Raw genomic sequence first — 63,474 nt, 5'->3', positions numbered from 1 at the left:
GGAGCGCAGGGACTAGTTCGCAGAGAAATAGAGATAGGATCTTGCCCGACTTTTTAAGACACACGGCCCTAATAGATGCGTGGAGGAGTCTACACCCAGATGCGCGGGAATATACACATTTCTCCCATGTTCATCAGTCATGGTCGCGTATTGATTACTTGCTAGTTAATGACGCATTATCGCGACGATTACGTGAAGCGGCGATTGAAGATCTAGTTATTTCGGACCATGCCCCGGTTACCATTACCTTGGCCGACACAGTAGCTAGAGGAACGGATTTTATCTGGAGGTTTCCCGCCTTTCTGGCAAAGGATGAGGGCTTTATACAGAAGCTTAAGGGGTGGTGGATGGAATTTGATGGGGATAATGTATCGCATCGTTCGGAACCGTCATTGTATTGGCGTACAGCCAAAGTGGTAATAAGGGGGAAAGTTATGCAATTTATGTCTAATCTTAAACGCAAAACGACCGAAGGATACAAGGCAGCGAGCGACAGATTACAGTGTGCATACACAGCATTTCTACACTCTCCATCACCGCCATTGGGGGAGAAATGGAGGGAAGCCAAGCGACAGTTTGATCAGTGGTTAGACAAAAGAGAGACTATTTACCGGTCCCAATTTGATGCCGATCTAATGCGTTTCGGCAATAAAGCGGGCAAATTATTAGCGCGATTAGCGAAGGGGAGGTATGCACCATCACACATTTCAACACTTAATGAATCTAATGGAACTTCTACCTCAGACCCAAAAAAAATCAACACCATATTAAGTAAATACTACCAAGCCCTTTACTCAGAAACACCCATAGATCTCCAAAAAGGGAGGGAATTTTTGGAGAAGGTGAAGCTGCCAGGGCTCACTCAGGAGCAGAACGGTCACTTGAGCGCAGAGATTACATTAGAGGAAGTTCGGAGCGCCATTAAGACCTTATCTAACGGAAAGGCCCCGGGTCCGGATGGATTCACAGGAGAGTTTTTTAAATCTCTGAGAGAAGAAATCAGCCCTACCTTGGTGGCATACTATAATATTTTACTAAGGACGGGTGCTTTACCAGCAGAGGCCAAAGTAGCGCATATAAAGGTGTTACCCAAGAAGGGGAAGAATCCTCTTGACCCGGGGTCGTACCGTCCCATTTCACTGATAGACCAAGATCAGAAATTGCTCACAAAAATTTTGGCCAATCGGCTGGCTATGTATCTACCCACACTGGTGGGAAAATCCCAAGTAGGATTTGTAAAGGGCAGGGCAGCAGTGACGAATCTACGCAAAGTGTTGACGGTGCTAGAAACAGTCAGGCACGATCCCCAGCCAGGTACCCGGCCGGCACTATTAGCGTTAGACGCAGAGAAAGCCTTTGATAACATACAATTAGAATGGCTGGGGATGGTGCTGGACAAAATGAACGTTCAGGGAGACTTCCGGGTCTTCCTGAAGGGTGTCTACAATAACCCGCAGGCACGTGTCCATCAGATCCCTTCCAATTGCATAAAGGAACACGACAGGGTTGTCCCCTGTCGCCCCTGTTATTCAATCTCGCATTGGAACCTATGGCTAGATTTCTGGAGGAATCGGATATGTTCAGAGGCATTCAAGTAGGGTCTCGGGCAGTGAAGTTAGCCCTGTTCGCTGATGACGTTATACTTTTTATGTCAAATCCTCAAGAGCATTTAAGGACGGTTTTTCAATTTTTGCAGGAATTTGGGCAATGCTCGGGATATAAAGTCAACCTAGCTAAAAGCGAACTGCTGGAGTTGGGCAGGCCATTGCCTAAGACCTTTTGGCAATCCTTGGGGTGTGGGATATCCCCGGTTGAACATTGCATTACTTATCTGGGTATCAGAATAGGGAGGGTGCCGGACACCCTGTATGGCCTAAATTATCCCCCGTTAATTAAAAAAATACAAGCGGAACTCACTAGATGGGGCCAATTGCCGTTGTCCCTCCTGGGAAGGTGCCACCTGATTAAGATGGTTAGCTTCCCCAGATTGCTATACCCCTTTCAAACAATCCCTCTCTTATTGAAGCATGTGGATGTCTCTAAACTGACGGCCTCATTCACTAAATTTATATGGGCAGGAAAAAGGCCTCGCATCGCACTTACCAAGCTCATGATGGGCAAACAAGAAGGGGGTGTGAACTTTCCGAATGTCAGGGGTTATAACGTGGCCTGTCTTTTTCGTCATGTAGTAGATTGGCTTCACGAAACGAGCAATTATTCCAACTTAGATCTGGAGGGGGAGTATGCCTCACCCTGGAACCTGAAAGCTTTGTTACATTGTAGAATCGCTTCTCTTCCGTGCCGTCTCAAAACCTCCATTGTATTGAGAGATACAGTCCTAGCTTGGAAAGTGGTACGTAAGCAGTTTGGGTTACCTCACCTGGTATAGAAATATATGCCGTTGAGCGGACACCCAGAATTTTTACCGGGAGTAGGCAAGGGGGACGGATTTGCCTCATGGGGGAGGGTAGGCATTGACAACGCAGGGGATCTTATGCACATAGAGGAAAGGAGGTGGTTAACTGGGGAGGAAATCACCACTAAACTCAGACCCATAGAAGGTAGGGTCAATTTTTTACAAATACTTCAGGTACGAGCATTTTGCACCTCCAGGCTCAGGGATTTGAGTAAGGAAGCTACCTCGCACACTCTAGATGAGGTCATAGGTCCAACAACTGGGCGGGCGACCATTTCAGGGTTGTATAGAGCACTGAGAGATGGTTTTGTTCGTCCGCAATCAAGGGTTAGTTTCAAAATCTGGGAACGGTGGACCCAAGATCCAGGTATAGGAGAGATCATACTGGGGGGTTGGGAGACGGTACGGAAGAGTGTTATAAATGAGAGCTGGAGGGAAACCTATTTTAAGTTGATGCATTCAGCTATATATGGCTTTAATATTTTGCCTTCACAATCCTTCCCTGACCGCATTACATGTTGCCCCAAATGCAATACACCTCTGACGAATTTATGGCATGGAGTGTGGGGGTGCGTACATACGAAACGATTTTGGGGGATGGTACAAAAATATATTGAGGATAATTGGAAAGCGAACCTCCCAATGACGCCTCAAGCACTACTATTCCATCAGGCGCGGCCGCCGGAGGAAGAGGGTGCTCGAGGAGTGAGACCACCTCCAGCGCTGGTGCACACGATTTTACTGGTAGCCTTGAGATGCCTGCTGAGTAAATGGCTGGAAGCAGACACGCCGGGGTTAGAACTGATTGTGTCACGGCTGAAACAGTTATTAGTTCTTGAGAGGGTGGAGGTGGAAAGGCGGAAGGAAACGGGAACCAAGAAGCTATTTGATAAGTGGCAAATATTCATAGAATCGCAATGTACAGCAGCCGAAATAGCGGAAATTGTTAAGCCTTTCCAGCACACAAAGTGGTACTGCACACAGCTCTTGGCAGGCACTTTAGGGGGGTTGCAACTTTGAACTAGTTGGGGGATAAATGATAAGTAGATACTCATTGATGATCTAAGTCGTGTCGGGGTTGGGGGAAGTCATGTTTTCGGTCCATATGAAGATCGACACTTATGCCATGTTTATATGTTTATATGTTATGTTATGTTGAATTTAATTCAAAGTTAATTCAATGACAGTTGAGTGCTGCGCACTCCTGATGTAACTTTTGCGTGAAATGTTTGTAAGAAAATGTGAAAACTGACAATAAAAAGGATATTTAAAAAAAAAAAAGAAACTCATTAGCATAAAGCTAAAATAGGTCATAACTCCGTCAAAAATGATTGTTTTTCTAAGTAAAAACCATTGCTGTAATCTACATTACAGCGTCGATCACATCATGTACAAGATAGGCCACTTATAATGTGGTGACAGAGCCTCTTTAAGTTGTGACTCTAAGATTTTGATCCTAGTAAGAAGAGAGTCCAAAGTTTTATTCCGCTCTTTTTTTGCTCTAGATACTGCCTGAATAAATAAACCTCTGACATAAGCTTTATAAGCACACCAAAGGACCTTAGTAGAAGAAACCGTGTCAGTATTAATCTTAAAAAATTCTGTCAGGGAATTTCCTATAGAGGCCTGAAAGGAGATTTTAAAAGGAGTTAAGTCTCCAGGCAGAGCCCTGGGTACCGTTAAATTTCTCAGAAAGCATTAGATCAATTGGAGCATTATCCGACCAAGTCAAAAGCCCAATATTAGTTGATTGGACATTTAACAAAACTGTTCTATCTACCAGGAACAAATCAATTCTGGAATACATTTTATATGGGGAGTATTAAAACGTATAATCTCTCTCTGAAGCATGTTGGTACCTCCAAACATCATGAAGACCCTCCTCAGAGATGAAAGCCTGTAAATCTTGTATCAATCTACGGGAACATACAGAACGGTCCAATACAGAGTTGCAGACGACATTAACCCCTTCAGGACCCAAGCCTGTTTTGGCCTTCAGGACACAGCAAATTTTTTCAAATCTGACATGTGTTAATTTATGTGGTAATAACTTCGGAATGCTTTTACCAATCCAAGCGATTCTGAGACTGTTTTCTCGAGACATGTTCTACTTTATATTAGTGAAAAAATTTGGTCGATAAACTTGGTATTTATTTCTGAAAAACACCAAAATTTAGAGAAAATTAGCATTTTTCTAAATTTAAACGTATCTGCTTGTAAAACAGATAGTAATACCACACAAAATAGTTACTAATTAACATTTTCCATAAGTCTACTTTATGTTTACATCATTTTTTGAACGTACTTTTATTTTTCTAGGACGTTACAAGACTTAGAACTTTAGCAGCAATTTCTCATATTTTAAAGAAAATTTCAAAAGGCCATTTTTTCAGGGACCAGTTCAGTTCTGAAGTGGCTTTGAGGGCCTTATATATTAGAAAATCTCCATAAATCACCCCATTTTGAAAACTGCACCCCTCAAGGTATTCGAATCAGCATTCACAAAGTGTTTTAACCCTTTAGGCGTTTCACAGGAAATAAAGCAAAGTAGAGGTGAAATTTACACATTTTATTTTTATTGCCAAAATTCATTTCTAATACATTTTTTTTTGTAACACAGAAGGTTTTACCAGAAAAAAGCAACTTGATATTTTATTGCCCAGATTCTGCAGTTTTTAGAAATATCCCATATGTGGTCCTAGTGCGCTAATGGACTGAAACACCGGCCTCAGAAGCAAAGAAGCACCTAGTGGATTTTGGGCCTCCTATTTTATAGAATATATTTTAGGGACTTTGTCAGGTTTGAAGAGGTCTTGTGGTGCCAAAACAGTGGAAACACCCCAAAAGTGGCCCTATTTTGGAAACTACACCTCTCAAGGAATTTATCTAAGGGTATAGCTAGCACTTTGACCGCACAGGTTTTTCGCTAAATATATTGGAATTAGTCTGTAAAAATGAAAATCTACTTTTTTTCTGAAAAAAACATAGAAATTTGTAATATTTACAAGGAATAACTAAGAAAATGCACCCCAACATTTGTAAAGCAATGTCTCCCTATTACGGCAATACCCCACATGTGGTAATAAACTGCTGATTAGACCCACAGCAGGCCTCAGAAGGGAAGGAGCGCCATTTGGATTTTGGAGCACAGATTTTGCTTGAATGGTTTTCGGCGCCATGTCGCATTTGCAACGCCCTGGAAGGACCAAAACAGTGGAAACCCCCAAAAGTGACCCCATTTTGGAAACACACCTCAAGGAATTTTTCTAGGGGTCTAGTTAGCATTTAGACCCCACAGGTTTTTTTGCAGAATTTATTAGAATTAGAAAATGAATATCACAATTTTTTCCACTAAAATGTGGAATATTCTCATTTTCACAAGGGATAAAGGATTAAAAAAACAACCAATTTTTGTAAAGCAATTATTCCCAGGTACGGAAATACCCCACATGTGGTTATACATTTTTTCATTAGAAATGAATTAACCCTTTCAGGACTGATCCATTTTTTGCTTTCTTATTTTCGTTTTTCACTCTCCGCCTTCCAAGAGCCATAACTTTTTACTTTTTACGTCAGTAGAGTGTTGTGAGGGCTTATTTCTTGCGGGAGGAGTTGTAGTTTCTATTGACACCATTTAAAGTACCATAAAAGGTACTGGGAAAGTGAAAAATAATTATTTGCGGGCTGAAATTGGAAAAAAATCTGATTCCATTTTTTGGGGGTTTCGTTTTTACAGCTTTCACCGTGCGGTAAAAACGAAAACTTCACTTTATTCTGAGGCTCAATACAATTACGGTGATACCAAATTTATATAATTTTTTATATTATACTACTTTTACAAAGCAAAATCTAATTGTTAAAATAAAAATTGTTGGGGGGCGTGGCTTGGCAGCCGATGGAGATGGCAGCATAATCACTGAGCTCCGGCACATAGCGACGAATAAGCGACATACAGCCCTAAACTTTTCCATCATCGGGTCGAAACACCTAACCCACTTACCTTACACCATGGTGAGGGGAAAAAAATAGTTGAAGGCGACGGGAGTCAGCCTGGAATCCTATTTTGAACGGGATCGCAGCAGAGATGGCGGAGAGGCGCGTTCCGAACCCCGCTCACATGGGACTAGAGAGGAATCTGTGGAGAACCCGCCGGAACCAGATGCGGCACAGATATATTCTGAAACCGATGCCTCATGTAGTTCTCGTGCAAAGAGTCCCCAGAACGCACCAACGGGACGTAGTGAAAAGGCGCGAATCAGAGATGAGGAGACCAAGATGGCGGAATCCTCCCCAGACCGCATGAGAACATCGCCGAGATCTCCCTCTGGCAGTCCTACCACCCAGACCTTGCGGGGGATAGAAGCCGCTGATACAAGGGTGAGTGAGGTTCATCCCTCAGACCAAACGCCTGACTTGCATAACGAGGGCACTGACTTGTTTGATACTGTACACACCTCTGACTCCTCTGCATCAGCTCATACACTAAAAGAAATGCTTCTTATTCTCAGAAACTCCATACACTCAGGCTTTACTCAGCTATTACTACCGCTGCAGACCTCAGTTCGTGATCTGGAAGATCGGGTACAACATATTGAGACAAAGATGGGGGATTATGCCTCTTCACATAACCGCATCATTGACGCACATAATGCGTTGGCTGATGATTTTGAGGAACTCAAAGCGAAAATGGCCGATATTGAAGACAGATCCCGTCGCAACAATGTGAAATTTAGGGGGATCCCTGAGTCTATTACGCAAGGGGACTTATCACAATATCTCAAAGATCTTATCAAGTCCCTCATTCCATCATGTACTTCCACTTATTTAACTATCGACAGAGCCCATAGGCTCCCTAAGCCAAAACACCTAGCAGAGAATATCCCGAGAGATGTTATTGCTAGACTCCACTTCTTTCACATCAAGGAACAACTGATGGAGGGGGCACGTCGATGCAAAGTGTTACCAGACCCGTTCCGCACTGTGAAATTATTTACCGACCTCTCAGCAGTTACACTAAGGCAGCGCAGACTGCTTACTCCGATAACGCTGGCGTTGAGGAATGCGAAGATACAATACAGATGGGGCTTCCCGGTAAAAATCCTTATCAATAGAGAAGGCACCACTCATGTTATAAAGTCAGTGGAGGAAGGGAAGCAATTGCTGAGTCAATGGAGTGTACGAGTGGATATACAACCCCAAGATGACACACCGCCCCAACATTTACAGAAGGAATGGATGATGGCACCCTCCAGGAAAAAACGAAGACCCTGAAGACTATGCGTTTCGATGTGCTCCATCGGACACGTTCAGATTTAAGTCGGCTTCAGACCGGACTTTCACCCCACTGGTAAACCAACACAATGGTGTTGGATACTTCACACATGTGCATTTTCTTTACTGAAACTGCTTGTCTACTGTTTGATATGTTTTTGTTCTTTTGTTCCTTATTTTCCTGTTTGCTCCCAGGTTATATGCTCACACATTGTGTAATTGGTGTATTGCTTTCATATATAACAGAGTCATTATGGTATTACACTTTACCTCACTAAATGTAAAAGGACTGAATTGTCCGCAAAAACGCGATTTCCTTTGGAAAGAAGCGCTGGCCCTGCACTCTGATGTGCTTTGCGCCCAGGAAAGCATATTATTGGGAAGGACGCCCATAGATTAAAACACCGCCTATTTCCCAATATCTACCAAGCCCACGACACCCGTAAGAGAAGGGGGGTGATGATTGCTATTCGTAACTCCATAGCGTTCCAAAGGATCTCCGAAACGGTTGACACCAATGGTAGGTTTCTGATCCTAGTCTGCTCTCTGAATAATGTTAAGTACACAATAGTAAATCTATATGCCCCGAATTCGGGATCAGGGAGATTCCTCCATAAAATTTCTAGGATCTTAGCCAAGGTGAAACAGGGGAAACTATTACTCAGCGGGGATTTTAATAATATTGTAGATGACCAATTAGATACCACTAACGTGAACAGGTCACGTTCTGCTACCCTCTCCGCTTTCATTCATAAGGAGGAGTGGTATGACGTCTGGAGAGCCCAACATGGGTCAGAGAGAGACTACACTTTATTTTCTAATGTTCACCGCTCGTATTCCCGCATTGACATATTTCTGTTAGACAGACACCTTCTATTTCAAGCTAAAACGTCCACAATTGAACTTATTAAATGGTCGGATCATGGGGCTATTACTCTCACTATTGAAGAACAATTCAATGGAGACACTAATAGGCTTTGGAGAAATAACACCTACATCTTGGGGCACTCCACTTATAAGAAAGAGATCGAGAGGGAATTGAACGAATACTTCCATTTCAATGCTTCCTCAGTAGAGGATCCATATATCATGTGGAATGCACATAAGGCAGTTCTGAGGGGTATTCTGATTAGAATAAGTCACATAGATAGAAAACAGAGGGAGAAAAAAATATCTGAGACACTTGCAGAGATTCAAACTCTAGAAACTCTAAATAAAACTAAACCCACCCAAACCCAGTCCTTAGCTCTAACGACCTTGAGGAACCGCTTGAAAGGCCTTTTGATACTGGACTACGAGAAAGCATTAAAGAAAACCAAAGCCACATTTTATTCCCAAAATAACAAAGCGGGTAAGCTCTTAGCTCATAGGCTTAAAGTGCAACATAGCAAAGCTAGAATCCCCTATCTGAAAGATCCCTCCTCGTCCGCAAAAATTTTAGATCCTCGAGCGATAGCAAATAAATGTAAAGATTATTACGCAGGCCTATACAATCTAGAAGACAACTCCTCCCAGACCCAAAATTTTCCGACTCTTTTTAACGCATTCATGGAACACATCTCTTTACCTTCTCTTACATCTGAGCAATTAACGGCTCTTAACAAGCCCATCTCCGCTCAAGAGATAGCTGATATTATCACCTCCCTACCAAATGGGAAAGCGCCTGGGCCAGATGGCCTTTCAAATGACTACTTTAAACTTTATAACACAATTTTGCTTCCCCATCTAACCAGAATTTTCCAAAGAGCTATGCAAGGTATTCCCTTTCCACCAGAAATGCTCTCAGCACTAGTCATCACCATTCCAAAACCAGACAAATCCCCTGATACCCCCCAAAATTTTAGACCTATCTCCCTACTGAATTCGGATCTAAAAATATATGCGAAACTCAGCGAATAGACTAGCACCTATTCTCCCAACTCTAATTCATCCTGACCAGGTGGGATTTGTGAGACAAAGACAGGCATCTGACAATACTAGAAAGGTACTAAATCTAGTGGATTATGCTGACAAGAAAATGATACCGTCCGTATTGGTCACACTAGACGCTGAAAAGGCGTTTGACCGCATAAATTGGAGATTTGTGTTTGAAGTGTTGGAAAGGATGGGCTTTGCAGGAAACATTCTTACAGCAATTCTCAATCTATACACAACCCCATCCGCCAGAGTATCTACCAATGGAGTTATATCAGACAGTTTCTCCATTAAAAATGATACCAGACAAGGCTGCCCCCTGTCACCCCTGTCTCCTCGTTAAAGAGAATAAAAGGCTGCGATATTTCAATTTATTCAGGTGACTCCTTGAACCTCTTTGATAAGTACATAAATACTTCTATCACAACTGTATCTGCATCCTCAGGATGGAGATACAGTTGAACCCAATTTTGAAGCAGGTAACCATCAGCTCCCTGATTCAGAGTTAGTTCAGAGCGGAGGAGCAGAGGGAGCTCCTCCGCTCACCTAGGACTCCCCAGTCACATGCTCGGGGAAGCCCTTGACGTTACTGTCCATATATGGTCAGTGACGTTCGTGGCTACTGATTGAGTAGAATCCCTGTTGCCGCCTCTGGCCGAGGATTCCGCTCCTAGAGGAAAACCCTGAGGTCACTATCCATATATGGACATTGACGTCAGGGGCTCCTCCTGGAGCGGAATCACCGGCCAGAGGCGGCGATGGGGATTCCGCTCAATCAGTAGGCACTGACATCACTGTCCATATATGGACAGTGACATCAGGGCTTTCCTCTAGGAGCGGAATGCCTGGCCTATGCTCTGGCTGGAGATTCCGCTCATAGAGAGAGTCCATATGGTGTTATATATGGGGGGGGTAGCGTATCAACTTGAACACTGGGGCACTATATAGGGGCACTATCTACATGGGCACTATCTACATAGGCACTATGGCACTATCTACAAGGGCATTCACACTTTATAAGTGGGCACTGGCACTAGGGGCAGCTTTGGGGGCATTATACTGTATAAGGGTAGCTAGGGGGAATTATACTGTATGGGGGCCGCTCCGGGGGCATTATTCTGTATGGAGGAAGCTATGGGGCATTATACTGTATAGGGCATTATACTGCATGGAGCAGCTATGGGGGCCATTATGCTGAATGGGGGCCATTATGCTGAATGGGGGCAGCTATGAGGCATTATGCTGTATGGGGGAATTTGTTTGGGCATTATACTGCATGGGGGCATCTGTGTGGGGATTCTACTGTATGGTGGCATCTGTGTGGGCATTATACAGCATGGGAGAATCTGCGTGGGGACATCTATGGGGGCATTATACTGTGTGGGAGGCACTATGGGAGCATGAAACTGTGTGGGCTGACCTGGGTGTGTATGAGTGGGGATTGGGTGGGATTAGAAGCGTGGCTTAAAAGGAAAAAAAACAACAATTTGACACGGCACACTACGCACCGCGCATTGGTTGTCCCTCTTTGTGATACCTAAAAGTTGGGAGGTATGTCTACAGGGTGCTGTGTGTAGCATTATCTACATGGGGCGGTGTGTGAGTTCAAATTTGGAATTCAGCCGTTTGGGAAAGCTGGGAGCAACCTCTGCAGAAATGCAATGGAGGCCACACTTGACACATATATTCTGTACATACTATATACATACATAAATCATCAGGACAACATTGAGAGTGTAGGGAGGTGAACCGTACCACCATTATCAATTTTACTGTGTACGTGTGTTAATTGCTGTCTCTCTTGTAATTGCTGTCTATATGTATTTCTATCATGGGAGTTAATTCTGTAATGAAAACTGTTGTCACTAGATGTCGCTGTTTTACAGAAACTAGGGAGTTCATATAAAGAGCTGTGACCAGGGAGCGAGGGAAATGGTAGAGAAAAGTGCCATGTCTGATGCAGAGGAAGCCTACAGAAAGTGGATCAGCAAATAAGGAGCGGCCATTACTGAAGAGAGGTCCAGCTGCCTCCCAAAATTGTTCAAAGTCCCTGAAGAGAAGTGCTAGGGTGTGGCCCGTGGAGGCAGTGGTAGCGCTAGTATTATTTTGGGCCTCATGCTGCAAAGGACTGAGAATAGCTTTCCCCTGCAGAGCTGGCCCTGTTAACCCTTCGTACCAGGTAAAGTGAGTGTCAAGCACATCCATTCCTGCGTGGTCCTTGTCCCGAGCCTCAGGTTAGACCATTCTGAAGTTGGAGACCGTTACCCTGTATTTACAGGTTTTGTACTCAGTCAGTAAAGAGTTACTTCTACAAGAATTCCTGGATGCCACTTACAAGTTAACTATATACCCAGTTTGGTCTCAAGCATACCTTATTAATAATTACCCAGCTTTCTAAAGCTCCTGAAAGGCAAGTCTGTCCAATTATGTTGCAATATAGGATATGGGGGGGGGGGGGTTTATTACAGCATAATATAGGCAGCTTTACCCTTTCAGGAACTTTGGAAATCTGGGTGACTCCTCTTATAGAACTATAATGGAGAGAGAGAGAGAGAGAGTGTGTGTGTGTGTGTGTGTGTGTGTGTGTGTGTGTGTGTGTGTGTGTGTGTGTGTGTGTGTGTCCGTCCGTGTGTGCGCGCGCGCAAAATACGCTTTCTCTGCCTCCCATTGATGTCAATGGGAGGTCAGAGGCGTAAACGCCCGAAGATAGGGCATGTGCCTTCTTTTTACCGCGAGCTGGTTTTTCCGCTTGCGGGAAAAAAAGCCTCCGCCTCCCATTGAAATCGATGGGAGGCATTTTCGCCCGTTTTTTGGCGCATTCTCCGACGCGGTTTCCGCATCAAAAAATGTGTAAAAAAAATCAGTGTGAACTGGCCCTAATAGTACATCCTGGGAATAACCGCCATTCCGCCCTCCCTCCTGTCACATCTATGAGTTGTAACAACTGCTGTTACGTACAGCAGTTGTTGCAGTTCCTTCCCCAGGGACCGATCACAGTCAATTAACCCCTTATAAGCCACTTTCAATAGCGATCACAATTTCTATGGAGTTAGGACACCATCGACGGCTGCGACGTGATCGCGGGTTGCTAATGGTTGCTACATCAACCGGAGGCCTAACAATGGCCTCCGGGTCTGCCATCTACGGAAGCCTAGTAGGTCCTGCCAAAGTCAGGACCCAGTGGCGTAACTACCGCTGTGGCGGCTGCTATGGGGCCTGTGCCGCCCGCTGAAGTGGGCACCCCCTCATGCCCGGTTGGCGCTTCTAGCAGCTGCTAAGGCTGCTGCAGCGGTAATGATGCAACATTCAATAGTATCTGTGTCCTTAAGACACAGATACTATTGAACACTATGCATACCTCCCAATCGTCCGGGGGGCCGGGGGTATGTCCTGCTGTCAACTGTATCTGTGTCTCCAGGACGCAGATACAGTTGAACCCAATTCTGAAGCAGGGAACCATAAGCTTGCTGCTTCAGAATCAGTTCAGAGCGGAGGAGCAGAAGGAGCTCCTCCGCTCTCCAAGGTCGCCATGGGCACAGCGCTAGTTTAAGCTCTGTGCTCGGGGGAAGCCCTTGACGTCACTGTCCAAATATGGACAGTAACGTCAGTGGCTACTCCTTAAGCGGAATCACGTTGCTGACGATCTGGCTGGGGATTCCGCTCCTAGAAGAGACCCCTGAAGTCACTGTCCATATATGAACATTGACGTCAGAGGCTCCTCCTGGAGCGGAATCCCCGTCCAGAGTTGGCAACGGGGATTACTCTCAAGGATTAGCCAGATGACATCACTGGCGATATACGGACAGTGACATCAGGGCTTTCCTCTAGGAGCGGAATCCCCGGCCTATGCTCTGGCTGGGGATTCCACTTCTATAGGGAGTCCCTGGTGCTATCTACATGGGCACTATGTCACTATCTACTGGCACTAGGGGCATCTAAGTGGGCATTATACTGTATAAGGGCAGCTAGGGAGGCATTATATTGTATGGGGGCAGCTTTATGGGCATCTGTGTGGGCATTATATTGTATGGGGGCATCTGTGTTGGGAATTATACTGAATGGGGGGCATTATACTGTATTGGGCAGCTATGAGGGCATTATGCTGCATGGGGCAGCTATGGGGCAATATGCTGTATGGGGGAATTTGGGCATTACACTGCATGGGGAAATCTGTATGGGCATTGTATTGCATGGGAGAATCTGTGTGGGTTTTATACTGTACCCCATACAGTATAAAACCCACACAGATTCTCCCATGCAATACAATGCCCATACAGATTTCCCCATGCAGTGTAATGCCCAAATTCCCCCATACAGCATATTGCCCCATAGCTGCCCCATGCAGCATAATGCCCTCATAGCTGCCCAATACAGTATAATACATCTGTGTGGGCATTATACTGTATGGGTGAATACATGGGGCAGTACACTGTACGGTGGCAGCTATGGGAGCATTATACTGTATGGTGGCAGCTATGGGGGCATTATAGTGTATGGTGGCAGATAGAGGACATTATACTGTGTAGGGGCAGCTATTTGGTATTATACTGTGTCGGAGGCACTATGGGAGACTGATACTGTGTGGGCTGAACTGGGTGGGATTAGAGGTGGGGCTTAAAATTAAAAAAAAATCCTCTTTGTGATAGTTGATAATTGGGTAGTATGCATTATGATATAGAGATATCTCCCTGCTCTGCCATTTACAAGGCTACAACCTACAGGCCATGTTCGGCATTCAACTTATCAGGCACAGGGACTGGATCACTGTGCAGGCCGGCGTGATGACGTTATTGAATCATGGCGGCCTACGCAAGGACCCCGTCGGCGTTGAGGATACTTTGGAGAAGCTCCGTCTCCGTTCGTCACAGGTGAATATCATTTTTTTTTGTTTTATTTGTTTGGAGGGCCCTATCTTTAAGGGGGAGGTGGGGGTGTATTCTACAGGGGGGCTGTATGGCACAATCTGCAGGGGAGATGTATTATTTATTATTTTTATTTTATTGACTTTTTATTGAATTTTATTTTAGCGCTAAGGTGACCAAAAAACAATGATTCGGGTGTGTTCATTTTTATTTTTTTTACGCCGTTCACAGTTCGAGTTAAATAATGGTATATTGTAATAGTTCAGACTGTTACAGACGCGGCAAAACCAATTAATTTATTTTTTTACTTTGTGCTTGAGGAAAAATGGGAAAAGTTTTTTTTTTTAACTTTTAATATTTTTTTTACACTTTTTAATGATGTATTTAACTTTTTTTTACACATTTTATTACTCCCCCTAGGGGACTTGAACCAGCGATTGTTAGATCGCTGGTACAATACACTGCAATACAAGTGTATTGCAGTATATTGTAATTTTTACAGGCTTCTGCTAAGCCATGCCAGAGGCAGACAGAAGGCAGACCTGTGGCCTTTATTAGGCCCTCGGGCAGCCATAGACACCCCTCCGATTGCGCTGCGGGGGCGGGGCGTTGGGCTGTCGGAAGGGGGCCGTGCCCCTCCTAACTGTTTAAATGCTGCAGCCGCTATTGACCGCGGCATTTAACGAGTTAAACAGCCAGGAACAGCACCATCGCTGTTCCTGGCTATTAGAGAAGCGTGTCAGCTGTAATACACAGCTGACAGGTACAGTGTATGGAGCTGGCTCAGCGTGTGAGCCCGCATCAAACATCACCCCACTGGTCCATGACGTGTATTTTCGTCATGGGTCGCTAAGGTGTTAACCCCTTAATGACCGCCGATAAGCCTTTTCACGGCGGTCATTAATGGGCTTTATTCTACAGCGCCGCCATCCCACGGTGCTGCATTAGAATAAAGTAAACAGAGCAGGGAGCCGTCAAATCTCCCTGCTCTCAGCTACCAGAGGCAGCTGAGGGCTGGGAGCGTCCCTGCTCTGCCGGGTGAGATCGATATCAGTATCGATCTCACCCGTTTAACCCCTTAGATGCAGTGCTCAATAGCATGCCGCATCTGAGTGGTTTTGGAGAGAGGGAGGGAGCTCCCTCTCATCCCACTGACACCCGGCGATAAAATCGCAGAGTGTCTGTGTCTCCGATGGCAGCCGGGGGCCTAATAAAGGCCCCCAGGTCTGCCTGTAGTAAATGCATGCTAGGTCATGCCAGAGGCATGACCTTGCAGATACAGAACCGATAAAAACACAGGGACATATACAAAAACACCGAAAAAGGCCATACTTACAAATGGACACAGCCAGGCCAGAAATGCTGATGAAAGGGCGAGCAGGTGCTTTAAATAATAATAGCCACTCCCACTAGTCTTGAGGGGAGTGGTGTGTGTGGTGCATGGGATGTGTAGTAAGAAATAATAAATGAATAGTGTGTGTGCAAGTGTAATACTATAAGTGAAATATAGGGGGCAGTAATAAATGAAGTGCCTCAATAGAAATAAATGGATAATGGGGTGCAAGTGAGTGAAACATGGAGGGATAGTGTGTACGTCATGAGGCACAACGTGTATAGCCAGGTAGAAGCCTATTTGTGACGCCTTGATAGTTCATAGAGCGGGCTACCCTGCTTGCTATGCCAAACAACAACACACCATGCTCTCCCAGCATCAAAGACCCGGCTGTGTCCAAGAGAAGCGAATATACATAATAATGAAAAATACCTGGGGTATTGGTAATCATTTTGGCCAAAAGGACGCAAGCTCGCAATCCACGACAAGGATCCCCAGACTTGCGAGTCCCTAAATCCTAAACTGGAACAGAACGTTCCTGATGCACAAACAGAACCGATAAAAACACAGGGACATATACAAAAACACCGAAAAAGGCCATACTTACAAATGGACACAGCCAGGCCAGAAATGCTGATGAAAGGGCGAGCAGGTGCTTTAAATAATAATAGCCACTCCCACTAGTCTTGAGGGGAGTGGTGTGTGGTGCATGGGATGTGTAGTAAGAAATAATAAATGAATAGTGTGTGTGCAAGTGTAATACTATAAGTGAAATATAGGGGGCAGTAATAAATGAAGTGCCTCAATAGAAATAAATGGATAATGGGGTGCAAGTGAGTGAAACATGGAGGGACTAGTGGGAGTGGCTATTATTATTTAAAGCACCTGCTCGCCCTTTCATCAGCATTTCTGGCCTGGCTGTGTCCATTTGTAAGTATGGCCTTTTTCGGTGTTTTTGTATATGTCCCTGTGTTTTTATCGGTTCTGTTTGTGCATCAGGAACGTTCTGTTCCAGTTTAGGATTTAGGGACTCGCAAGTCTGGGGATCCTTGTCGTGGATTGCGAGCTTGCGTCCTTTTGGCCAAAATGATTACCAATACCCCAGGTATTTTTCATTATTATGTATATTCGCTTCTCTTGGACACAGCCGGGTCTTTGATGCTGGGAGAGCATGGTGTGTTGTTGTTTGGCATAGCAAGCAGGGTAGCCCGCTCTATGAATTATCAAGGCGTCACAAATAGGCTTCTACCTGGCTATACACGTTGTGCCTCATGACGTACACACTATCCCTCCATGTTTCACTCACTTGCACCCCATTATCCATTTATTTCTATTGAGGCACTTCATTTATTACTGCCCCCTATATTTCACTTATAGTATTACACTTGCACACACACTATTCATTTATTATTTCTTACTACACATCCCATGCACCACACACCACTCCCCTCAAGACTAGTGGGAGTGGCTATTATTATTTAAAGCACCTGCTCGCCCTTTCATCAGCATTTCTGGCCTGGCTGTGTCCATTTGTAAGTATGGCCTTTTTCGGTGTTTTTGTATATGACCTAGCAGATGCCTGTCCGTTTTAAACGGACAGGCAGTAATACACTGCAATACAAAAGTATTGCGGTGTATTATAATAGCGATCGGAGGATCGCATAGTGAAGTCCCCTAGTGGGACTAGTATAAAAGTAAAAAAAAAGTTGAATAAAGTTAATTTAAAAAAAAGTGAAAAAGAAATAAAAATGAAAAACCCACTTTTTCCCCTTACAAACTGCTTTACTATTAAAAAAAAACACAATAAAGCAAAAACTTTACACATATTTGGTATCGCCGCGTCCGTAACGACCCCGACTATAAAGCTGTTACATTGTTTAACCCGCACTGTGAACGCCGTAAAAAAATAAAATAAAAAACAATCGAAAAATTGCTGTTTTCTGTTAATCCTGACTTAAAAAAAATGTGATAAAAAGTGATCAAAAAGTCGCATCTACTATCAAATGGTACCAATAAAAACTACATGTCGTCCCGCAAAAAACAAGACCTTATACAGCTATGTTGACGCAAAAATAAAAAAGTTATAGCTCTTCGAATGTGACAATGGAAAAATTTAAAAAATGGCTTGGCCATCAGGGCCCAGAATGCAAGCAGGGGGAGGGGTTAAAGTAATAAAAATAAAAGTCCACATTTTTCCCTTATCAAATCCTATATATTAAAAAAAAAATTAACTATACATGATTAGTATTGCCACGTCCAGAACAGCCCGAACTATAAAAATATTTTGTTATTTATGCTGCGCGGTGAACGCCGTAAAAATAATAATGATAAATCATACCGGAATCGCTATTTTTTTGGTCACTTCACCTCCCAAAAAATTGAATAAAAGGAGATCAAAAAGTCAACATGTACCCAAAAATAGTACTGATTGAAACTACAGTTCATTCCACAAATAAAACAAGCCCTCACGCAGCTTTCTTGACTGAAAAATAAAAAAGTTATGACTCTTAGGCCTTATTTACACGAACGTGTTAAACGTCCGTGGGACGGCCGTTGTCCCACGGACCTATGTAATTCAATGTGGCCGTTCACACAGCCGTTGTTTCAACGGACCGTGTAAAGGGTCAGTGCGGCAAAAGGACATGTCCATTCTTTTCGCGAATGCACGGATGCACCTCGGACATGAAAAACTGCAGTTTTTCACGTCCGAGATGCGCAGCGTTCGTGTAAATAAGGCCTTAGGGTATGTTCACACGGCTTATACGTCTGAAAATACGGAGCTGTTTTCAGGCGAAAATCGCTCCTGATTTTCAGACGTTTTTACAAGTACTCGCTTTTTTCGCGGCGTATTTTACGGACGTTATTGGAGCTGTTTTTCAATGGAGTCAATGAATAACGGCTCCAAAAACGTCCCAAGAAGTGACATGCACTTTTTCGCGGGCGTCTTTTTACACACCGTCTTTTGACAGTGGCGCGTAAAATAACACCTCGTGGGAACAGAACATCGTAAAACCCATTGAAAGCATGGGCAGATGTTTGAAGGCGTAATGGAGCCGTTTTTTCAGGTGTAAATCGAGGCGTAAAATGCCCGAATTACGTCTGAAAACAGTGCGTGTGAACATACCCTTAGAATATGGCAACACAGAAAGTAAATAATTTTTTTATTTCTTTTTAACCCCTTAATGACCAGGCCATTTTGCACGTTAATGACCAAGGATTATTTTTTGTTTTTTCACGGTCGCATTCCAAGAGTCGTAACTCTTTTTTTATTCCGTCTATATAGCAGTATAAGGGCTTGTTTTTTGCGGGACGAGTTGTATTTTGTAATTGCACCATTTTTAGATGCTTATAATATATTGATTAACTTTTATTAACTTTATTTTAGGAGAGAATTGAAAATAAGCAGCTATTCCATCATTAATTTTCACGTTATAAATCTACGCCGTTTACTATGCAGCGTAAATAACATGTTAACTTTATTCTATGGGTCGGCACGATTACGGGGATACCAAATATGTAAAGGTTTTATATGTTTTCCTACGTTTGCACAATAAAAACCCTTTTAGAAAAAAATTACTTGTTTTTGCATCGCCGCATTCCAAGAGACGTAATTTTTTTTTTTTCCGTCAATGTGTCTGTATGTGGGCTTGATTTTTGCGGGCCAATGTGTAGTTTTCATTAGTACTATTTTGGGGTACATAGGACTTATAGATTAACATTTATTTAATTTTTTATGGGGGGAATGGGAGAAAAGAGAGAATTTTTCCGTTGTTTTTTGCGTTTTTTTTGGATGCCGTTCATCCTGTTCATTTTACTGTTCAAGTCGTTACGATCGCGGGGATGCCATATATGTGCATGTGTTATTTGTTTTGACACTTTTACTAAATAAAACCACTTTTTGGGCAAAAAAATACATGGGGCAGTACACTGTACGGTGGCAGCTATGGGAGCATTATACTGTATGGTGGCAGCTATGGGGGCATTATAGTGTATGGTGGCAGATAGAGGACATTATACTGTGTAGGGGCAGCTATTTGGTATTATACTGTCTGGGAGGTACTATGGGAGACTGATACTGTGTGGGCTGAACTGGGTGGGGATTGGGTGGGATTAGAAGTGGGGCTTAAAATTAAAAAAATTCCTCTTTGTGATAGTTGATAATTGGGTAGTATGCACTATGATATAGAGATATCTCCCTGCTCTGCCATTTACAAGGCTACAACCTACAGGCCACGTTCGGCTTTCAACTTATCAGGCACAGGGACTGGATCCCTGCGCAGGCCGGCGTGATGACGTTATTGAATCATGGCGGCCTACGCAAGGACCCCGTCGGCGTTGAGGATACTTTGGAGAAGCTCCGTCTCCGTTCGTCACAGGTGAATCATTTTTTTTTTGTTTTATTTGTTTGGAGGGCCCTATCTTTAAGGGGGAGGTGGGAGTGTATTCTACAGGGGGGCTGTATGGCACAATCTGCAGGGGAGATGTATTATTTATTATTTTTATTTACTTTTTATTGAATTTTATTTTAGCGCCAAGGTGACCAAAAAACAATGATTCGGGTGTGTTAATTTTTATTTTATTTTTATGCCATCCGTTTTTGACCGATCCGTTTCCCTAGCAACAGCAGGGCGTTCCAAAGTTCACAGACTGGGACATGTGACAAGTTAAAATAAAGTTCAATACCTTCCATTTTCTTAACGGAAGCGAAACGGAAGCACAACGTCTGTTTGAAACGTAAACACGGAACAGACACTGAGTACACACAGAAACTGCACGGATCCCAAAACGGACACTCGGATCCATCAAAAACGGCCGAGAAAACGGTGATGGAAGTGTGCAGGAGGCCTAATTCTAATAAAATGTATAAAAAAACCGATGGATGAAAATGCTCACTAAGCCGCTAAATGAATTCCTCATGAGGTGTAGTTTCCAAAATGGAGACACTTTTAAGGGGGTTTCCCCTGTACTGGTACCTCAGAAGCTCAGCAAATGCAACATGGCGCCCAGAAACCAATCCAGCAAAATCGACATTCCAAATAGCGCTCCTGCCTTTCTGAGACCTGACGATTGTCCAACCAGCAGTTTATGGCCACATATAAGGTTTTGCCGTACTCGGGAGAAATTAAATTACAAATTTTGAGGTGCTTTTTCTCCTTTATTTTTTGTGAAAATTAAAAAAATGCAACATTTTAGTGAAAAAAAAAAATTATATAAATTTTCATGGCCTAATTCCAATAAATCCTGCAAAAGACCTGTGGGATCTAAATGCTCACTATACCCCTAGATAGATTCCTTAAGGGTTGTAGTTTCCCAAATGGCATCACTTTTGGGGGGTTTGCACTGTTTTGGTCCCTCAGGGGCTTTGCAAATGTGACATGGCACCCGAAAACCATTCCAGCTAAATTTGAGCTCCAAAAGCCAAATGGGGTTTCTTCCCTTTTGAGCCCTGCCGTGTGTTCAAACAGCCATTTATGACCACATATGGGGTATTGCCTTAATCTGGATAAATTTATTTTCAAATGTTGGGGTGCTTTTTCTCCTTTAGTCTTAAAAATGTCCACATTTTATCAGAAAAATATGTGATTTTCAATTTCACTGCATAATTCCACTAAATGCAGCAAAAACCTGTGGGTCCAAATGCTCAATATACCCATAGATAGATTCCTTAAGGGGTGTAGTTTCCCAAATGGTGTCTCCACTGTTTTGATTCCTCAGGGGCTTTGCAAATGTGAGCTACGATGGATTTCAGTTTTCATGTCAATTTTAGCTCCACAAGCCAAATGGCGCTCCTTCCCTTCTGAACCCTGCCGTGGGTCCAAACAAGCAGTTTACTACCACATATAGGGTATTAATCAGGAGAAATTGCTTTTCAAATGTTGGGGTGCTTTTTCTCCTTTATTCCTTGGAAAAAATTAAAAATGTCCATGTTTTATCTGAAAAATATGTGATTTTCAATTTCACAGCCTATTCCACTAAATGCAGCAAAAAACCTGTGGGATCTAAATGCTCACTATACCCCTCGATAAATTTCATTGAGGGGTGTAGTTTCCCAAATAGTGATCTTTTTGGGGAGTGTTTCTACTGTTTTGGCCCCACAAGACCTCTTCAAACCTGACATGGTGCCTAAAATATATTCTAAAAATAGGAGACCCCAAAATCCACTATGTGCTCCTTTGTTTCCGAGGCCTGTAATTCAGTTCATTAGAACGCTAGGGCCACATGTGGGATATTTCTAAAAACTGCAGAATATGGGCAATAGATATTGAGTTGCATGACTCAGGTAAAACCTTCTGTGTTACAGAATTTTTTTTTTTATTACAAATGAATTTCGGCAAAAAAAATGAAATTTGTAAATTTCACCTCTACTTTGCCTTAATTCCTGTGTAACACCTAAAGGGTTAAAATACTTTCTGAATGTGGTTTTGAATACTTTGAGGAGTGCAGTTTTCAAAATAGGGTGATTTATGGGGACTTTCTAATATAAAAGGCCCTCAAAGCCACTTCAGAACTCAACTGGTCCCTGAAAAAATAGCCTTTTGAAACTTTCTTGAAAATATGAGAAATTGCTGTTAAAGTTCTAAGCCTTGTAACATCCTAGAAAAATAAAAGGATGTGAAAAAAAAACTATGCAAACAAAGTAGACATATGGGGATGTTAACTTGTAACTATTTTGTGTGGTATTACGGTCTTACAAGCAGATACATTTAAATTTAGAAAAATTATAATTGCAAATTTTCGCTAAAATTTGAAGTTTTTCACAAATAAATATTAAATTTATCGACCACATTTTTCACTAACATAAAGTACAATATGTTATTACCACAAACTTACACGGCAGATTTGAAAAAATCATCTGTGTCCACGAGGCCAAAATAGGTTGTCCTGAAGGGGTTAATCGGGAGAAATAGTATTTTTTATTTTTTTTGCGCAGTTTGGGGGTAGAAAAAAAATTATTTTTACGCCATGAAAATAGGAAAAAGCGATACTTGGCATCGTTTTTCTTGTTTCCTTTGTATCCCGTTCACGCTTCACACTAAATAACCTGTCAAATTAATTCTTCAGGTTATTACGGTCGTGTAGATACCCAACATGTGTAGGTTTTTTGTTTTTATGTAATGTAGGGACAATAAAATATATTGTATGCAAAATAGGGACACTTTTTGGGACATTTTTTTATTGATTTATTTTTTTGTTACTTTTTTTTTTTTTAAATCCCATTAAGGGACAACTTTACTTACTTTGTTTTGTATTTATAATGTATTAGCATACTCCTGTATACTAATACATTACAGTGTCACTTTGACACAGGCTTCTATTTGGGCAGCACATAGTGTGCCCTAACAGCAGGCAAACTGAACAGACTGCCCTGAGGTCCTTTCTAGGTCCCCAGGGCTGACTGCAGAGGGATTCCGTGGTCTTTGATCACATCACCGGGTTTCCGATGACAAGATCAGAGAGAGGAGTTCCCTTTGATCATGCTGCGGTCACAGAACGCGGCAATCAAAGAGTTAGGGTACTTATAATCTGGTGACAGAGCCTCTATCTCCTACATAATCTGATCGGCACTGTAATGTAGATAAGTGGTTTTTATTTTGAAAAACGATCATTTTTGAGCAAGTTATGAACAATTTTATATTTATGCTAATTAGTTTCTTAAAGCCCAACTGGGCATTTTTTAACTTTTGACCAAGTAAGAGTATGACGCTGACCAATCAGCGTCATACACTTCTCTTCATTCATGGCCAGCTTCTTTCACTGCACAGTGTGATCTCGCGAGATCACGCTGTGCTTTCACTTACTCACACATTCACTTTACTTGAGAGTGAATAGACCTATCCTCCAGCCAGGATGCGATGGTCTATTCGCACTCCCAAAACTTTGGTAAAGCTTCTGTGGGACTTACTCACACAGCATGATCTCGCGAGATGACCCTGCGTTGTCATAAATGTCCATCTGTACTCACAGCACAGCGTGATCTCGCGAGATCACTCTGTGCTGTGTAAGTCCCATAGAAACTTTACCAAAGTGTCGGGAGTGTGAATAGACATCGCATCCTGGCTGGATGCGATGTCTATTCACACACAAGACATTTCGGTAAAGTTAGTGTGGGAGTTTGAGACAGCACAGCTGTGGTGAAAGAAGCTGGAATGAAGAGAAATGTATGACGCCGATTGGTCAGCGCCATACTCTTACTTGGTCAAAATTTAAAAACCGCCCAGTTGGGCATTAATAAACTAATTAGCATAAATCTAAAATTGTTCATAACTCTTTTAAAAAATTATCGTTTTTCAAAATAAAACACACTTATCTACATTACAGGGCCGATCAGATTATGTAGGAGATAGGGCACTTATAATCTGGTGACAGAGCCTCTTTAATCAGCTGGGGTTGGAATGTTTTTCGTCCCCAGCTGTATTCAGTAGGCTGCTCTAAAATCAGGAGTTGTAAGCTACAGCTTCTGCTTAGAGCAAGAGCGCTCACAGTAGCGCTAATCAGCCTATTCTACAGCTACGCCAAAATACATCGCTGTAGACTAAGCACCGGTCGTTAAGGTGTTAATGTTGATAATTATGGCTAACAGTTAATGAAAACCCAAAAGTTAGTGTCTCAAAAAATTAGAATATTATATAAGCCCAGTTTCAAAAATGATTTTTAATACCAAAATGTTGGCCTACTGAAAAGTATGTACAGTATATGCCCTCAATACTTGGACGGGCCCCTTTTGCATGAATTACTGCATGAATGCGGCGTGGCATGGAGGCGATCAGCCTGTGGCACTGCTGAGGTGTTATGGAAGCCCAGGTTGCTTTGATAGTGGCCTTCAGCTCGCCTGCATTGTTGGGTCTGGTGTCTCATCTTCCTCTTGACAATACCCCATAGATTCTCTATGGGGTTTAGGTCAGGCGAGTTTGCTGGCCAATCAGGCACGGTGACACTGTGGTTATTATAACAGGCATTGGTACTTTTCACAGTGTGGGCAGATGCCAAGTCCTGCTGGAAAATGAAATCAGCATCTCCATAAAGCTTGTCAGCAGAGTGAAGCATGAAGTGCTCTAAAATTTCCTGGTGGACGGCTGCGTTGACTCTGGACTTGATATAACACAGTGGACCAACACCAGCAGATGGCATGGCTCCCCAAACCATCACTGACTGTGGAAACTTCACACTGGATCGCAAGCAACTTGGATTGATGCCTCTCCACTCTTCCTCCGGACTAGGGGACCTTGATTTCCTAATGAAATGCAGAATTTACTTACATCTTAAAACAGGACTTTGGTCCACTGAGCAACGGTGTTGGTCCACTGTGTTATATCAAGTCCAGAGTCAACGCAGCGTCTAGCAGGATATTTTAGAGTCCATAAATGGACAGTGACATGGGCAGAAGTTGTGGAGTCCACAGGCAGAGGACCAGCTGAAATTTGTGTTTATATAAATTTTTTATAATTGTAAAAAATTGTAGAAATGTATTTTCCTGACTTTATTTTTTTTTCAGAAATGCAGAACTGCTGAGAAATTGGCACTTGTAAACACCCCCACCCCCTACATTGTGCAAGTCACTCAGTTTTCCCAGTTTCCTGAAAGGCAAATCTTTCTAGATATGGTACATCTTGGAAGCAAGGAGGATTTCTTTAGGTAGATTATTCACCTGTCTATATTACAGCTTCATAGTTTTTGCCCAGCTTTCCCAGGATCCTGAAAGGCAAATCTGCGAAAACTATGCTACAGTAAAGAGAGTATCACTCAGCCACCTTTTCCAGGTTTGTGAACAACAAATCTTACTAGTTAGGTTTTGATATGAGCGTGATATCACTCAAGCTTTCACCACACCCTGAACAGCAAGTCAGTCATTCTAGCTATGTGGGGGGGGGGGGGGGGGATGTATCACTAAACCAGGCAAAAGCGGAGGCGCAGCCTCTGCAGAAACCTAATGGATGTCACACTATGAGGCTGGATTCACAATATACTGGGTTTTTTTCGGTTGTGTTTTCAAATGCTGCCAAATTAAATGCATCTGTTTTTTAAATGTTTCAGCTTTAATCTGAATGTTGAATTTTATGGTCATAGGCTTAGTTTTTTTAATACTCGTATGTTTTACAAACGCATAGGCTTTTTCAAAAATGCATGTGTTTTTCCAGATGTGTTTATGTAGCGCTTCAAATCACAGCACAAATACAGTGTGAATCCCGTAAACACTGCTGCTATGTGTTTATATAGAACATTGGGACAATGGTATATTGTATGAGTAAACTGTAAGATTCCTTCTGCCACACAAAAAGCCTTCTACTATGCGCCACTGAGGTTCAGCCGGCTGGTACCACGGTTTGTACTACTACTGGTAACTTGGAGTCCTACTAACAAAATGACCAAACTCTGTACACAAAAAAGTATGTAGCCTAAACCAAGCCCCCTCCTTTAACTTACTGTAACCCCTCCCAACTGTAAACTGAAAACGCTCACCCTTCAATTAGATTGTATGAAGAGATGAGAAAGTGTCTAAGATATTGACGTCACTCAGACACATGTAATTGAGAAGTTGTTTATTTGTTGCATACGCCATCAGATTGTACATACTAACACTACTACATGTAGAATGAAGCCATTCTTTTCTGGTTTACTTTAGGGTTTTGATTAAACTATGTAACCGAACAAAACCCAATGTTGAAATCCTATACAACATGCTTATATAGTCAGCGAGACTAGAAAATAATTGTGAAGTTTTTTCCTTTTGTTTTTTTTCCCCCCATCATCGTAAACTTTGACTAATGTACCCACATTGGAAGAGAAGCCTGTGGTTTAATTGTATCTTTGTAAAGTAATTGTACCCTTATAGATTTGCTCAATAAGCAATATTTTCATATGAACTTTTTTATTTTTAAGAAAAAGAAAAGTTTCCGTATAACAATAAATAAACCACCAGTGTGGATGCAATCCCCAAGTGCCAAGATGACAATCATACAGCCTCTCTGCTTGGTTCATCAAAAAGCATCCAAGTGCAGTCTGCTTCATAATCTGCTGTCAGATGAAATTTTAACAGGGGTGATGATCAGGAACGCGTTTCCTTTATAAAAGAGAAACAAACACAAGTGTCAAGGTTTGAAGAAAAAAAAACAATAAACGGAGAAGACATTAAATCAATCATCAAAAAACTTCAAAGAGAAAATACTGCATAAGCAACAAACATCAGATGTCCCATATCAGCAAATGTGACCAGGATTTCAGTTGTTTACTTATTCAGCTGATTGCAGAATTTTAGTAGACCATGAAATTTAAGGCGCACCGAACCTTTCAGGTGACTATTTAGAATAAGCCATCATGTATGTACATGAGGAATAACTATTTCTGGCAATTATATGAGGCATTATTTTGCAGTTTTCTCCTCTGCAGGCTCTCTAATTCTCAGTTTTCTGTGAGCTAGTGAGTAGAGCCTAACTGCTATCATGTATGCCATACACTGCACACAAAAGGAACATCCTGTTCCCCAATCTTTGTAGCATACTTTCCTAAGCAGCAGAAAATGGAGGACATTATACAGCAGTAAAGAGCAGTGTAACCGAGAATCCAGCACTGGGGTGAAATAAAACACATACTAGAATCTGCAGCAGTGCCTGTGTCTCTGTCTCTTACTATGCTCCCTCTTCTTTCCATAGACTTCTATGGCCAACCGAGCAATAACACCAAATATACCAGTGGTCCTAGTGACTGATGGATCAAACCAAATAAGAAGAAAAGGTCACGACCATATAATTGAAAAAATACAAAAAATCCTTTATTAATGTCAAATACACACATGCAAACAGACAACATTGAACAAGATAAAATAGCATAACCCTCGCAGGATAAAAGATGGATCCAAACGCGAATGCAGCGGGAACACCCAGATAGTAATCCGGTCACACGATCCCCCAAAATGCTAAAGTGCATGAGTAGTAAGTTTTTAAACAGGTAGTAGGTATGAGACTTTTGCACAGATTGGTACATAAACCTAAATAAATGTAAGTACAATCGAACAAACACATTTGAGCAGCAATATACCTACAACTGCAAAGTACGGGAATAGCCGGGAGATCAAGACCGGGGGTCCGCTGCTGAACCAGACGCGCGTTTCGCTGAGGCTTCGTCAACCCCTGTGCAAAAGTCTCATACCGATTACCTGTCTAAAAACGTACTACTCATGCACTTTAGCATTTTGGGGGATCGTGTGACCGGATTACTATCTGGGTGTTCCCGCTGCATTCGTGTTTGGATTCCATCTTTTATCCTGCGAGGGTTATGCTATTTTATCTTGTTCAATGTTGTCTGTTTGCATGTGTGTATTTGACATTGAAAAAATACAAAAAATCCTTTATTAATTATATGGTCGTGACCTTTTCTTTTTTGTTTTCATAGACTTCTATGGACAGCATGTAACCTGATCTCAGCCATTTTTCTCTAATACGATATATTGCAAAGCTTCTTATATTTGCTTGTGCTACGGATTAATGCAGTTAGTGACCATTTTACTAGTTAATATGAGTTTAGCAAGACTGTAGTTTGCTTTAGCCCTGAAAATGTTTACTGAGGTGTTTGGTAAGGACATGTGCGGTTATGTTAAATGAGGCCCATTGTATACTGCTATTAGAGTATATAGGCAAAGCACAACTTTGTCAGAAAGGCTCAGTTTTCTGCTAAAGCTGTGCCAACTATCACATAGTAGGTGTAAAGAGAAGAAAGAAATCCAGCGACAGTCACTGAACAACCAGGGCATGTGGTGGTGAGGGCTAATTTCTTTTTTTATTTACTATGGATGCCAGACGAGTAGTATAGCTTTAAAGGTTGTGGTGTGTGCAGCAAACTCATTCCAACCACAACTCGTTTACATTCCCTTTAGAGGGCATGTCCACTGTAAAGCTGGAAGCAGACTAGCCCCACATTCATACCACTCAAGAGCAGATCGTTCAATAGGAAGCGGTTATGAAATGACAAGCTTCATATACACCCAAAGATATTTAATGTTTGGAAAATTCCTGTGGTCCAGTTCCAGAATACACAAGAAATGGACAACTTGTTAGCTCCAATAATAGCCATAATACCCACTTTTAAGGGGCAACAAATAATGATAATAAATGGAGCCAGAAAGCCTGTGAATTTGATACTGAATTACATATAGATGACCCAACAAAGCTATTTGAAAACCATATAGTTGTGGTCACACAAATCATAACAGATCTTCAGACCACATCTTGTCCTACAGTGTAAGACTATGTATCGCACATAGCAGTTACCTTGGCGCAGCTCTAATAATGTTGTCCACGCGCAGGATGACTTCAGCAGCCTCAGCTGCACTCAGCAAGACTTGTCTCTTCACCTGGAAGCTTTCGGTGATACCCAACTCTCCCATATCTCCTATAATTCCATTTCTCATATCTGACAAGCAGAAAGAATATGGGATATAAATAATTACAATATGGTTTTAAAAAAAAAACGTTCCAAACCAACCCTCAGACACCTATGAAAACTTAAGCCATATTATGCAATATCATGTTCCTATGTCTTTGTAGTGGAGGGTAACAGATCTAAACTATTAATGTTGGGTTTGCAAAAGAATTAAAAACAATGAAAAACACATGCGGCACATTTTGTTGCAGAATTTTTTGCAAATGAAAATCTGCTCCATTCATCTGAATGGGCTTTTTCCGGCTGTGTATGGATTTCTGCAACAAATCTGCAGCATATGCAGGGGGCCTTAAAGGGGTTTTCCCCATCAGGGACACGTATGGCACATCCTTTGGATATACCATAAAGGTCAGATAGATGCTCCTCTGGGACCCGCACCCATCTGTAAAACTGGGCCCCATAAACCGCGTTCTCCCGCTCTGTGCTCCAGCTGACTTGTGCGATTCCCGACCAAGAAGAAGAAAACAGCGTAGCTCCGCTGAGCTACCCGGTTTGCGTAATTCCCATAGAACGAAATGGTAGTTACGGAAACAGCGTAGCACGCATGCTTCGCTTTTTCCGTAACTGCCATACACTAAAAAAATAAAAAAACAGCTCACATATAGCTTGTTCAAATCAGAAAAACACACACAGACATACATACGCGTTGACTTACTTTCCAAAAGTACTAAAACATTAGAAAAATATATTTGGCATCACTGAAATTGTCCGGAAAATGTCATAAAAAACAAAAAACACCCCCCCCCCCCCCCACCCAAAATGTAAATAAAAAAATGTTAATATCCTCCTTTCCTTTAATCCTATTTAAATCAAAACTGAGAAATAAAAGAATTATACTAAATGTATCCCGGCAGATTATTTGTTTCCCCTCATTCTTACAAACCTGTGTCGGTCTTCCATTAAGGTCAACTAATCAATAGTAAGAATTATTTAATTGCTGGCTACACTTACAATACTTCAACAGGTCAGTACATACCAAGTCCATAGTTTGACTTTCCTTCACTGTGAGCTGCTCTGAGCTGGGACACCAGGTCAGCACTGTCATAACCAGCATTGTCTGCTATAATAGTTGGAAGCTATAAAGAAAAAAATAACAAACACACAATAAGTCAGCACTACTTTCATAACGAACGTACAACACAATAAATTCTTATTTTTTCATACTAAACACTGCTAAGGTAACCGAACAGACATGAGTTGTTCAATATGTGGCACAGCTGCAGATTTTGCTGCGTTTCTTTCAAAAGAAAAAGAGAACATTGTAGTGTGAGGGCGCGCACGCACGATTTGTTGTAGCATTTCTGCATAGGATTTGCAGTGGATTTCAGCCCTTCTATATTGAAAAGGGTGAAATCCACAATGAACATCCAGTACAGAATGAGCATGCTGTGGATTTGAAAATCTGAAAAAGGCTCTGAGTTCCATGCAGAAAATGTGCAGCAGAATGTGGATCAGGTTAATGAAATCTCATCCACTTGCCTGCAACAGTCTACCGCTGCAGACTTTCTGCCCGCAAATCCAGATGGAAAATCTGCAGCAAAATTAAAAAGATGCCAGGAAAAAACCCGCTGCGTGAAGCAACTTACCACACGCACACACACACAGATATATATTCGATAGAAAGCAGCAGTACACTTTAGCAAATCCCACTACAATGACGGGTGCATGCGCAGTTCCCACACAGACCAGAACGAAATCCGGCGCCATTTTCATGTGGAACGGAAGCCGCTGCCGGACAGTAAGATGACGACTTCCGGCCGCAGCTTCCGGCCATATGTTCAACGAAGCGAAGGCGCAAGTAAAGGAGCGTAGGCGGCAAGAACTTGCTAGACGAGCAGAGGCGGCGGCAGGAGCAGGTAATTTAGGTTAGTGTATGATGTGTAGAACCTCATACCACTGTGCAGTCGCTCAGAAAATGGCGGCACAGTGTGTAGGAGGTTTGAATACATTGAAACCCCTCCTTCTCCTGGCACTAGCCAGAATAAGGGAGGGGGGATTGTGTGAGGACACTAGAGAGAGAGTGTGTCCACCCCAAATTTGCAGCATAAATCAATGAGGTTGCTTTAGCACAGTGACCATGCTGCAATTTTGGGAACTGCTCCCTCTAGTGGCCAACACATGGAAATTATATAAATTAGAACCTAATTAATAATATTTCGTGACTTGTGAAAAAAATTAAAACAATGTCACTTATATACTAATTATTTAACTGAAAAAAAAAACAAAATAATAATTTCTAGCGACACATTCCCTTTAATGGTATTCCTATGCTTGAGAAAGGCCCTAGGCTGGACAGAAACGTCGCATATCTGCATTTCATTGAATAAATCACTATTTTTGCTCACATTTTAGTGCTGCTGAATGGAGTGCTGCGTCTATTTCCTCGTTTGTGTATCCAATTTAGGACCGTGTGGACGACGGTCAAGGACGCATAGCACCGTGATACTTGAACTCTCTGAAGTGCTGCTTTTTTCTACACACACTTCCGGAACACCCACATAACTTTTGAACAGCTGGAGGTAGAGGGTTGAAATTTGGTGGGATTTAATGGGGTCATAAAATCTACCAGTTAACGCCCAAAAAAAAACAAAAACACCCCCACCCCCTTGGGGGCAGTGGGGTGAGCGGCCTCATTTGAAAGCTCTTTCAATACGAAAACAATGCTGCAATTGATTTTGAGATAGGATTTTTTTTCACTGAGATATTTAACTTTAACATATTCATTATCGGCTACCGCCAGTGTTAGCATTACCCAAAATGTACCGCACGGGTAAAATCCTAAATGTGCGTGGGCGTGTGCGAGCTTGGGAATGTCACATCAAGGTGACTTTAAATTACGTATTATTACAATCGGCCTCGGCGATACAAAATGGACCATGTCTACGATTGTAACATGATTTCATGTGTACACATTTCGGTAGTCGCTTGTGAATTTCAGAGAGCGCTAATTCGGAGAGTAATTTTCATTTTTGTACATTTCTATTGTCATATAACAAAATGCATTTGACCGAAACGGAAAGGATCACTTTATTGCTAAGAGGGTATGGCGAAGAAAAAATAAGATCCTACCGAGAAGTAGCGGCTTTATTCAATGCCACTTATCCTATCCGTGATCCAATTTCATTGTCAACTGTTAAAAGAACTGTTCATCGTTTCGAAATAACCGGTTCAATTAAAGAAGCACCAAGATCTGGAAGACCCAAACATGCTAGTTCTGCTCACTGTACATGATAATCCTCATACATGTGTCTCGAATTCTGAAGAGGTATCATTATCATCCTTATAAAATACATCTAGTTCAGGAGCTATCAGAAGATGATTGACAGAAGAGTGGAATTTTGCGATACAATGATGACACGATTTGATGATAATCATCAGACTTTCAACTGGACCGGTTTTTCGGATGAAGCTACGTTTGAACTAAACGGTTCTGTAAATCGACAGAACATGATGTATTGGGCAGACAAAAATCCACATTGGATGAGAGACAGTCATACCCAGTATCCTCAGAAGGTTAACGTTTGGGCCGGAATATTGCTCAATCATATTATAGGACCGTTTTTCATTGAAGGAAACATAAATGCAGAAAATTACTGCAATTTGCTAAGAAACCAAGTGATACCGGCTATTCAAAATATTGCTGGAGAAGCTTTCCGCAATGTTTGGCATCAGCAGGATGGAGCTCCAGCTCATTTTTCTCTGCGAGCTCGAAATCTTCTGAACGATAGTTTTCCTGATCAATGGATTGGTAGAAGAGGCCCGATAGAATGGCAACCGAGATCACCAGATCTGACCCCATTGGACTTTTTTTTTTACTGGGGGTATTTAAAAAGTAAAGTCTGAGACTAGGATGGCAAACTTAGACCAGCTGCGGCACATTTTACGTTCGCTTAGGACACTGTCAAGTTGTTGAAGGACATCAGTTCGAACATTTGATTTAATACAGTAATTGTTATGTTTGTACTAATACACGTCCTTGGTCTTGCTTTGGTTGGACACGCACACAGATTTTGCTGCCCCCGCCCACCCCACTGCCCCCAAGAGTGGCGTATTTTGTGGTTATTTTTGCATTAACTGTTATATTTTATGACCCCATTAAATCCCACCAAATTTCAACCCTCCACGAGCCATTCAAAAGTTATGAGGGTGTTCCGGAACTTTTGGTGCGCACTGTATATACACACACACACACACATATACATATATATATAGTCAAAGTGAACATGTACACTGTCATCCCAGAGATCAAGAAGCAGGATTCTAGAATCTAGCCGTGATGAAGAAACAACTTTTAGCGCACCAATGGCAGGAATAACTCAACAGCTAGAAGTGTTGTTCCACTTACCATTTGTAGTGCTTTGGAAAAAGATTCCATTGCCACAGACTCTTTCCCTGGTGTTCTGTTAGCAAGATCTGTCACAGCATGGGCCATCAACATCTCAGAGCAACCTAAAAAGTTTACAGCAGTTAGCATTAGGAACATCTCTGAAATGGTTAACAAAAGCGAAAAACAAAAATACAACATTCAAGTACCTCCTCCATAAACCGTTCTAGTGTCTTTTACAGTCTGAGCTAGTACACAGAGTGCATCATGGAGGGACCTCTCAGCTTCATCCAAAATCTGCTGTGTTGCACCACGAAGAACAATCGTGCAAGCCTCTCCTGGAATGTCAAAGAAAAGAAACCCATTTCTTTACTAAGAAGCCAAATATTGCGCACATACAAACTAGGTATAAATTGAGGGAATCATTAGGTGGGCCAGTAAACCTATTGGTCATGTGCCATGTGGTTTTTACAAGAGTTACACCATGAAAAATCAATCCGTAAAACAGCTGTCCATATGGTATCTGATGTAGCACGCCACAAGTTTTTTTCTGTTTGATTTGTGTAGAATTAGGTAGCAAAAACCTCCATATAAAAAGAGGGGTATACAGAGTTAAAGTAGGGTCCCCATGCACCTCTACGGGAATACTATTACGGCTTTGTTCAAAACGGAGGCATAATACAGCTGTGAACAAAAGGCCTTACACGAAAAAAAAAAATTATAAAAAGTATCCCAGACAATTTATACTCTGGTCATGTAGTTATAAGCAATTTTCATCTGGGACCCCCACTGATCGCCAGCACAGGGAGGAGGAAGCCGTCTCCAGGCCCATCGTTTGAATAGAGCAGTGGTTGAACATGCGCACTACGAAACGGACTAAGTTAGCCGAGCGCTGCACTCTACTATCTCCGTCCGTCACAAAGACCCTGAATAGAAAGGTAGTGCGCATGCTGGACCAACACTCCATTTGAACAGGGGACTCGGGCCCCTGACCCCCCACTGATCTAGAAGTTATCACTTATCCTGTGGATAGGTGAAAATTGCTTAGAATTCTTAATAACCAGAACACCCCTTTAAATTCAACAGATTTTCTTCTATTATGAGTGGCTTACCAATAAATTAACAAAAGTATCTGGCAGGGAAATCAATATAGATCCCCAGATTAATTTTATTGTATAGTCCAATATAATCCAAACCCACATTCCTAGGGCAGTAGAACATTCTATAAGGTTGTAAATCCGTAAAAAATAAATCTCTAGGTAGAAGGGAAAGAGATATTACTTACCCATGGCAACACCAGAAAAGTGAATCAGCTTATCTTCTCCAATCATTACTTCTTCAATAAGTTTACAGTTTCCAAGTTTCACTAACTCCGGATGATCAAAAGTAGATGCTATCTCTCCACCTGAAGCAAAAGACTACCTCAAATTAGAAAACCAAGAACTGTCCTGAACTGAACGGTCCTGCTCAATCTACTTAAAAGGTCACCTTTAAATCTGTCCCTTAAAAATGAACTATGTTTGTAAAGGTTTTTTTTTCTATTCTAACTAGTTTTGGAAAAATCATGGTCTGGTCCCTTTCTTTGCGCAGATGCTACTGGTTCGCTTCTGAAGAGTTTTGGCCAGGACCTTGGGAGCACATAGATGCAGAGCATACATACTAGCTACCGGCTTGGCCAGCTCTCTACTGCTCCATAGAAGTGAATAGGGCGGCTCCTGGGCATGCGCTGCAGCCAGGGAGCGATTATCAGCATGTAGCTGCAGAGCGCAGTACAGGATTTTCTTTTTTTGGGGCATCAACAACTGAGTGATTACACACAGGAGGGATTATCTCGGTGCTGCTATGTATACCATTACTAGCATCTCTTATGTCACAATATTATTAGCAGCATCATAAGTTGCAGGCACTGACTATTTTCCCCACACAGCGATGGTAAACGCTTAACATCAGTGTGTGGGGAAAGTGCTCAACACCTGCAACTCACAACACCTGCACCTCCTACAAAAAATGAAATAAAAAGTTTTGTACACCAAAATTATATTATTAAAAACTACAGCTTATCCCGCAAAAAATAAGCCCTCATATCACTTAATTGACGGAAAAATAAAAAATAAAAAAAGTTATGAGTCGGAATTTGCCAACACAAATTTTCTTTTTTTACACTTAGGTTTTTACTTGTAAAAGTAGTAAAATATAGAAAAAAAACTATATATATTTGGTATCGGCGTAAACGTATTGACCCGCAGAATAAGTTAACATGTTGTTTTAATTGCACAGTGAATTCCGTAAAAACGACGCGCAAAAAAACATGGAGGAATCGCTGTTTTTTTCATTTTCTACCCCACAAATAATTTTTTCCCCGTTTCCTAGTACATTACATGGCACAATAAATGGTGCTACGAAAAACTACAACTCGTCCCACAAAAATCAAGCCCTCATAGGACTATATAGACGGAAAAATAAAGAAGTTATGGCTTTTGGAATGTGGGGAGGAAAAAACGAAAATGAAAACCTGAAAAAGGGCTGCGGCGGCAGTGGCTTAAAATTGTGTACCAATAATCACCCCAATTTCCCTTTGTGTCAGTTTCAATAAACGTGAAAAAAAATTAATAAATAGGGGCACAATACCTGTAACAAGAGCCAAACGCTCAACTCCAACAAAATCTGCATGTTCTATAGCCATGACTCCAGCGGTGGCAAACAGCTGCTCCGGGTAGTTATAAATCAGTTGTCTAAACAAAGATTAATGAAAAACACAAGAGCATCAAACGTTTTCATGCATACAGCTGGCTGAGGAGGAGTGCGGCCACCCCAGCTTCAACTGAACTCTGGTGGGGCAGTCCAGAATTAGAGCCCCCTGCAGCTTCATGAGCTCTATCAGTATATATTGACCGATCAGAAATTACTTAAAAAGGAAAAGGTCTACCAGCTTCTGCACTCCGCTTCACTTAGGAGACCAAGACACAAGATCAGCCCACGACAACCTCATGTCTTCTAATTGAAGCAGAGCACTGCCGGTAGGAACTAAAGTCGTTTTAGTGAAAGAGAGATACCAGCGATGGGATCCAACCAGACATTTATAGAATATTACATTTTAGAACTCCTCCTCAGACCTTCGATAATACTGGTAAACAATGCAATTAGCGTCTCACACACCATAGTCCCTACCTGTTAATAAAACAGTTGATCCCGTGCTTAAGAATGCGCTCTACTTTCTCCTTCATCTTCTCTTTCTCTGCCAACTCAATCTCGGCCACCTTTGCAGTAGAGTCCACACGTACCCTTGAGCCAAAAATCTGCATAATATATAATTTGTTAGACGCAAAAGACTGCAATCAAGGTAAGAGGTGAATGGGATTAATACAAGATAGAAACACCAACCTTAATTTTGTCGGTGTCCATTCCAGTATTTGCAATAAGTATTTTTGCATTTTCAATACGTTTTGGTTGGTTTACTCCAATTTTCTTGTCCAGCAGAAAACCTAAAAAAACACAAAAAAAACAACATTACTTTTTATAAAAAAATAAATAAAAAAAAAGGGAGGTCAGCACACTAGGGAGAGAAAGGGATGTGAGAATAGGCTTTGCACAGTGCTGTGAAATTTGTTGGCACAATATAAATACTGGGCAAGGCTAGGTTCATATCGCATTTTTGTCACACAGTTAAAGCAGGCGTACTTTACTGCATGCTGCAAAAAAAAAATAAAAAATCAGTAGTAAAATCAGTTGGCTGGTAAATCACAGAGCGTGTTCAGTGTACTTATCTAAAGTTAAGCCTTCCGTAAACGCCAACTTCAAGTAAGAAATTTAGAACTCACAGGGGCAGATTTATCTAAATTAGCGTGAGGTAAGTGTTATCTATAGCAACCAATCTAATTCCAGCTCTCATTTCTGAGGCCCGCTGGAAAAGGAAACCAGTGACCCACATGCTTGTTATGGCTAAATGCACCAAGTTTGGTAAAGTGTAACGGTGTGCAAATTACAAAGTTAACCAAAAGTGGGTCATCCCCAAAAAGCACTGCAACGATAAAAGCCTTCGTATCCATATTTTACATTTATATGCATGGCAAGATGTAATACCTTCATCCAAATAAGACTCTGTTAAACTTCCTCCTAACTTCTTAATAACATGGATTGCTTCCAGATTCCCAGAACCCTTCAGCCTCAGGACAGCTTCCACAGCTAGTTTTGCAAAATGATCTTTATGGTGAGTAAGGAGCTTAGAAGACAATGTTGTTCTTGAAATATTCAAAAGATCAGCCTCGAACTTCTCTTGATCATTTCTGTGGAATATTTGAAAATGGCATCAGAACACCAAAATAAAGGCAACATATACATCACATTGTGTGCACCTGTGATTAGACATTCTACCAATGCGCACTTCTGCATCAATGGGTTTGCTCCCAATCCTCTAAAAATTAGTTTTTTTTTTACTCATAACAAAATTCCTTTCTTTTTGAATTCACTGGGGTGACAGCACCAATCGGTAAAGACCCTTGCCACTAGAAGGCTGACACCAGGTACAAAAAGGGTGTTGGCTCCACCGAGTCAGGCCAAACCCTTTCCAAACTACATTGAGCTAGTTTGTAAGAAAAAAAAGCAGGAGAAAGTAAACCGCACATGTATCGTCCTGGGAGAAACTTAACAAAAAACAGTACCCCAAAAAACACTCAAAAAGCCTCGATCCCAGGGGGAAAACAAAAGAGGGCGGGTTTGGATTCCCCCAATGAATATGATTTTTTTTTATTTATTACAGTAGGCACAAAATGTATTTGCCATGTTAAATGGTATTTTCTCGCTAATATTATTGAGGACAAAGAACCATGGGACATCCTAAAGCAGTCCCAGAGGGTGGGCAAAAGGTACCTACCATGCAACCCGCCGATCACACAGCAGCTTGGAGTACCTTGCGACCCAGACTGGCATCAGAGTAAGTCACAGCATAAATTTGGTAAAACTTTGTGAAGGCATGCACCAAAGCCCAGATAGCAGCCTTGCAAACCTCTGTGCTTCATGGGTTGGGCATCATGGGTTGGGCGACACAGAGCTTCAGAGAGCCTTTGTGGAATGGGCAGTAACCAGAGAGAGGAACCTTGACTTTGGAACGATAGAATTCCAGGATCACAGACCTAATACAAGCAGCAATGGGAGCCTTGGACGCAGCCAAAGCCTTGTGCGGCCCATAGGATATCACACAGAATCCAAAGGATTCAGTCGCTACAAGTTAGATTACTCTATCCACATTAAGACAATGAAGTGCCCGATCACACGGGTGGGACAGAAAGGAGGCAGAACAAATGTGCTCATTGATGTGGAAGGCAGAAACCACCTTCAGGAGAAAGGTTGGGAGGGGTCAAAATGCTACCTTAGATCTGTGGATTACCAGGAAGGGAGACTTACAGAATAGCACCGCCACTTCCAAAACCCCTGTTGGAAGAAACTCCCCAAGGAAGGCAATCTTCCAGGAAAGAAATATCCCATAATAGCTAGAAAGGGAAGGCCTGGGGAGCTCCCAAAACCAGGTTGAGATCCCAGGGTGCAGAACCCTGGCTTCAACAGCCATGTCGTTAAAAGAAACTGAGGTAGTAGATCGGACCTTGGAAAAGTGGGTCGTGTAACTTCAGAAGGCGCCATGGGGCAGCAAGTAGATTTACTAGGTCAATGTACCAGGGCTGGTGAGGCCAGTGAGGGACTACCAGTATAACTGAAATGCCCTCTGCCTTGGCCTGCTTGAGAATCCTGGGAAGAAGCAGTAGGGGAAGGAATAGATACAGGAGAGAGAACCCTTCCCAAGGTATGGCCAGGGCGTTTACAGCGAGAGGCCTGACCATATCGGTCTGGTCCTCCTGCCAAACTCTTTCTGCAACGCCCTGGTAAAACAGTTTAGCCAAGACAGAGCAAGCTTTTCTGAGCTAGTAGGAGACAAATGCTCGGTACAAGGCGAAACCTGCCGCCACAACGGCAGATTGGGATAGAGAATCCAATCTCTTATCAAGAGAATCACTAAGAAATGCCACATCTGACAGGCGAAAAGTAGTACTCTTGGACAGTCTTGACACCGCATGATCCACCAAGGGAAATACAGCCCACTTGGAAACCAAATCCTCCTGGAAGGGAAAGAGCATGGTTCTCTTGAAGATGGGCAAGCACCAGTCAGGGTGCTTCTTTTCCGTAGAGGAGGCCCTCAAAGTCAGTGGCGCCGGTGACTTCTACCTGTTCTGTAACTCCAATTCACTCCTCCATTGTTCCATTCCACTGGGGGCTTGGGAACCCTGTGCTCACAATTCATAGTGGTCCCAGCAGTGGGGTCCCCAACTATCAGAAAATGATCACCTATCCCGTGGATAGGTGATAATGACTGTAGGAAAACCCCTTTAAAAAAAAAGGAGTTATTAAGGCATGAGGAGTTTTTTTTATACCAATGACCCAAGGTGGGGGTCCAACTCCCACACCGATCAGTTGTTACGGCTGCCTCTGGGCACTAGATGTTATGCAGTGGCCGCTGTCAGGGGCAGATGGCTCCATACATTGTATAGCAGCCGTGCTGCAATTCTGCTCCTATTCACTTGAATAGGAGCAGTACTGCAGGATGGCCGCTATATTGTGACCGAAGCCATCTGCTTCTGGCATGGACATCCGGCGCCTGGAGCCAGCACGAACAGCTGATCAGTGCGAGGTCGGTGTCAGACCCCCACGATCATATACTGATGACCTATGCTGTAAATAGCGAGGAGTAGTAATCCAAAATTGGTTTAACATTTCAGTCTATACAGCCGACCTTCTTCAGACACGGATTACGTCCGTGGATATGGATTTGCGGCGCTTGCGACTTTGGTCGCTGTAAGATAATGGTGCAAACGCCACATATCCAAATCCACAGACATGATCAGTGTCTGAAGAAGGTCGGATGTATAGACCAAAACTTTAAACCAATTTTGGATTACTACTTTTCTCTATATGTAAAATAAAATATCACTTATTACATAATACCTTGGAGTGCGGAGTTCCCATTTTTATACATTGGCGTGTGAGCCTACTCATGCACCCTTGAAACACAGAGTGCTGCGGGATCAAAAAAGTACTATCCTATAAATAGGCCATCTGTGTGAAAAAAACGCTGTGTCCGGACAACCCCTTTAAGTTCTTGGATTTACATGTCTAGGTGTGAATAGAATTAGATACATTTGATAACTCACCCATGATCCAATGTGGCTTTAAAAAGCGCTTCCCTGGCAACATGAGTAGCTTGTCTCCAACCAGAAATTATAGTTTGAGGATGAATCTTCTTGGCAATCAAAAGCTCAGCTTCCTGAAACGCAGGCAACAAATGAAAAAAATTAATTACTGCTGCGTTCACCTGGTGCAAGAGTAACTTTTTAACCCTTTCAGGGCCTGTCCACACAGCGGCCACTCTGCAATTTACAGCAGAGCGACTTGTTCTGATAAAGCACCTGGTTTGAATATACATCACCTGTACAAAAGCGCAAGGGCGAAACGGCAGTTTTTATTCCTGCGTCACACTACCATAGCCCTGCCGCTGCCTGTACGGGCAGCCTTTAACTTCTATCAATAGCTAGAATTGCTACTTAAAGGAGCGTTCCAGTAGTTAACATTTATCACCTGTCCAAAAAAATATGCAATAAATGTTATATCCCTGGTAGTGCAATCCATGTTTTTCCCTCCCCACCAGGGAGGCTGAAGTGAGAAGGAGTTTTATGGAGTGGTGGTCAAGAATTGGCACTGCTGCTCCATACAGCTCTATGGGAGGTTAAGAAATAGACAAGTGTGCTCACTTGTAATTGAGGTGATAAATGTTAAGGACTGGATTATACCTATAAGTGGACAGTGCCTTATTTACTCTAAAATTTTAAGCAGGATTTCGTAATCGCTCAATAGACTGCTCTAGAGCACTGCAGAGGAAACCCTGCACTAAATAATGTGGATTATAAGACATGTGTTAAACTTTTTCTTAGGAAAGTGTCCCTGCTTACACAAGGCCATAAGAACGGAGGCTATTCCACGGTAGGTGCGGGTTTTCACTTTGGGTACTCGACTTCCTATGCAACAAACTTTGCTTGCCTAAAACACGCACATTAGTTTGTAAGCCCCAACTTGACAGGGATTGAGGACTACAAATTTAGAACTTTAAAAAAAATAATTAAAAAAAAGTAACAAGCATTTTTTTCAGTCGTTATTTCTAAAGACAACCTTTCACATGTCCATGCATGTGCAGCATGTAATGGGCAGGGCCGTACAAACCCAGGGGAATTTTACAAAATTTTCATACCCTCCTCCGTTTAGAGCCCGATATTTAAATAACCCCCTGAACGGTCAGTGGTACGTGTAATGACAAGGGGGCGTGTAACATAACTGTGGCACTTCCAATCAGCTACGGACAGTACCACAGCAAGAGCTGGAGAGGAGGGCAGATGCATGCGCACACGCAGCTCTGAGCTGTACACGCGCTCTCACTCTTCAGCTCTCGGCAGACAAGTACAAGACAGTGTGATCTCTCGCGAGAGATCAGTCTTGCCCTTGTCTGCCGAGAGCTGAAGAGTGAGAGTGTGCGCATGCACACATCTCTGAGCTGCGCGTGCACACGCTCCCCTCTCTCCAGCTCTTGCTGTGGCACTGTCTGTAGCGGATTGGACAGTGTCACAGTGATGTTACACGCCCCCTTGACAGTTCACTGGGTTATTTTAAACATCGGGCGTCAAATATAACGGCACTGATATCTAAATAACAGAGGAGGGTAGGAATTTTTTTTTTAAAGTGCCCCAGGGTTTGTGCAGCCCTGCCTATTACATGCTGCACATGTTTTGGCAGGTGAAAGGTGCTCTTTAAAAAAAAATAATATATAGCTCTTACTCTAAGCAGCTCAGCCGCCAGCACGGTCACTGATGTTGTTCCATCACCTACTTCATCATCCTGGACTTTGGACATATCTAGACAGCAGGAAAAAATAAAAATATCAGTACTTTTAGGAGAGTTTCTTTACTTTGTATTATCCGCTATTGAACCAAACTTTAGGGAAATGGACATATTTGCAAAGATCTTTTTTTTTCTTGCTCATTTGCTTCCTAAATGCAAATTTTAGTAACTTTATAATCTTCATTAAAAATGTCCTACTATTTTGCTGCTGTACTGTGCTCCTTTACATAGCTGGCTGTGCTACTGCCTCTGACCGATTCAACAGCACAGTGCTCTGGGCTGCTGTCAGCTGGTCCTCTGCTTTCCCCCTACCTTCTCGCAGTGTTCGACATACCAAGAGAGAAGAGGAGGGGGTTATACACAACAGAGTAAACTGTATTAGAGTGGGAGGTGAGCACCCACAGTGAGAGAGACAGAGGATCCGTCAAGGGCTGCATTAGAAGGAGAAAGCAATACAAGAAAGGCGCCATGCTAGTAAGTAGCAAGGACAGCAGCATCATGGACACACAGAACTCATTCATCATGTACTACTAGGCGGGACACGGCCACATGAGAAAAATCTTAGAGTCTGTCACCAGTTCATCACTTCCCTATCTCCTACCTAATCTAATAGGCGCTTTAATGCTGATAACCGTTTATTTCCGAAGTTATGTTCTTTTTTTTTTTTTTTATAGTTATGCTAATTTTCAGTCCAGCACCCTAGCTGCTGCTGAGGAGGAAAATCTTCCTGGCACGTCTGGAGGCGATGTCTGCTCTGTTTTCCGGTGAAGGACCTTGCGGGAGTAAGTGACGTCACAGTGTGATCTCGCGATTCTAGCGGAGATCCCGCTGGGCTGTGAATCACGCTGGGCTGGATTGATGAGAAGTGTATGACGCTGATTGGTCAGCATCATACAGTTTTCTATACAACGACCACATGGTGAAAAGAAAAAAAACGCCCAGTTGGCCATTAAAGAGAAAATTAGCATAACTATAAAAAGGAACATAACTTTGGAAATAATAAATGTTTTTTTAAACAGAAAACACAGGAGTCATCAGCATTAAAACGCCTATTAGATGAGGTAGGAGATAGGGAAGTGGTGACAGAGCCTCTTTGAGCTAGGAGCAGGTTGTAAACTGCATATCAGGTCTGAATGAATGAAGATCGCAGCCTGAAACTTAGTGCAACTTTTTCACTCCAGGTCACCACTAACATATGCTTAAAAAAAATAAAAAAATCCATGTCAAAAGTGTCCTTTAAATCACCATGGAAGTGGATGGCAATCAAATTTAAATCAATCTATTTTTAGTTAAGCAACCAGCAGGGTTTAGGTGTTAAATCCACCGTGTGAACATACTTGATCATGTTGAAATATCAGACGCGGAATTAGCAAAAAAAAAAAAAAAACACAACAGAAATCCGAGGCTGAACCACTGATCTCTGCTGCAGTTTTCCAGTAAAAATGGTGCTACTCTGACTGTGGTTCCCGTGTGAGAAAACGCATCAAGAAGTGAAGTTTCACTTTTTTTTTTCAGCGAGGCATTTTGCAATTCAGCCTGATGAATAATCCACCCCATATGAACAATGCGGCAGTTAACCCATTCATCAAAATGGGAAGCTTGTTACAAGTGGTTTACACAAATTCTGATGCGGAAAATGCATTGGAATCCCTGTGAACATTTTGTTGTGTGAACAAGGCCTTGAAGACTTCTAAAGCGGACTAAGGACAGATTTTGCATGCATTTTTTTATTTTTATTAGCCTTACACTTACATTTCAGCCTTTTACTGAGAAACTGACAGTTAACACACTTACCTACTAACACTTGGGCAGCAGGATTGTCAATTCCAATAGACTTTAGTATGGTTGCTCCATCGTTGGTTACAGTAACACTGCTATCTCTGCCACCACTAAGGAGGATCTTGTCCTGTTTACAGGAGCAACCACACTTGATCAGATTAGGACAACAAATTCATCACACAAGATCATTCATACCTGCTGTGTCAGGTTGTCCTTAATTTTAGCCCACTAAATCTTTTAAACATCATAAAATTAGCCAATGTTTTGGGATGCAATTTATAGATTAATATTGATTTGTGCACAACTTCCTCAATGTGAAAGCGCTGAACGAAAAATATAAAATTTTATAAATGGCAATTACTTGAATTAACCAATGTACAAGCAGTCGCAAGATCATTTTGCAGGGATTTTGGAATTGCCCGCGACTGCACGGCAAGATAAATAGTCAGGAGTACATTCAGCCCCTGTATATTTTCAATATAATATACGGCAGACATGACTGCTTTGTCTTCTCTCCTAATATCGCTGTCTATACTGTGATGATCCGATAACAGGAGCTGAAGAACTAAAATTTCAAAGTCAGGATTGGCCAAACTTGAATGTCAGTCTGTTCTGATGACAGCTTCTAATTCCACTATATTAAGCAAGTCTAGGAGGTTAATACTTACCATGCCTTTTGGTCCCAGGGTGCTTTTCACCAAATCTCCAATTGCAATGGCCCCAACGAAGGAGGACTAGAACACAAAACATTTCATTTAAAACTCTCGCCATGCTGTAGATCAGTCATGTTTCTAGAACGCTAATATAAATTGATCTACTGTATGTATTCAGAAATGATAATATACTTTTACACAAATAGATGTACAATTCTGCTCCATAACCTAGAACCTGTCAACACTTTGTCAGATCACAAAAATATAAGGGATTGTATAAGTCCTCTAGACCAGTGTTTCGTAGCCAAGTGCCCTTAACTCAAATGATATGAAAGTAACCCCATGATATGGGTCATATGCTGTGCTGCGAAGTGAGGTAGAGCATCAGTACCCCGTAGAGCGGGGCTTCTCAAACTGACTTTTGGGACCCCACCAGCCAGTACAATATGATTATGATAGCTGGGCCTCACCACCCACTGTCCATGCCAAAAGTAAAAATATTGCTTATTTAACTTTTTATTTGACACAGTGTGCTTATTTTAATGTAATACTGGGTTTAGGAGACAATTATGTCGCTAAATGAGAGATTATTGCAGCCAGAGAAAAGACTATGCATGGGGTATTACCTGTCCTGTGAAAACAGTCTTCCCAGCTGCACCTCCCCAACAACTGAGGGGTGCCTGACTGGTGACGGCCGCTTCATAGTATGGGAAGCACCGCCCTAAAGACATGGTGTACCCCAGACATTGGGTGGATGTTACTATTAGTTACCAGGGATAAGCATTGCGCGTATTCTTGGGGTACACATACCACAGAGTGAGAAGCAAGGCTCTAGATTACGCAGTCACGCATCTTAATTTTAGAAAGTACTACAAAAAGGAGATCATCCAAAATGTTTCATGATGCCAATGCACACTATTCTTGGAGGAGTCAAACACTATTTGCCATATGCTATTTTATAGCCACCAAAGATTTATTCAAATCTGACATGTGTCACTTTATGTGGTAATAACTCCGGAATGCTTTTATGTATCCAAGCGATTCTGGGATTGTTTTCTCGTGATATATTGTACTATGTTAGCAAAAAATAATTTGGTCAATAAATGGGAAAAAAAATAAAATTGAGAAAATGTGCAAAAATTAACCTTTTTCTAAATTTAAATGTTTCTGCTGGTAAGGCAGATAGTAATACCTCACACAATAGCTGCTAATTAACATTCCCTATATGTCTACTTTATGTTTGCATCGTTTATTGAACGTCCTTTTATTTTTCTAGGACGTTACAAGGCTTAGAACTTTAGAAGCAATTTCTCATATTTTCAAGAAAAATTCAATAGGCTATTTTTTCAGGGACCAGTTCAGTTCTGAGGTGGTTTTAAGAGCCTTATATTAGAAAGTCCCCATAAATCACCCCATTTTGAAAACGGCACCACTCAAAGTATCCAAAAACAGCATTAAGAAAGTATTTCAACCCTTTAGGCGTTTCTCAGTAATTAAAGTAGGAGAAATTTACAGACTTTATTTTTTTTTTGCCAAAATTCATTTATAATACAGTTTTTTATGTAACACAGAAGGTTTTAGCCGAGAAACGCAATGATATTTATTGCCCCGATTCTGCCGTTTTTAGAAATATCCCACATGTGGCGCTAGCGTGCTACTGGACTTAAACCACAGGCCTCCGAAGCAAAAGAGCACCTAGTGGATTTTGGGGCTTCCTTTTTTTTAGAATATATTTTAGGCACCATGTCAGGTTTGAAGAAGTCTTGTGGTGCCAAAACAATAAAACACAAAAGTGACCCCATTTTGGAAACTACAACCCTCAAGGAATTTATGCAGGGGTATAGTTAGCATTTTGAACCGTTTTTTTGCTAAATGTATTTGAATTAGTATGTAAGGATGAAAATCTACTTTTTACTGAAAAAAAGGCAGAAATTTTTACAAGAAATAGAGAAAAAAAACACCACAACATTTGTAAAGCAATTTCTCCCGATTACGGCAATACCCCATATGCAGTAATGAACTGCTGTTTGGACCCATAACAGGGCTCAGACGGGAAGGAGTGCTATTTGGATTTTGGAGTGCTGATTATTCTGGAATAGTTTTCAGTGCCATGTCGTGTTTGCAACGCACTGGAGGGACCAAAACCATGGAAACACCCCAAAAGTGACCGCATTTGGGAAACTACATCACTTAAGGAATCTAGAGGTATAGTGAGCATTTAGACCCCACAGCTCTTTTGCAGAATTTATTAGAATTAGGCCGTAAAAATTAATATCAACATAATTTCCCCTAAAATGTTGAATTTTTTAATTTTCAAAGACTAAAAGGAGGAAAAAGCCGCCCAACATTTGTAAAGCAAATTCTCCCGAGTATGGCTATACCCCACATCCATTTTTTACTTTTTCTTTTTTCCCTCCCTGCTTTCCAAGAGCCATAACTTTTTTATTTTTCCGTCAATATAGTGGTGTGAGGGCTTATTTCTTGTGGGAGGAGTTGGTTTCTATTTGACTCCATTTAAAGAGAACCTTTCACCTGCATGTGCAGCTGAGTGCAGCATGTAATGGCGAGGGCTGCAAACACCCTGGGGAATGTTAAAAAAAAATTCTACCCTCCTCCGTTATTTAGATATCGGTGCCGTTATATTCGGCACACGATATTTAAATAACCCCCTGGAGGGTGAATGGGGCATGTAATCACAGCAAGAGCTGGAGAGAGGAGAGCGTGTGCGCGCGCACGCTCTCACTCTTCAGCTGTCGGCAGACCAGGACAAGACTGATCTCTTGCGAGAGACCAGTCTTGTACTTGTCTGCCGAACTGGCAAGGGGGCGTTTCTCTGCTACGGACAGTGCAAGAGCTGAAGGAAAGCGCGCATTCCTCTCTCCAGCTCTTAGACTGTCCGTAGCAGTGACACGCCCCCTTGACAGTTCGGCAGACAAGTACAAGACTGATCTCTAGCAAGAGACCAGACTTGTCCTTGTCTGCAGAGAGCTGAAGAGTGAGAGCGTGCGCACTCTCCTCTCTCCAGCTCCTGAACTGCTCGCAGCAGTGACACGCCCCCTTGCCAGTTCGGCAGACAAGTACAAGACTGATCTCTTGCTAGAGATCACAGCATTGTCCTAGTCTGCCGACAGCTGAAAAGTGTGTGTAAGAGAGAGAGTGTGTGTGTGTGTGTGTGTGTGTGTGTGTGTGTGTGTGTGTGTGTGGTGTAAGAGAGAGAGTGTGTGTGTGTGTGTGTGTGGGTGTGTGGGTGTGTGGGTGTGTGGGTGTGTGGGTGTGTGGGTGTGTGGGTGTGTGGGTGTGTGGGTGTGTGGGTGTGTGGGTGTGTGGGTGTGTGGGTGTGTGGGTGTGTGGGTGTGTGGGTGTGTGGGTGTGTGGGTGTGTGGGTGTGTGGGTGTGTGGGTGTGTGGGTGTGTGGGTGTGTGGGTGTGTGGGTGTGTGGGTGTGTGGGTGTGTGGGTGTGTGGGTGTGTGGGTGTGTGGGTGTGTGGGTGTGTGGGTGTGTGGGTGTGTGGGTGTGTGGGTGTGTGTGTGTGTGTGTACCATATAATGTACTGGAATACTGAAAATAAAATTATTTGCAGGCAGAAAATGGAAAAAACTGATTCCTCCATTGTTTTTTGGGCTTTGTTTTTAATTATTTTACTGTGTAAAAACGCCAAATACAATTACGGTTAAATGCCTTTTTCCGAGATCTTATTTGGCGAAGGAATCACCCTAGATTGCGGTTGGAAATTTTGTAGAGGCCCAAGGATTCAGGAGGACTTGCCCTTCCAAACCCCAGGACTGGGCTGTTCCAAATGTTTTGCTGGGTGAGGGCAGCAGGCTCTCGCAGCTCTATATACTGCATCGTTTATATAAAACACCGGTGGTGTTGCACCGTATTGTAGTTCGTCCCGATGCGTCTTGCCCGAGATGTTGGTCAGAGCCTGCCGACCTTATTCATATGCTGTGAGACTGTCCACAACTAGATAGGTTTTGGTCCAATGTCTGTGCACTTGTGAGTAGGGTATTCTCTGTGTCTATGCCTAGAGACCCAAAGGTCTGTTTTTTGGGATTTGTGGATTGCTTGGCTTTGGACCCCAATGGTAAAATAGCTCTGGGGCGATTACTATATTATTGCTAAAGTAAACCTATTGCTAGTCAATAAAAAGGATGTTTTTCTTAAAAGGGGAGCTCATGTTCGATTTGACAAACTGGGCTCCATGGCTGGATGCTGATGGACTGGCTTGTGGCGCACTGCTATGGGATGGAGCGGGGAGAGGCCCAACACCTATGTCTCCTACTTCATAGAGTCCTAGGTCTTGTGCGACTGCTGTAGACAAGAGGGGTGGGTAGTAACACACACACACACACACACACATATACATATATATATATATATATATATATATATATATATATATATATATATATACACACACTTCTGGGTATATATGTGCTCAGTTACCCTCTGATATTCGTGCGAAATTTGTTTTTGTGAATTTTAGCGGATGTGTATCTGTATACGCCCTGCGTGGCGAGAACTTTGTATGTCCTTATTGTGTTTACTCCTTTCTTTTTTGTCATGGTGCCTGGTCGAGCGGAGAAGGCGATGGTTTGGGGGGGGGGGTGATTCCTTTCATGTATGTTAATGTATTTGTTGAAAATGTTCAATAAAAACAATTTGATTTTATATATTTTTTTTTTTTACACACACAATCAATTACGGTGAAACCAAATTTATATCTTTCTTTTATATTTTACAAAGTAAAAAAAAATAGTTAACAAAAAAATTGCTTTGTTCACCCCATTCCGAGGCGCATAACTTTTTTTTATTTTTCCGTGGATTGAGGTGCGAGGGCTTATTTTTTGCGGGACAAGCTAGTTTTTATTGGTACATACAACTTTTTGAGCACTTTTCATGAAATTTTAAATTTAAATGCTTTATTTTTTACGACGTTCACCATGTGAGTCAAATAATGGTATATTGTAATCATTCAAACATTTTTACATTACTAGAGAAAAAAATGGGAAACTGGTTGTTTTTTTGGGGATTTTAAACAAAGTTATTAGTGAAAGAAATTATTTTTTTTACACATTTTATTAGTCCGTGAAGGGGTTAATACGCAGCGGATGGTGCGGAGTGAAAATTAACATTTTCCCCTGATATGCCATTTTAGTGCACTATATGCTGTGCCCAGTTTGTGCCACTGAAGACAAATACCTCAAAATATTAACCGGGTTCTCCCAGGTATGGCGATGCCATATCTGTGGATGTAAACTGCTGTTTGGGCACGCTGCAGGGCTCAGAAGGGAGGGAGCGCCATTTGGCTTTTGGAGCGCAGATTTTGCTTAGTGGTAGTTCTGTTTAGGGTTTTGCTGGTATTTCAATTTATGATGTGGGGGCATATGTAATCTGTGCGGAGTACATCAGGGTATAATAAGAGGGTATAATAATGCAGTAAATAATAATTCATAGATATGTGGCCAGTGTCGCACTGATAAATGGCGCCCGATCTTATCCGCTTTTGGAACACTGCACATTTTGCATCGCCATATTCCAGAACTTTTTTATTTTTTCTCCACCGGAGTTGTGTGAGGGCTTATTTGTTGTGGGACAATCTGCAGTTTTCATTGGTACCATTTTGGGGTAACACGCGATTTTTTTGGTCACTTTTTATTCAATTTTTTTGACATGCAAGGTGACCAAAAAACCATTTATTCTGAGAACGTTTTTATTCTTTTTTTATGGCGTTCACCCTAGGCTATAAATTACATATTTACTTTATTCTGCAAGTCGATACGATTATGACGATACCATACGTATATAGTTTTTTACGTTTTGCAGCGTTTGCGCAATAAAGTCATTTTTTTTTATAAAATTATTTATTTTTTGTGTCACCATATTCTAAGAGCAATAACTTATTTTTCATTCAAAAAAGCTGTGTAAGGGCTTGTTTTTTTTGTGGGACGGGATGTAGTTTTCATTGGCACTATTTTGGGGTACATGCGACTTTTTGATCACTTTTTATTCAATATTTTGGGAGGGGCGGTGACCAAAAAAATAGTGATTCTGGCATTGTCTTTTACTTTTTTTTTTTTTAGGTGTTTTTCCTGCATGGTAAAAATTATAGCTTTATAGTTTGGGTGTACTTTTTTTTTTTTTTTAACGTGTTCATTTTTTTCCCTATAATGAAAGACTTAAAGGGGGAAAAAAAGCATTTTTTGTTTTTGTAACATAACCCATTTTTACACTTTTATAAAACTATTTTATTACTTTTTTTTGTGCCACTAGGGGACTTGAAGACTCGCAGCTCTGATAGGTGCTAGAATACATTACACTACCTACGTAGTGTAATGTATTCTAAGGGTATGTGCACACGATAACGGCATTTACGTCTGAAATTACGGAGCGGTTTTCAGGAGAAAACAGCTCCGTAATTTCAGACGTAATTGCATGTACTCGTGTTTTGCGAGGCGTCAATTACGGCCGTAATTTAGAACTGTTCTTCATTGGAATCAATGAAAAACGGCTCAAATTACGTCTCAAGAAGTGTCCTGCACTTCTTTTGACGAGCAGTCTTTTTTACGCGTCGTCGTTTGACAGCGACGCGTAAATGACAGGTCGTCGGCACAGTATGTCGGCAAACCCATTCAAATGAATGGGCAGATGTTTGCCGACGTATTGGAGCCGTATTTTCAGACGTAAATCGAGGCTTAAAACGCCTCGTTTACGTCTGTAAATAGGTCGTGTGAATCCAGCCTAACGGTCATTGTGACTTGACAGTCACTCCAACAGGAAGCCTATATAGGGTTTCGTACATGGCAGCCCGGGGACCATTGTGCAACCATCAACAGCCTCCGTGTTTTCGTGTGGGGGCAGCCGATCTGCTGTAAACTCCTTAAATGCGGCGATCGCAATCGACCGCTGCATCTAAGCGGTAAATTGTCAAAATCAGCAGCAATGTGCCACTGATCGGCAACAGGGAATGCAGGGCAGACACCCAGCACAGTTAACCGACGCGCGGCAGTTAACTGTCAAAGTCCAGGCGTAACTGAACGTCAAGGTGCGCAAAGTTACTGCTCACCTTGACGTGCAGTTACGTCAAGGTGCAGGAAGGGGTAAAACTGCCATGTCGTAGCATAGGCAATAAAGTTTTGCATGTATACCAATACCAAAACCCTTACCAGGCGGGCTGTCTCTGCTCTTTCTTCATCAGCTCCTGCTTTGAAGATGTTCACCGATGCTTGTGAGAGGGAAACCTATAAGTGATATCAAGATCAATGATTAATATACATGTGTACATCACTGCCACCATCGGTGAGGTACGTAATACACAGCAGCTGAGTTATATAGCCTTATAAACATTGAAGGTAAACAAATACATATAGAACTGAAACTGGAATAATGTTTGTGTTTTACGGAAAATGCGCATATTTACTGACCAGGCTAACATAGATGGTTTAGAATGAAGAATAGGTGCACATATCTAACATTTTAACCTAAGGTATGATTTTCAAAAGAACTTCTCACCTCAACCTCTGAATGTCTTGTTAGAAGGGTTGCCTGGGATTAAAACATTTTTTTGGAACTAGAAATAAGATGTTAATACAAATAAATTAACGTTATAATTTCTGCCTCCATTTTTGATCTTTCACTCCTCGCATTCTGCCCTGGGTGATTTTAGTTAGTCTAATGCTGGTTCCTACCATCCCCAGGTATATGTAGGCTTAGTCCCAGAACTGGGTATATGTGCATCGTAGGGACCCACCTTATAGAGGTCGCCGTGTCGTGGCAGGTGGGCTCACACAATTTGATCAAAATGTGAGCTATGAACCTCCCTATTGTAAGTAGATTCAACAGCAATGGATATATATATATATATATATATTTATTTATTTACGTGCGATTGGTGTTCGCAGAGTGCGGTCGCCATTTTCTTGTGCAATATATTAATTTTATGATAGGTATTTAAAAAATAAAAATACAGTGACAGATCTATTAGGCCCCATTCACACGAACGTGCTTTTGCAGCCATGCACACGACAGTGGTATCCATGGTCCGTGCATGGCCCCGGAGCCCGGACCGCAGAAAGAACGGGCATGTCTTATTACGGTCATGTTCTGCGGTCCGGGCTCATTGAAAATAATGGCCGCGGCCATGTGCACAGCCCGCAATTTGCAGGCAGCTCGCGGCTGACACTCCATGGCCGGCCGACCAGAAAATCACGGCCGTGCACACGGCTACGGTCGTGTGTATGAGGCCTTCGTGTTTGGGGGCGGGGGGGTTACATGGCCACTGCACATAACCATGACCTGTAAGACGGATGAGGCCATTGAGCTGCAGTGGCTGCATTGTTTACAAGCTGCAGTGGCCAGCGGATGGGACCCTAACCTTTTATAAAGAAAGAGGAATTTTTAATACTAGTAATTTAGAAAGTTAATTTATTTGTATTAAATTGGCCAATACTAAAATTACTTAATCCCAGACAACTCCTTTAAAAGAGAGTTTCCCCAGAATCATAAGTGATCCCCTATTCACAGGATAGGTGATTATTTTCTGATCGTTGGGGGCCCCTAGGACCCTCAGATTTTGAGAAAAGGGTTCCCGAACCCCCAGATCCTCCTCACTGCCCCCCCCTGAAGGAGGAGCTTGAATGGAGCAGCGGACAGGCGGTGCACTCGGCTGTTTCCATCGTTCCCATAGATTTAGAATAGAGCGGCAGCACACATGCTTTACCACCGCTCCATTCAATGTCCTCCTCACTGCGGACGAGAAGTGAGGAGGAACGGCTGGTTCTCACTATCGGTGGGGGTCCCAGCAGTATGTCCCCCAGATATCAGAAAATTATTACCTATCCTGTGGATAGGTGATAATTGATTACTATGGGAAAACCCATTTAACGACGTTGCCAAAGCCCAGAAATCAAAAAGAACTGAGGTGCGTTCTGCCCATATGTCCTGTATATTATAGGTAACAATGTAATAAATGGTCAAACGCCTCCAGAGCTGGAGAGCTACAGCCCTCTGCTCTGGCTAATAGGGCACATGGACTTTTCCAAAAAGGACAATCTACTTTTGCTCAGCAGCTCTCAACTGTTAATGCCTGAAGAAGCCGGCATATACACATTTCTACAGTATGGCCAATGGAGTCATTGGATAATCATGCACTACACGGCAGCGATGAGTCCTCCAAACCCAAGGCCACTCTTTGCTGCAGCAAGTTATTTTGGCTAATAAAAGGAGGGTCCAAAGCGTGAAAATACCCCCCATGGGTTCAATATGTCCAATTAGGGGTTTGTACCGATGGGACAAACTCAAAATTAAGGGTCATTTATTTTTATTTTTTTAACCCCCACCCCGATTGATCACTAGAATGAGAAGTGGTATATTGCTTACACACAGACCATCGTAGCCCCATCATTCTAATATGTACAGGTAAAAGGATATTTTACTTTTCACCAAGGAAGTTTTTATAACTTAGAACAAAAGTGTACGTGTGCCCGATAAATACCATGTTGTCTTAGTCAAGTACATCGGTTTATATTAAACAGTGTAGTGCCACAAAGACAGGTCTGCTGCCCGCAATGACACGCAGAATAACCCGTCACTAAACCTACAGTACTCTATTGTCCCCTGTTTTCAGCCATTTCAGGTTTGTTTCTTCTATGAAATCTAGTACTACTTTCTCACACGTTTGCAATACCAAGAACCTCCACAAACACATCTTTAAATCCTATGGCCATTTGTTATAAGCGGAGGACCTTAGTATTAGTTATGGAGCCAGGAGGGTAAGAGCTGCCAGCTAGTGGAAGTATACCCCGTGTCAAAGGCCCTGAGGAGATGGGCTCGACCACCATGTGCTGGTATTGGGGCTGGGCTCGGCTTTACAGTCACATCCCGCTCTTTTCGGCAGCTGCATGTCTAAGCCGACACGCGCCAACGGGCGGTACAACAACGAGGATCTGGTCTACGACTCACCATTCTTAAACCGCTGGGCACACAATGGAAGAGAACACGCTACCGTTGCAGATGCCGGTTGTAGACAGGAAGTGACGCAGCTAACGACAAGGAGGCGGTCGCAGAAACCGCTAGAGTGTGGGCAGCGGCTCTTCACGATTATGTTTTGCGTCCATCTTTGATATGGGAAAAGGAAAAAAATTAAGTGAGCCCATTTCACGCAGAAATACTGGTCTTTACGTGTAAATATAATGCCACTTACCGTTTATTCACGTATGTAGTGTTAATGTATTGGGACGAGTTCGTATTTGTTGGAATCGCCGTACTATTGCCAGATTCAAAGATGGCTGCCCAAGCTACTTTGTGATTACAGTTCCACTAGAGCTGTGTACTTCCTTATAAGGTTATAGGCCGCGAAGCTGCAATAATTTAGTAGCTAGGAGACTCAGACAGGCTACAGAAACATGCAATACGTTCCTCTTCCAATAACATAAAGGGGCAAATGTATCACAAGTGGTGCAAATAAACAGTGGAATAGTTGCTCATAGCAACCAATGAGATTCCATCTCTCATTTTACAAATACACTTTGAAAGCTGAAATCTCACACGTTACTATGGACAACTTACACTTTAGCCTTTGCACCATTTTTGATAAATCTTCCCTGAAGTTTTTGTAGTGCAACAGTTGCAGGTTCATTAGTAATACATTGATTTGTTAAATAGTCCTATGTGCACATAACTTTCATGCACATGTAGTGGCTGTGTCCAGATTAAATCATTGTTTGGTATTGGCCATAAGTGGCCATGTTAAGCAATCCAACCGCAGCTCAGCCCATACATGCTTGCCAACAGTCCCGAATTTGTGGGGACTGTCCCAAATTTACAGAGACAGTCCCGGCAAATTACTGTCCTGGGACTTGTCCCGGCAACTTCTACATTCAATTGTGTCTGCGTCCTCAGGACACAGATACAATTGAATACTATGGCAGAGCAGGAAACTATCCACTTTCTGCTCTGCCATTCACTCCTCCTGGAGCGCCGGAATCCTCGGCCAAAGGGTTGCCAATGTCCTGGCCGGGGATTCTGCTCATAGACGGAGCCCCTGACTTCACTGTCCATATAAGGGCAGTGATGTCAGAGGCTTCTCCAGAGCTCTGCTCCTAGACTCCTGCTCTGGGGAAGCCCCTTACATCACTGCCCATATATGGGCAGTGTTGTCAGGAGCGGAGCAGGAGTCCCAGTCAGAGTGCTAGAAGCGCTCTATCCGGGACTCCTGCTCTGGGGTCGCCCCTGACATCACATTCTAATCAAGGAGGATCCCCTGACAGCAGAGAAATCCCCGGCCAAAGCGTGGCATCTACAGGGTGGCTGTGTGGCATCAAGTACAGGGGACTGTGTGGCATAATCTATGGGGGCTGTGTGGCATAACTTACAGGGGGCTGTGTGGCTCTATCTACAGGGGGCTGTGTGGCTTTATCTACAGGGGGCTGTGTGGCTTTATCTACAGGGGGCTATGTGACTATCTACAGGGGGGACTGTGTGGCTCTATCTAAACGGGGCTGTGTAGCTCTATCTACAGGGGGCTGTGTGGCACTATCTACAAGGGGCTGTGTGGCACTATCTACAAGGAGGCTGTATGGCCCATACATACTTGCCAACAGTCCCGAATTTGTGGGGACTATCCCAAATTTACAGAGACAGTCCCGGCAAAATACTGTCCTGGGACTTGTCCCGGCAACTTCTACATTCAATTGTGTCTGTGTCCTCAGGACACAGATACAATTTAATACTATGGCAGAGCAGGAAACTATCCACTTTCTGCTCTGCCATTCACTCCTCCTGGAGCGCCGGAATCCTCGGCCAAAGGGTTGCCAATGCCCTGGCCGGGGATTCTGCTCATAGACGGAGCCCCTGACTTCACTGCCCATATAAGGGCAGTGATGTCAGAGGCTTCTCCAGAGCTCTGCTCCTAGACTCCTGCTTTGGGGAAGCCCCTTACATCACTGCCCATATATGGGCAGTGTTGTCAGGAGCAGAGCAGGAGTCCCAGGCAGAGTGCTAGAAGCGCTCTATCCGGGACTCCTGCTCTGGGGTCGCCCCTGACATCACATTCCAATCAAGGAGGATCCCCTGACGGCAGAGAAATCCCCGGCCAAAGAGTGGCATCTACAGGGTGGCTGTGTGGCATCATGTACAGGGGGCTGTGTGGCATAATCTATGGGGGCTGTGTGGCATAACCTACAGGGGGCTGTGTGGCTCTATCTACAGGGGGCTGTGTGGCTTTATCTACAGGGGGGCTATGTGACTATCTACAGGGGGGACTGTTGCTCTATCTAAACGGGGCTGTGTGGCTCTATCTACAGGGGGCTGTGTGGCACTATCTACAAGGGGCTGTGTGGCACTATCTACAAGGAGGCTGTATGGCTCTATCTACAAGGGGGCTGTGTGGCACTATCTAGAAGGGGGCTGTGTAGCACTATCTAGAAGGGGGCTGGGTTGCACTATCTACTGGGGGCTGTGTGGCACTATCTACAGGAGGCAATCGAAGAAAGGAACTGCAGCACTCAAGATAATCCAAAGAAGTGTATTTAATTTATTCACCAAGCATAAAAACACTTGCAACATTTCAACCCATAGACGGGTCTTTATCAAGCATGGTTACATAGATTCAGTGAACACTTTATATAGTACAAAGTACGTGACATCATTTCCTGTACATCATTTCATGCAAAAAAAGTACTTAAAGGGAAGGTGTCATTAAATTAAAAAAAAATTATAATATTGCTTTTAGTATGAAATTAAAAATGTTTTTATTTATTTGTGTTCTTGTGTTCTACTTATTTTTTTTTTCTTACTTTTACTTCTCTATGGGGGCTGCCATTTTATTTTTTTTAATCTCTGTATGTGTTGATTAACGACACATACAGAGATGGAATACGGCACATATATCACCATAGAGAATACGAACGGGAGCAGTTCCATTCACTGCAGCGTATACCGTCTGTGTGGGAACGGCGCATGCACCGCTCCCACACAGACCAAAACAAAGTTCGTTAGCAGACCGAAATCCGACGCCATTTTCATGTGGACCGGAAGCTGCTGCCGGACAGTCCAATGACTACTTCCGGCCGCGGCTTCCGGCCATATGTTCAGACGCAAGGAATAGGAGCGGAGGCGGCAGCGGCGGCAGGAGCAGGCAAGTTATGTTTGTGTATGTGATGTGTGTATTATGTTCATATATGTTCGTGTTATACTGTCTGATTAGCACTGTATCTAATCCTCCTACTCTGTGCATTCGCTCAGAAAATGGCGGCACACAGTGTAGGAGGTTTGAAGATTCAACCCCCTCCTTCTCCTGGCACTAGCCAGAATAAGGGAGGGGGGATTGTGTGAGGACACTAGAGCGAGTGTGTCTATCCCAAATTTGCAGCATAAAGCAATGAGGTTTCTTTACCACATTGACCATGCTGCAATTTTGGGAACTGCTCCCTCTAGTGACCAGCATATGGAAATGTTATAAATTAGAATCTAATTTATAATATTTCCTGACTTGTGAAAAAATGTAAATAATCAAAACAATGTGTAAGCACTTAACCCCTATCCGCACAAGGACGTAACTGTACGTCGTTGTGGGAGGTTACTTCGACAGCTGACACTCCACTCTTGCCAACCAGCGGTCCTTTGCCGCTGATTTCGGCAAATGAACCCCTTAAATTCGTCGATCGGTTGCAATCGCCGAATTTTGGGGGTTTCTAACATATCGGCAGACCCCGGTCCGAAATCGCGGGGTTTGCCGATAGTTAGTATGGCAAACGGAAGCCAAACAATGGCTTCCGTGTCTGCCATGAACGGAAGCCCATCAGGACCAACCTTCGCCTGGTCCTGATAGGCTTCCTGTCAGAGTGACAGGAAGTCACTGTGTCGTTCCCGATGCACACTATCGGTGACAAGGTGTGCATCGGGAACTTGGAGATCAGCTATCCCCGACAGCTGACACTCCAGTGTTGCCGATCAGCGGCTCATCGCCGCTGATTTCGGCAATTAACCCGTTACATGCGGGGCTCGATTGCGATCTCCGCATGTAGGGGGTTTGTAGCACTTCAGCAGCCCCGATGCAATCGTGGGGGCTGCTGATGCTTGTGATGGCATCCGGAGGCCAGGCAACGGCCTCCGGGTCTGCCATGTATGGAAGCCTATGAGGATCAGCCTCTGCTGATCCTCGTAGACCAAGGGTATGTGCACACGAGAACTGTCTTTTACGTCTGAAAAGACTGACTGTTTTCAGGAGAAAACAGCTGCGTCGTTTCAGACGTAAAAGCTCCTCCTCGCATTATGCGAGGCGTCTTTGATGCCCGTAATCTTGAGCTGCTCTTCATTGACTTTAATGAAGAACGGCTCAAATTACGTTGCAAAGAAGTGTCCTGCACTTCTTTGCCGAGGCAGTCAATTTACGCGTCGTCGTTTGACAGCTGTCAAACGACGACGCGTAAATGACAGGTCGTCGGCACAGTACATCGGCAAACCCATTCAAATGAATGGGCCGACGTATTGTAGCTGTATTTTCAGACGTAAAACGAGGCATAATACGCCTCGTTTACGTCTGAAAATAGGTCGTGTGAACCCAACCCAACTGTCAGAGTGACTGTGACGTCCCACTGACAGTTGGAATACATTACACTACCTAGGTAGTGTAATGTATTCTAGCAGCGATCAGAGCTGCAGGTCCAAAAAATAAAGTGTAAAAAGTAAAAGAAAAGTTAATAAACAAAAAAAGAAAGTGTAAAAAGTAAAAAAAAGTTAATAAAAATGTTTTATAAAAGTGTAAAAATAAAGTTTTTGTTTTCCTATAATAAGTCATTTATTATAGGTAAAAAATGAAAACGTTAAAAAAAAAGTACACATATTTGGTATCACCGTGTTCGTAACGACCCAAATTATGAAACTATAATGTAAATTTTTCCGCACGGTGAACGCCGCAAACAAAATAAACGGAAAACTATGTCAGCATCGCTATTTTTTGGTCACCACCCCTCCCAAGATATAAAATAAAAAGTGATCAAAAAGTCGCATTTACCCCAAAATAGTACCAATAAAAACTACAACCCGTACCGCAAAAAACAAGACCTCCCACAGCTTTTTTGACGAAAAAATAAAAAAGTTACGGCTCAGAATAGCGTGTCTCAGAAAATATATTATTTTATAGAAACGTAATTTTATTGTGCAAACGCTGCAAAACGTAAAAAAAAAAGTATACACATATGGTATCGGCGTAATCGTACCGACCCGCAGAATAAAGTAAAACATAATTTATTGCGCACGGTGAACGCTGTAAGAAATAAAGAATTTAAAGCGCCAAAATCTTTGTTTTTTGGTCACCTTAGCTCTAAAAAAGATCCTGTGGGGTCCAAATGCTCACTATACCCCTAGAAAATTCCTTGAGGGGTGTAGTTTCCAAAATAGGGTCACTTTTGGTGGGTTTCCACTGTTTTGGTCCCTCCGGAGCGTTGCAAACCCGACACGGCACTGAAAACCAATCCAGCAAAATCTGCGCTCCAAAATCCAAAAGGCGCTCCTTCCCTCCTGAGCCCTGCTGTGGGTCCAAACATCAGTTTACGACCACATATGGGGTATTGCCGTAATCGGGAGAAATTGTTTTATAAATGTTGGGGTGCTTTTTCTCCTTTATTCCTTGTAAACATTAAAAAATTCAATGTTTCCACAGAAAAATAGGTGATTTTCATCTTCACAGACTAATTCCACTAAATTCTGCAAAAAAATGTGATGCCAAAATGCTAACTATACCCCTAGAAAAATGCCTTGAGGGGTGTCGTTTCCAAAATGGAGTCACTTTTGGGGGGTTTCGACTGTTTAGGTACCACAAGACCTCCTCAAACCTGACAAGGGCGCCTAAAATATATTCCTAAAAAAAGGAGGCCCCAAAATCCACTGGGTGCTCCTTTGCTTCGGAGGCCGGTGCTTCAGTCCATTAGGACACTAGGGCCACATGTTGGATATTTCTAAAATCTGCAGAATCTGGGCAATAAATATTGAGTTGCGTTTCTCTGGTAAAACCTTCTGTGTTACAGATTTTTTTTTATTACCAATGAATTTCGGCAAAAAAAATTTAATTTGTAAATTTCACCTCTACTTTGCCTTAATTCCTGTGAAACACCTAAAGGGTTAAAATACTTTCTGAATGTGGTTTTGAATACCTTGAGGGGTGCAGTTTTCAAAATGGGGTGATTTATGGGGACTTTCTAACATAGAAGGCCCTCAAAACCAATTCAGAACTGAACTAGTCCCTGAAAAAATGGCCTATTGACATTTTCTTGAAAATATGAGAAATTGCTGCTAAAGTTCTAAGCCTTGTAACGTCCTAGAAAAATAAAAGTACGTAAAAAAAAATAATACAAACATAAAGTAGACATATGGGGGATGTTAACTAGTAACTATTTTGTGTGGTATTACTATCTGTTTTACAAGCAAACACATTTAAATTTAGAAAAATTGTCATTTTTGCTAATTTTTGCTAAAATTTGAAGTTTTTCACAAATAAATATTGAATTTATCGACCAAATTTTTTCACTAACATAAAGTACAATATGTCACGAGAAAACAATCTCAGAATCGCTTGGATAGGTAAAAGCGTTCCGGAGTTATTACCACATAAATTAACACATGTCAGATTTGAAAAAATCATCTGTGTCCACAAGGCCAAAACAGGCTGTGTCCTAAAGGGGTTAAAGAGGCTCTGTCACCAGATTATCAAATCCCTATCTCCTATTTAATGTGATCGGCGCTGCAATGTAGATAACAGCAAAGTTGTTGTTTTTTTTTAAAAACTATAATTTTTGCCCAAGTTATGAGCAATTTTATATTTATGCAAATGAGCTTTTCAATGGACAACTGGGTGTGTTTTCTCGTTTTACCAACTGGGCGTGTATTGTGTTTTTACCAACTGGGCGTGTATTGTGTTTTTACCAACTGGGCGTTGTGAATAGAAGTGTATGACGCTGACAAATCAGCATCATACACTTCTCATCGTTCCCACCCAGCTTCTTTCACTGCAGACACACAGCGTGACATCACCCACAGGTCCTTCAACCTTGGCGTCGGACAGAGAAGATACATGGGCTCCAGCCGTCCGAGAGGACCTGTGGGTGGTGTCACGCTGTGTGTCTGCAGTGAAAGAAGCTGGGTGGGAACGATGGGGTCATCCACAGGTCCTTCAAACTTGGCGTCGGAAGAGAGAAGACACATCAGCTCCAGGCATCAGAGGGTATAGTTGAATCAGCTGCAGCATCTCCATGTGCAGGTAAGCATAGCAAACTCCCTAGAGATGAGCATATTAACCTTTTGGACGCCTGGAGCCGATGTATCTTCTTTGTCCAACGCCAAGGTTGAAGGACCTGTGGGTGACGTCACGCTGTGTGTCTGCAGTAAAAGAAGTTGGGTGGGAACGATGAGAAGTGTATGATGCTGATTTGTCAGCGTCATACACTTATATTCACAATGCCCAGTTGGTAAAAACACAATACACGCCCAGTTGGTAAATCCACAATACACGCCCAGTTGGTAAAATGAGAAAACACGCCCAGTTGTTCATTAAAAAGCTAATTTGCATAAATATAAAATTGCTCATAACTTGGGCAAAAATTGATCGTTTTAAAAAAAACAAAAAACTTTGCTGTTATCTACATTGCAGCGTCGATCACATTCAATAGGAGATAGGGATTTGATAATCTGGTGACAGAGCCTCTTAAAAAAAAAAATTGTTTAACTAAAAAAAATAAAATACAATTCTAGTGACACATTCCCTTTAAGACAATAAATACATCCATAACAACATTTATAAACATCTCCGGGGCGGAGCGTAGCCGTACAGCGTGATGGCAGCTTGAGACCAGAGCTCCTCACTGATACCAGCCAAAACCCGAGCTATATTGACCCACATCGTTGGAAAATGGTTAAACCGGCAAAGGAGAAACTTAAGGATCACACTGGCACACCCAAACCGGGGAAAGCACAAGCAGACATGGAGAAATTTCTCCATAAAAGGCATGAAGAATCTCCGGCCCGGAAATCTAAGATGGCCGCCGTGCATGCTGCTCCACAGTGCCGAGATGACGATCCAGATGAGGAGAGTGGAGGTGAGCAATCTGAGTCGGGAGACACTAATGATTTAGCACCAGTGTCATGGGGGTTTATGAAGAGGATCTTATACAAAGCCTTGACTCCTCTTACTAAAGAACTGTCAGAGATAAGCACTGATTTACGTCAGATAGGATCACGGGTGGAGACGCTTGAAGCGGCACAGACAGACATGAGAGTTTATCATGACAGAGTGCGGGACATTCTACATTCACAACAAGATCAATTGAATGAGATGTTTATGCGGACAGAAGACCAGGAAAATAGGAGTCGGAGGAAGAATATCAGGCTGCGGGGAGTACCTGAGTCATACGCACATGAGACTTTGGGCAAACTTGCTCATGACATATTCTCTTCAGTTCTAGGAGTAAACAGCCATGATACAGTTCGGATAGAACGTGTCCATAGAGCACTCCGCCCAAAACCTCGCTCTAATGATCCCCCCCGTGACATTATATGTGGTCTGC

The 63,474-nt window shown here is 42.5% G+C and overlaps 1 protein-coding gene across 1 annotated transcript; it reads right to left on the bottom strand.

Moving 5' to 3' along the window:
* Positions 1 to 26,319: 26,319 nt before the first annotated feature.
* Positions 26,320 to 55,025, bottom strand: CCT2 (chaperonin containing TCP1 subunit 2). The gene is made up of 16 exons (XM_075856939.1): positions 54,878 to 55,025; positions 52,084 to 52,158; positions 44,933 to 44,998; positions 44,280 to 44,391; positions 42,423 to 42,499; positions 40,751 to 40,863; positions 37,635 to 37,837; positions 36,936 to 37,036; positions 36,723 to 36,850; positions 36,183 to 36,286; positions 34,840 to 34,959; positions 33,764 to 33,892; positions 33,576 to 33,679; positions 30,207 to 30,306; positions 29,059 to 29,200; positions 26,320 to 26,855 (listed from the first exon to the last, which is right to left on the bottom strand). The coding sequence occupies exons 1-16, from the start codon at positions 54,878 to 54,880 to the stop codon at positions 26,825 to 26,827; spliced, it is 1,608 nt and encodes a 535-aa protein (XP_075713054.1). The 5' UTR covers positions 54,881 to 55,025; the 3' UTR covers positions 26,320 to 26,824.
* Positions 55,026 to 63,474: the final 8,449 nt, after the last annotated feature.

This window comes from Rhinoderma darwinii, chromosome 3 (assembly GCF_050947455.1).
Source record: "Rhinoderma darwinii isolate aRhiDar2 chromosome 3, aRhiDar2.hap1, whole genome shotgun sequence".
Classification (NCBI taxonomy): domain Eukaryota; kingdom Metazoa; phylum Chordata; class Amphibia; order Anura; family Rhinodermatidae; genus Rhinoderma; species Rhinoderma darwinii.
Note: the sequence above shows the minus strand (reverse complement) of the source record. Positions and strands in the feature narration are given on the sequence as shown.

What these genes read in the sequence shown, in the direction of transcription:
- CCT2 (XM_075856939.1), bottom strand. An exon ending in TGGACACCGACAAAATTAAG is followed by an intron (nt 36,851 to 36,935) that starts GTTGGTGTTTCT and finishes TATATTATGCAG; the next exon opens with ATTTTTGGCTCAAGGGTACG. An exon ending in AAAGTCAAACTATGGACTTG is followed by an intron (nt 29,201 to 30,206) that starts GTATGTACTGAC and finishes TCTGCTTGTCAG; the next exon opens with ATATGAGAAATGGAATTATA.